The sequence below is a fragment of the Astatotilapia calliptera genome, chromosome 15 (genome assembly GCF_964374335.1).
Source record: "Astatotilapia calliptera chromosome 15, fAstCal68.1, whole genome shotgun sequence".
NCBI lineage: Eukaryota > Metazoa > Chordata > Actinopteri > Cichliformes > Cichlidae > Astatotilapia > Astatotilapia calliptera.
In genome coordinates this window covers 23965144-24035849 of record NC_137436.1, presented here as the reverse complement: position 1 = coordinate 24035849, position 70706 = coordinate 23965144, and the positions used below count along the sequence as shown (strand labels likewise).

Here is a 70706-nt window from a genome sequence, read left to right as displayed (position 1 = left end):
GTCCCCCTGTCTCTTCACCTTTAACGAGTCACTTAAATAACAACCCAAAAAGCCTAATAAAGAATCACAATCAACCAGTGTGTGTTTTTCTTCATTACGGTTTTTAAATACAAATCAGTCAGTCAATTAATAAAAATACAAGTAAGGGTAATGGAACCCCTGGTCTCCATTACACACATAAATACCATAAAGACACTAAGTCGTAGAGCTCTGAACTCCTTGCTTCTATGATATTTACACTTCTTCTTGGCCTTCTCCTTCACTCTGAGTCACTCCAGGATAAACGCATCAGCTCAGACATACAATAATTAAAATATGTGTAGGTGACCGTTTGGCAGAAGACGATGTCGAGGCGGTACTGCAGTGACACGTCCGTGGCTATCGTCGGGGCGGTGTCCTGCATCAGAAGGAAGTCAATAGACTTCTTGGCTTTGTTGCTCATCATGGCGCTGTAGTCCGTGGGCGTGGCCTGCAAAAAGTGTAAATAAACCATCAGAGACCAAACACAAATATGCCTTCCAACCACTAGTTTAGACAACATCTTGCAAAGAGTGTGTATTTCAGAGTGCAGTTGTTTTTAAATTTGACAGAAACAGAAATAAAGACGGAAGAGAAGGACAACAGGGAAAGCAGAAGCACCGACACACTGAAATCTTTTAGGGTCAAGCTCCAGAACTAGCCACAAATCCTGCTGGAAAGAACCTAAAAATACTTAAAAATACTTGCAGAGATCGAATGGAGCCGTTTGACTCAAAAGCCTGGTGTCAGGCATGTTCTTTAATAAATAAGAAACGAGCTGATATGTTACAGACCCCAGTCTTTACGTAAAGAAAAAGCTGACATTTAGAGAGAGAGGTCTGGGCTTCTCTGCTTGGGCTGCTGCCCCCGCGACCCGGCTCCGGATAAAGTGGAAGAAAATGGATGGATGAATGAATCTTGAAAATGAACAAGTCTTCCAGTACAGAGTAAAACGTGAGAGTGAAAATATTGCGTGTACTTAAAACCCCTGGAGGGTCTTGGGTCGATTTGTGGCTATTTTCAAATTTTGATTACATGCCATTTGCACAGTGTTGAATGGACTATAGCCAAATTCTCCAAAAAAAAAGTTTGATATGATTTTATTTCAAAATTCAAGTCTGACTTCCTTCAATTAGCTTCAGTGGCTAAGCTACAGACAAACTTACACTATTGTGCTTAGTGGTCGATTTGTGCCCCATTGAAACCCATTATAAACGCTATTTTTCACTGCAAATTAATTACGGTCAAAGGGATCGTTGATGTTTAGCGTTCATTTTCATTTTGCAGGACGGGCCTTAGAGTTGTAATGTTTTTATTTGTCCACCGGGTGGCGCCCTTGCTCCACATTTGACCCCGGGCTGGAAAACAGCGGGCTGCTTAGATAGACCTGCGGGAAATGAAGCCTAATTTCCGGCGTGCAGCAGCGGCTTCGCCCGCTGATCGGGCGGGACAATTTTTTTGGTCCCTAGGACCGTGAGAGGGTGCTTTTTTTTTTTTTTTTTAGTCAACAGGAAATGACGTATTTGTTGTCACGTGGTATCGGGCGTGTGTGCTGGAAAAACGGGTCCCCGGTGATCGTGCCCCGGTAACAATGGCGTGTCCAGCGGGGTGGCCTGGGGGGGCACAGGCCACCCCCCAAACCAGACTGGCCACCCCAGGTGCCACCCCAAAGGCAAAACAATAAAATTCAATCAAATATCAAATGTCCGATTATGTTTTCACGGTGACGCTCAGATATCCGAGTGTAAGTGAATGCAGCATCGCTTCTGCGCTATGCGCATCACGTTAGCAAAGGTAGGAGAGCCAAGCGCGAAAGATGGCACTGCAGGAAACAATTTTTCGGTGAAAGAAAATGAGGACAGAATAAATGTCCCGGTAAGTAATATCAAGTTTGTTGAGTTTAGTAAACTTCGGTGAAATTAGAATACCAAGGAAAAAAATAACACTTAAAGAATTATTGCAGCTGTGGAATATTTCAGACAGTATGCTACTGAGGGCAGCTAACATAAGAGTTATGCGTTATAAGATATAATCTAAGTCGTAACATTGCTGTATGGAGCTGCAGATTTGGTTGCAGGTTAACATAGCTGGACTGGCCATCGGGCATACCGGGCATATCCCCAGTGACTTATTTTTTATTTTTTTTGTAATGGCATGAACAATGAGAGGTGGTGGATTGGCCAGATGCAGGTCGATGTGTAGAAATAACTCCGTTGTTTGGTGGTGGCTATGACGGGGCTTCCACAGAGGCAACAGGTGGATGAGGGAAGGGGAGGCAGGAGGAGAGACCCGAAGCAGCCGCCAGTCCGAGTGTCAGGTGAACTGAACTTCAGGTAAGAAGTTATGACCTGCAGTCTATCTGGGTCAGATATAAACCAAGTTTAGGTGGAGTTTATTTTCATGTTGCTGACTTTTTACTGTCAGTTGCAATAACTCATACTGCGTTCTAGCCAGTTTGACGGAGTTTTTATACAGCTGGGTGGGTGCTATGATGTTACTGATAGTGAACTTTATTTTATTCATAAGGTTAGTAGAGTTGCCAACGGCTCCTTAAAAAAATGGAATGGTCCCTCATTCAGAGAAAATATTACACGTTTCGTATTGAGCTGAGAAGAGACGCAGTTTGTCCCGGACTTTAGCTAGAATGGAAAAAAGACACAAAGCTGGATTTATTCTGTCTTTATGCTGCACAGCTGCCTCTTCTCTCATTCTCTCCCCCTCCCTCTCCTGTTGCTACTTCAATCATGAAACTGATCAATGATCAGCTGATCGGCTTTTCTCTCTTGTTTATCGCCCACTTTGCGCCAGAAAGAGGAAACCAGCAGATGTTGCGCTAAACAACAGCAGCACGTTTAAGCTTGATCGGCTGTTGTTAGAATGTATTTAATATTAATTTCTAGTATCAGCTGATGTTTGCTGGAGCCACAGCTGTAAAGCTGCTGGTCATGATGTCTGTTTAGATATGTGGTGAGAGGGAAACATGAAGATGAAACCAGGAGATGTCCTTACTGAACCATCAGAGCTGAACAGGTGATGGAGAAACAGGTTTACCTTTTAGGTGACATGAATGAGTTGAAGGGAAGTTATGAACTGTTTCTGAGAGACAAATAACACCAGGATCCTTTTTTATGTAGCAGACAGCTGGTAACTGTGCAGGGGCGGGTCTAGCAAAGTTTTGCCAGGGGGCCAGGTAGGGCATTAACAGGGAAAGGTGGGCACAAAGAAATACTTTTCTTTCTTATTCTCATTTAAAATACCTAGTTTTTATTAAATAATTATCTAAATCTTACAACCAAAGTTTTTATCTGACGTAAAATGTATAGAAATCATACATATACCAACAAGACTGTACATCACTGTCACAACAGGGTTTGTTTTCAGTCAAAGTCTTTATGGCTTTACTACCTGGTGGGTCGGTCTGTAGTAAAAATGCCCAATTTTTTTGTCCCAGTCCAGCCCTGCAGGTTAATACTGGCAGTGTCACCATGCCAGCTGACTGTATTTTATCATCAGCCAGTGTTGTTCTTTATCAATATTACCAAAGTTTACGATAAGGCAGCATAGAAAGTATTTACTTGCTTTCAGGTTTCATTCAAATGTTAGTCTTTTCAGTTGTTTCCCCACTTTTTTCCTGTTTCAAAATCAAACACCAGTTTGTGAGAAGATTATCTTCTTTTTTTAACAGGCAGATAAAGTTTTGCATTGGCATTGGCTAATTTGTCAATTGTTTGTTACAAATGTTCGTATTTTAATATTCAAAAATGTTTTTGCCCAAAACATATGTGCACTATATGTCAGTAAAAATACTATGCAAATATTGTTGTCCTTGACTGCTGAGTAAACACTGACAAAGCACTGATTGTATCTCTTGTACTTTATCAACGCAGTATCTAAAAACTTTGCACCGTAGTGGTTAAAATCTCATTCTAATAAGAGTTAAAAGTGCATTTGGTTATTAGGTTTATAGGATTATTGAATTATGGTTAAGGGTTGGTAGAATTTTTTTTTAAAACATTATCTGCCAATTAAATCTGCCACCCTTCTCCAAATCTGTGCCCCTACCTGGCCCCCCCAACAAAAATTTTCTAGACACGCCACTGTACACAGATGGTCTGAATTTGTGAAGCGAGTGGTATCGCATTTATCGAAGTCGGCTCCTCGTTGTTTTTTCTAAGCCACGATTAGGCTCATTGAGAGCAGGCATGTGCATGCAGACAGTGTTTGTTTTTACATCTGGTGGGTAACGTCCCTCCCTATACTTTTGGAACAGTACCTCTGAAGCTTGATTTAGATTTCTGCAGGAAATTTACGTTCTAACTTCAGATGTAACACCTCTTAACACTAAACCGGTCCATCATGCTGTTGTTTCCAGTTACAGCGTATATTTCCTGTTGAAGCATATTTCAGGCATAAGACAGAAACATTACAAAAATATACACCTGCAGGCCACTCTATTGTCTTTATTTGACTAAATGCACTAAATTGCTGCCACAAGCTTTTGAACACATGTACCTAATAAAGTGGCTGGTGAGTGTCCTCAGTCCCAGCTCGGATACAGATGTGTCGGTGTGTCTTTGTTCCCTGCAGTAGTGCCCTCTCCAGCTCAGTCATCATCCACATACCCCAGGACACTGTCCGAGCCAAAGAGATCATCGCCTACGTCAACACGCTGAAGACTCAGGTCAGCTATTACGCAGAGAGGCTGTCTCAAGCTGCCAAAGACCAATCGGCCAGCGGACTGGAGTGGACGCTCGCCAGTCTGGTTGACAAGGTACTAAAAGTGTTTGACGTTACGTGGGGACGCTTCATATTTCATTCATACCCTCTTCCTTTCAGACCCGTCAGCTGGTGACAGTGTGCGGCTGCAAGCTGCTAGCTTCAGCTATTTAGGCCCTGAACGCAGTACGAGTACATCGCAACCAAAGCTTCTCCTTCCGCTGAGTCTGAACAAGTAGTGCTCCGCAATGACCAGGATACGCTGAGAGCAAAGTACAGCGGTCACAACAGCCAGTCGTCACTGCACGTGGACTGGCACGAAGAGGAGTGGGTGAGTTGATCAGCAGTTATTGGCTGTTTTCTGATTCCAGATTTTTTATTTCTTTAGCATGACAACAGACAAGCTTAGTTTCTTGGCACACATTGTGGATACAGCTTGATATCTTAACTACACTCTGAACTCTGTTTTTCTTTTCTTGTTGCTTCTTCTTCTTCTTGAGTCATCCCTCTCATGTTGATTTCCAGCTCAGGTCACTCCTTACTTTTAAGAAGTTGGAGGATTCGTGAGCAGATTTTTCCTTCACCATATCAGCCGACTTTATTCTATGAGAAAATACTCTTAAATGACTCGTCTTTAAAAAGTGTTCAGTGTTTTATGTCTGGTCTGTGTGTCATCTTTGTCTTTACAATGTTGCAGCAATACTTTAGTAATGATATGATATGATATGATATGATATACCTTTATTAGTCCCACAAGGGGAAATTTAAATGTTGGTTTAGTGTAAGCTCAGCTTTTTAACTAATGTAAGAAGTGTTATGACTGACTCGTTTTTAATACCTAAATCTGGCCTCAGTGCACAAACCTAAATGAATCGGTACATATGAAAGCGCCCAAGTCACAAGCTGTGTTCAAGGACATGGATAAAACAAAAAGGTTCAAATTTGTGCCCAAAAACCCCACAAATCAGTGTCACTGTTTTAAAATCTGCTGCGAGACCGCTCTAAATGTCAGCTTTTTCTTTACGTAAAGACTGGGGTCTGTAACATATCAGCTCGTTTCTTATTTATTAAAGAACATGCCTGACACCAGGCTTTTGAGTTAACGGCTCCATGAGATCTCTGCAAGTATTTTTAAGTATTTTTAGGTTCTTTCCAGCAGGATTTGTGGCTAGTTCTGGAGCTTGACCCTAAAAGATTTCAGTGTGTCGGTGCTTCTGCTTTCCCTGTTGTCCTTCTCTTCCGTCTTTATTTCTGTTTCTGTCAAATTTAAAAACAACTGCACTCTGAAATACACACTCTTTGCAAGATGTTGTCTAAACTAGTGGTTGGAAGGCATATTTGTGTTTGGTCTCTGATGGTTTATTTACACTTTTTGCAGGCCACGCCCACGGACTACAGCGCCATGATGAGCAACAAAGCCAAGAAGTCTATTGACTTCCTTCTGATGCAGGACACCGCCCCGACGATAGCCACGGACGTGTCACTGCAGTACCGCCTCGACATCGTCTTCTGCCAAACGGTCACCTACACATATTTTAATTATTGTATGTCTGAGCTGATGCGTTTATCCTGGAGTGACTCAGAGTGAAGGAGAAGGCCAAGAAGAAGTGTAAATATCATAGAAGCAAGGAGTTCAGAGCTCTACGACTTAGTGTCTTTATGGTATTTATGTGTGTAATGGAGACCAGGGGTTCCATTACCCTTACTTGTATTTTTATTAATTGACTGACTGATTTGTATTTAAAAACCGTAATGAAGAAAAACACACACTGGTTGATTGTGATTCTTTATTAGGCTTTTTGGGTTGTTATTTAAGTGACTCGTTAAAGGTGAAGAGACAGGGGGACTGGCCATCCTACCTGTGTCAGGAAAAGAACCTGTGTTAGAGCTGTTCACATTTAATCATTTGTCTGTAACCTAAATTAGTTGTATATGTAAAAAGAGAAGTGTTAACAGTACTCACTTTGTAAAGAGTAAAAGCAGCTCAATCACCTGCTTATGAGCTCCTGGAGAAAACCAATGTGCCAGGCTAGGGGAGTGTGTGTTGGAGTGATTTTGTTAAAAGTTGTCATTATTGTGCTTGGACCTTGTCTTGAACTGTATGTTCAGATATTTTCTGTTCCTCCCCCACATGTAGGATGTTGGGGATGTTACTAGCTATAGTTTTCAACTGCAGGCACAATCTATGTAAGATTCTGGTTTCCTTATTTGGTAAGGAGTGTTCACTTCCTGCCCTTTATGGGCTCACCATGTAAATGGTGGACTGTTAGAGAGGAGGTTGAGGGGAGATGACCCTTTTATGACTAGAGATGCGGTTAAAACGTTTGTAAGCAGGAAGTCACGTATACAGACACACATACACTCTCTCTCTCTCTCACACACACACACACACACACACACACACACACACACACACACACACACACACACACACACACACACACACACACACAGTGCCTTAGCTTTTACCACACAACATATGGGGTTTACAATGGGCGGTTGTGTAACTGTTTTCATTCAATAAAAGGCTGCGAGTGGAGGCTGGAGTTGGAGTTGTCTGAGTTTGGGTGTAGAGCTTGCAACTCTGAGAATCCGACCAGGCTTCCCCTGCACAAGTAAAAACCAATCGAACTCTGATTGTCTTACTTTGTTCTGAGTCAGCGAGGGCTGAAACCTAACTGTGTGGTTAAGGTGTTTTAATGCAGCGGTCCCCAACCGCCGGGCCACGGACCGTCGTTTGGTCGAGAGATGAGGCTCGGGTGTGAAATGTATGGTTTTCAGAGTTTTTATCGTTTTTTATCGTTATTTTGTTATCGTTTTTATCGTTAACTCTGTTTTCCTGCGTCTTTCACGTGTGTTATGAATAAATCTTCTTTTTTTCCGGTACCGGTACTAGTTTTATTTTGTTGTATTTATCTGTGACACCTTAAAGGCCGGTCCGTGAAAATATTGTCGGGCATAAACCGGTCCGTGGCGCAAAAAAGGTTGGGGACCGCTGTTTTAATGTATATAGAAGAGACTGACGTTTATATGTTATGGAGTTATTTATAGGACTTGTTACAAATCTTCATATGTGTTGGTTATATTGTAGTGGTTTTCTTATGGGGAGGGTTTTGTTTCCCTTTGGTTTGCTGACCCCCAGACTTGGTCTATTCCAGATGCTCACCTGAATCAGGTAGAGTATAACAGGAAGCCATTTGCTTTTCAGAAGGGTTGGATTCTTTGCTGTATCACCATGTGTTCTCATTAATAAAGTACATTTTACTCCAGTCTCGTGCTATTTTAGTGGAAGTGACCCATGACCGTCGGCCAAAACTGACAATATGACTATTAAAAGTCTGAGTAATACTGTAATTTTCTGCTGCTCATTCCTGTGCAATATCCCATCTGACCTCCCGTCATATTTCTTTTCAAGATTTTCTTATTTAATCACTAGTGTACATATATTTATAGATACATATATATATATATTTAGTCATCTTTTCTCTTTTACCACGTCTTTCAAATATTTTGCTCTTTACTATTTTTCTATTTTTTATTTTATTTTATTATATTTTATTATATTTTCTTCTACTGTACCATGCTGCTGAGTGACTGCTGCTCGTCAAACACATTTCATTGCAATGTTGACCCTGTGCTAACTTGCATATGACAAATAAAACTGAAAACTGATAAAACTGAAAACAGTAAAGGCAAAGGGAACACATCAAGTAAGGATTTCACACTCCCACTCACAACGGCACTTTCAAAGCATAAAGCCAAATGCTTCAAAATTTCATTTTGAAGCATTTTAAAAATGAATGTGTTTGAGTTTCATTGCTCCAAAGCAATGTTTTCATATAAGCAAGATAACAACCAGTTTGCAACCATGTAAGTACAGTCCTCTATTGTGAACAGACGTGTTGGCAATCTGTCTGCGTTTATAAATTAGACAACAGTTATTTGCAAATCTTCATCAATCTGCCTGAGAGTGATTGCAGTCGGTCTGAGTTGGACTGCAACTGTTTTGAGTCAGGTTGCCTCCAAGGAGGCAGTTTATTATTTTCCTTTCCTAGTTGGACAGATGGCTGTTGTTTTGTTTTTACTGTAGTGTGCTGGGCCATTAATGGCTCAGGGGCTGCAGCGTATCCGCGCCAACACCTAAGGCCAACGTGGAATCACCGGTCAGACTAACATAAAGAAAGAATCTGTTAAATTACACATTTGTATTCATTAAGTCACAGACAATGAAAACAAGCAGAAATCAAGATGTAATATTTTTATAATTTTATTGATGTTAAATTAAAGTCCCAGCTTAGTTATGTTATCAGTGCAAGTCACTTCAATCTGTATAGCACCAAAGGAAACAATGGTGTTTTCAAGGTGCTTCACACTGTAAGGTAACAACTTACAGTATTAAAAAGAAAACCCCAAAAGAACAAACCCCTCTGAGCAAGCACGAGGCGACAGTGGGAAGGAAAAACTCCCTTTTAAGAGGAAGAAACCTTCGACAGAACCAGGCTCAGGGCGGGGTGGCCATCTGCCGCGACCATTCCTGGGGATTTCAAAAATGACTTGATCTGATCTAAATGTAAAACTAGCTCATTTAAAGTGTCCAGTGAGTTTTAGAAAATATTTTGCTGTTGATATCACGATGTCACTATAAAGTGGAAACTTTGTTTCTTCCCTTACACCTCCCAAAAAATGCCCGCACCGATGAGAAGCACTTAGATATGCAACTTGGTTCTGTGAATATCTTTCTTTTGAAAGTTTTAACAATATCTTCATCAAGATCTTGGAAGTTTAATTGCCAGAATGTCACCAAAGATGCATGCTTCCATCTTTTACAGAGGGATTTGAAAACCCTCTCGCTGAGTTTCTTGAACTTCTCTGGTGGGATTTTGTCGTATCTGGCCCTGATTTCAGTCCAGATTTTCATGGTAAGCCGGTTGGAGATAGCTTCAGCACTTTCAATGCTGAAGACTGTGCCTGATTTTTTTGAAACCTGGGAAATCAGTCCTTCCACAAAGATTTCCACTGAAAGTCTGCATCTTTCTTTCTTTTCATATGATTCCAGTCTATCAGTAACTGTTACTGCCAACAGGTGTTCTTGGAATACTGAAGTAGTTATGATATTAAATATTGGTTGTTCCATTAAATTCATTGAACCCTCCTCCCCACTCCTCCCCATTTTCAATGATATTAGTGACAATTTATGTAATTTGTCACAAATATCAGTGAAAATCGCATTAGCAATGCAGTCAAAATAATTCTGCACTTTTCGGTCTAAATGCAAATCCATCCCCTTGAATTTGTCCAAGAGTAGATCCAACAAACGTTTTTGGTGAGAATGAGGGCACTTTAAAAGTTTACCAAGCTTTGAAAGCACAGCCTGAATTAATGTCTCTAACCATCTTTCAAAGTCTGTTTTTTCAGGTGGCTCACAGTCTACAGAAGATCTGTGATGCTGTATCTTTTTATATGACTCCGTTTGACTTACGTTTGTTAACGGTGGGATGCTGGCTTCATGTTCAACACAGGATTTCTGCTGCTGGGGATCTGGAATTGGATTGTTTTCTGGTTTTGCAGCACTGTGTTGGTCAGCATTTTGACAGCTTTCTTCTGTGTTAGCTGTTTCTTGGCTGTTAGCATCTATATTCTGTGCTGTATCAAACTCCTGCTCAGCAGAATCGTCCAAAAATTTCACACGTGACAAAACCGTTTTGCCAGTAGTGGTGTGGACAGAACAGTTTTCATGTACAGGGGACTTCTGGGAAGACCTCAGTGGTGATACTGCTACTGACTGTGCACACAAGTCCATTACGTCCTCTACAAAACCTACAAGCCGCTTAGCAGTGAAGCAATCCGGATAGCCTGAGATAAGCTCTCCCCACTGCTTGATCGAAAAACTACTGAACAAGTTATTCAAGAGGGATACCAAAGCATGTACTGTAGAATTATCCCCATTGGTCTGAACTGTTTCATCATTTGTCATTGTGTTACAGTTCGAGCTTGCCATTTCACTTTTTTGTTTTTTATGTCTAAAATGTTGTTTTGTGTTAAACTCCGTGTTTGAACGTTTAAAGCGCTGCTGTCCCGCTGTGTGAATGCGTTTCAACTGAACAGCCAGGTCTATATATAAGGTCGGTTTAAGGTTTCTTTGTAACGTCACCTGACGTTTCTTTGTAACGTCACCAGTCAAAGGACTGGCCCGCCCCGTCATAACGAAAGGGGCGGGACAAATCTGTTGCTTAGCAACTGAAAAAAAGGCACACCGCGCTGAATGCTACATCCGGCCTGCGACGGTACACCGCCTCCGCACCACCGTTTAAACATGAAGTGTGGATGTTAGAAGATCCCAAATATGGTGAGCTACTGGGAAATTACTCACGTTTTTGTTCTTGAGAGTGAGCGATAATAAGCGACATTTTATTGAGAAATTACAGTAGTCTGTCTACAAAAACTACAAAAATGACCTAAATAAGACAGAAGTACACATTCATTTTTATCGTTTTGTCAACAACAGGGCGCATGAGGTTTGTTCAGTATTTGTTGTGTCTACAAGGCTCAGGCGCCCCCATGAAGTGTCTTATTTGTATAGTTGAAAGCATTATAAAGGAACGCAAAACTAAATTACATATAATTATAATTCTTGGCACTTTCTGGTGTGTGTGAGTTAGTGTTTCTCTTTTATGATTTGTGGGTCCAGCATCAAATTCAGAATCCTTCCCATCACACATGAGGTCTTGAATAATCATCTTATTTTAAAGACCTCGTAGTTTGATAGTTTGCTCTCAGACTGTGGGCTTCCTTGTGGTTTTTAGGATATTTAGAAGTAGAAGGGGATCATCCTTCTGTGGAACCAGCTCCCAGTTTGAATGCAGGAGACGGACACTATCTCTACTTTTAAGATTAAGTTTCAAAGTTACCTTTTTGCCAACGCATAGGGCTGAATCAGGTGACCATGAATCCTCCCTTAGTTACCCTGGGACTACCCTGCTGGGGGATTCCCACCATGTGTTTATACACCTCTCTGCATTCAATAATTAGTTCTTGTTCATCTCTGGCTCTCGTCCACAGTGTGTCTTTTGTCCCCTTTTTCGTCTCCTCATCCCCAAAGGGTCGCAGCGGGCTGCCCCTCCCTGACCGTGGTTCTGCCAGAGGGTGCTTCCTGTTAAAAGTGAGTTGTTCCTTCCCACTGTATTGAGGTTTTTTCTTTTTAATTGTAGACTTTCTACCTTACAATCTATACCACCTCGAGGAGACTGTTGTTGTGATTCAGCTCTGCATAAATACAATTAAATCGAATTAAGTGGGTTCAGCTGTTTTGTGAAATAAATGTGAGTGACATGGTAAGTAATAGCCTGCATGTAACTCATGGTAAGAAGAGCAATATCGCCCCCTCCTGGTTCAACCTTTTTTTCTTTGCAGTAATCTTTCCAATAATAATACATATGCACTAACCTCATGCTTGCTGTTAACAATAGCCTAAAGACACAAAATCAAGTTTAGTTTTTTCCTTAAGTTTATGTTTTTTTTTATATGGTTGGCATTTATTTTGTTTCTTTTTAATAATTCTATTGATTCTATTGATTGTTTGCCAAGCACTGAGGTCTCTGCTTAGACTGTGCTACTGGGATCACTGATTTAAAAATGAGGCAAAAGCACCAAAGTTGTGCTCAAAAATAGTACAGTGAGCTACAACCTGTTGCTGTAGTAATTCTAACACACTTATTGTTTTTAAATACATACATGTTTAGTTCTTTTAAACCTAATTATATATTTTTTTTTTGCAAAAGTGTCACCTAAACACCCAAATATACGTAATTCAAAACTTATTTTAATTATTACCCATTTGGCTGGTAACATGGACCCAGTCTGATGGATAGTTACTGAACAGATAGTCTTTTCTTTAAAGGCTGCATTCAGAGCAAATCATTGTAAAAACAAGACAAGTCAATAAAAAACAAGTAATAACTATAATACTAAACTACAATAGAGAGAAAATCCAGTAAATATAATTATATTATGTAAAAAATATACAAATATTTACCTCTAATTTAAAAAGACATTACAAGGGTACTAGTTTCATTTTAATCTAAACATAATCTAAATTGACACTAAATCAGTTTAAATATTACAGCTGAAGGTGATTTCAATAAATGTACTGCTGCTTGACTTTGTTTTACTACTGCAGTATAATTTATCATGTACAAAAGCTCCAAATGTTGTTTCTCTGACTTAATGTTCTGATGACGTTTGTGTTACTTTGCAGGAAATAGTCAGGACCCAGATGAACCTGTGCTGGAATTCAGTGTGGGTGAGTAATATGAGCATTTATGAAGGCTGTCCATGACCTGTAATTAAATTTAGCGTCATTAGTGCCACTCATTGCAAGTGACAGTGCACATGCTTTCAGCATGGAGTCTGCTCTTATGGTAGCAAAATAAATTCAGAAAATCTCCATCAAAAAGCAGCTCAGCAGCAGAAATATATATGGTCAGCTGGTTGTGAGTTAATGAGCATGTGAAATCAGTGTGAACATTTTGAAACAACAACTCTCCAACCTCGTAATTGTAAGACTGCCTGTGCAGCCACAGGAGCCTTCAGAGAGTCTTCCTGCTTGTCTCTTGGGTTGATTTGCTCGTGTTTTCTCACCCAGTCAATGACTGTAAAAGGGCTGGACTAATTGGAGGCAGGTGTAATTGATTGCACTGATATGCTAGTCTACTTATAGCCCACATTACAAACACTGCTGTGTTATTTTGTCTCTCAGTGCAGGTATGTAATGTGACAAAACCTCTAATGATCTGATATGTTTGGGATGGATGGGCTGTGAATTATATAGTGAATTGTCTTATTTTGTCGCTCTGTGCAGGCTTTCTACTTACAGGGTGGTGGGTCTCAGAGGACAATTGCTACCCCTGTTGAAGTGAACAACGTGTGGAGTGCAACTGGCTTTGTGGCATAGCTGGCTCTGGCCTTGGACTGTGTGTTTTTACTTTGTACCTAAATGGGACACTGGACTTCTAACTACTATTCATTGTGTTTATAAATAAAATTTTAGAATTTTATTGACTGTCATCTTTTTGCCCACGGTTGGTGAGACCTAGAATCTCTTTGTGTGTGTGTGTGTGTGTGTGTGTGTGTGTGTAACATCAACAGGGTTTTGCATAAAAGAGTGTGAGCAGGTCAAAAGGTCAATTCATTTATTGTAGTTTTATGGCAGCACCCTCTAGTGGCCTTGAAGCAAACAGTCTCCTAACTAAGCCATGGCATCTCTGGTCTCTCCTACTTTTGTGTGCTCTGCTGGAGGAGCAGCATTGGATCTAGTGATACTGAGTAAGCTGATTAGGACAGGCCTGGAGAAATGTGGTTTGCATGAAGTATCAGGAAAAAAACAACCTTGTATTGTAAAATAATAATACACGAATAATAAATACTTTTCATGACATTCAGATTTCTGGACTCACGAGTTCATAGAACATTAATGTTACGAAACATTGAGAAGTCTTAAAACTACATTGTATACTTATTATTTATTTACTTTAATCAGATTTGACTGGTATTTTTAAACATTACGTTTTTGTTCCTTCAACTATTGTATTTAAGCTTATGACTCACTCACAGTATGTTTATATAACTGCCTAAAAAACGGTGAGGATGTGGCCGCAGTGGCTGAGAAGCAAGAACTTTGCTTTTTCTTTTTTTTTTTCTTTTTTTTTTTTTAATTGGGAAGCATAAATGAACATACCAGAAAACCCTGCACGAAGGAGCCATATTTGTTTTTTGTGTGTGCATAAGATGAAGCTTTAGTATTATTACACATATGATAAGGATGTTAGCATGCAACACACAAACTCAAGTGATGTTGCCAAGATAGTTGCTGACTGGCAAGAAACTTCTAGAAGAAATCTGGTGACAGTCCAAAGCACAAATTAGATATTCACTGAGATATTCAACATCTCTTTATCTCAGTCGGTGATCCCCACATGCTTCAAAGAGTCCATCATTGTTCCTGTCCCGAAGAAACCCCACCCTGCTTCTCTCAATGACTATCGCCCTGTAGCCCTCACCTCAGTAGTGATGAAGTGCTTTGAACGCCTGGTCAGAGACTTCATCATTTCTTCACTACCAGACACACTGGACCCACTACAGTTCGCTTACCGTCCAAATCGTTCCACAGACGATGCCATCTCTCATCTCCTCCACACATCACTCACTCACTTGGACACTAGAAGGGGGAATTATGTTAAAATGCTCTTCATAGACTACAGCTCTGCATTTAACACCATAATTCCCTCCACACTCACCACCAAGCTGGAGCATCTGGGACTCAGCTCATCTATGTGTCAGTGGATCTCCAACTTCCTAACTGGCAGACCACAGGCAGTAAGGATGGGCGGACATGTCTCAGCCTCCACCACTCTCAGCACTGGAGCCCCCCAGGGGTGTGTTCTGAGCCCCCTGCTGTACTCTTTGTACACATATGACTGTGTGGCCACTACCAGCTCCACCACCATCATCAAGTTTGCTGACGACACCGTCGTGGTGGGCCTGATCTCTGATAACAACGAGACGGCCTACCTGAAGGAGATTAGGAATCTGGAGAACTGGTGCCAGAGGAACAACCTCCTTCTAAACGTCAGTAAGACAAAGGAGCTGATAGTGGACTTCAGCACTAAGCAGGAGAGGAACTACCAGACCCCCGTCATCAACGAGTGCCCAGTGGAGAGAGTGGACAGCTTCAAATACCTCGGAGTTCACATCACGCAGGACCTGTCATGGTCCTGTCACATCAACACCGTGGTGAAAAAGGCCCTACCACCTCAGACGCTTGAGAGACTTCCAACTGCCCTCCAAGGTGCTCAGGAACTTTTACTCGTGCACCATAGAGAGCATCCTGGCGGGAAACATCTTAACCTGGTTCGGGAACAGCACCATGCAGGACAGACGAGCTCTACAGAGGGTTGTGCGGTCAGCTGAGCGCACCATCCGCTCCGAGCTCCCTGACCTGCACTCAATCTACAGCAGGCGGTGCTGGACCAAGGCCAGGAAGATCGTGAAGGACCTCAGCCATCCCAACAACAGACTGTTCTCTCTGTTGAGGTCAGGAAAGCGATTCTGCTCCCTGAAGACCAACACAGAGAGACTGAGGAGGAGCTTCTTCCCGCAGGCGATACGGTCTCTCAATCACACCACCACACAGTACTGACCCACACATGTGGTTCTTACACACACACTGGACTTTCTGGACTTTGGTTTTGCACAACACTGGTCACTATATTCTTCATTTCCGGTTAATACTTGTACAGCTGCTGTTATTGTGTATATATTTATTTATATTTAGATTTCTTCATACATTCTTATATAGTTCTATATTGTGTATTGTGTATTTTGTTGTACAGTTATTTTATTTTCAACTTTAATTTATATACACTCAACAAAAATATAAACGCAACACCTTTGTTACTGCTCCCATTCCCCATGGGATGGACGTAGAGACCTAAAATTCATTCCAGATACACAATATAACCATCCCTCCCAAACAGTGGTCACAAATCAGTCCAAATGTGTGGTAGTGGGCACATCTGCTATATTGAGATAATCCATCCCACCTCGCAGGTGTGCCACATCAGGATGCTGATCTGACATCATGAGTAGTGCACAGGTGTACCTCAGACTGCCCACAACAAAAGGCCACCCTGGAATGTGCAGTTTTTTGCGCTATTGGGGGTCTGGGGACCCAGAACCGGTCAGTATCTGGTGTGACCACCATTTGCCTCATGCAGTGCAACACATCGTCGCATGGAGTCTATCAGATTGTCAATTGTGGCCTGTGGAATGTTGGTCCACTCCACTTCAATGGCTGTGTGCGAGGTTGTTGGATATTCGTGGGAACTGGTACACGCTGTCGTATACGCCGGTCAAGCACATCCCGAACATGCTCAATGGGTGACATGTCCGGTGAGTATGCTGGCCATGCAAGAACTGGGACATTCTCAGCTGCCATCTGCCCTGAACAATGTGAACCATGATTCATCCGTGAAGCGCACACCTCTCCAACGTGCCAGACGCCATCGAATGTGAGCATTTGCCCACACAAGTCTGCTACGGCGACGAGCTGGAGTCAGGTCAAGACCCCGATGAGGACGACGGGCATGCAGTTGAGCGTCCCTGAGACGGTTTCTGACAGTTTGTGCAGAAATTGTTTGGTTGTGCAAACCAATTGTTCCAGCAGCTGTCTGGGTGGCTGGTCTCAGACGATCTTGGAGGTGAACCTGCTGGATGTGGAGGTCCTGGGCTGGTGTGGTTACACGAGGTCTGCGGTTGTGAGGCCGGTTGGATGTGCTGCCATATTCTCTGAAACGCCTGTGGAGACGGCTTATGGTTGAGAAATGAACATTCAATGCACGGGCGACAGATCTGGTTGACATTCCTGCTGTCAGCATGCCAATTGCACGCTCCCTCATTGCTTGTGGTATCTGTGGCATTTTGCTGTGAGACAAAACTGCACATTCCAGGGTGGCCTTTTGTTGTGGGCAGTCTGAGGTACACCTGTGCACTACTCATGATGTCAGATCAGCATCCTGATGTGGCACACCTGTGAGGTGGGATGGATTATCTCAATATAGCAGATGTGCCCACTACCACACATTTGGACTGATTTGTGACCACTGTTTGGGAGGGATGGTTATATTGTGTATCTGGAATGAATTTTAGGTCTCTACGTCCATCCCATGGGGAATAGGAGCAAAAACAAAAGTGTTGCGTTTATATTTTTGTTCAGTGTATGAAGACGTGGATTCTCCTTTTCACATGTTAGCATGTTGTTTGGCCAGCTGTGGCTTACATTACCACAGCTGTGATAAAATTATCAGGAGTACTTCTATGTCTATGAGGGGAAAGCTTTCCTTGTTTACATATAATATAATAATGATACAGATAATGAAAGTCAGACAAAGTGGATCATGTCTTTTACAAAGTGCATAAATAAATCAAGCAGATTTTTTTTCGGTTGTGGTTTCTGAGTTGTGAAATGTCTGCAGCTCCGGAGTGGACTGTATTTGATTTGTCACATTGAAAGAGGGCCAGAAAATTACATAATCAGTGAAGCCAAACACATGTCTCTTTCCTAATATGGGCAATGTCTTTAGTAAAACTCAGCTGTAAGCATGTCTCCAGGCTCTGAATTGAAGGATTTTAGCACACAATGTTATGTGTTTTCAAACTCACAAAATCATATTTTACGTTCTTGAAGCAATAACCACGTGAAACTGAAGTTTAAATACTTTTCTTCCCTACATCCTGTGTGCAAGAGTCAATTATAGCATCATTTGGAGAGTTATATTTCATTTAGCATGTTATCGCATATCTGAAGGGGACCTAAAATAAAGCACAGTTCAGTCAGAGGGTCTCTTATTGATTGAAATCAACTTTTCCTGCTTTTAGGAGATAACTGAAAGTATACATGAAAGTGCCTTATCTTTTATAACCACAGGTTTTTTTTTTATAATGGGTGTTTGTGTAAACTGTGTGTCACAGAAATAAAAGGCTGCTGTGGCGTGATGGTTCTTCGTAGTGGTCTGACACCGAGGGCAGAGGGGCTGCTCTGAGATCCTTCCCTTGCTAGCATGTGAAAAACCGGTTGAGCTGTTCGTCTTGTTTCATTAACGGGAATAAGTCTCTAAAGCAGCGGGGCCTGTGGAAGCGCAGACCCAACACTTTCCAGTAGCATAAGATTTTTTGCCAAGAAGTGCGACAGCAAAGAACTGATTGTCCAAATATAAGTTTCCTTACTTTTTCTATGAAGTTTATATGTTTGTAAAAATAAAGTAAACCATCTGCTCTAAACAGGTTTACATAGACTCAAGATTCCTTTTATCATTTTCTTGAAAATGTGTTTTTGGGGTGTTTTGCAAAACTAACTTTCCTCAGTCACACACTTTTTTCCTTCAGTTAAAAAACTTGTAGATCTGGCATATTGATCGATCACAGGTTTGATAGCTTATCTCTGGACAGTCAGCTTAAAGAAGAATTTGCAAAGTTCATTGTATTTATTTAAGATCATTTTTGACAGCCACAGCTGTGACACATCAATGATTTTTATAAGATATTTATCACAGACTGACAGAACTACGAGAAACACCTTTTAGTTATCGTCCTTTTTAGTCGTCTGAAAAGTTCATATAAAAGCAGAGGTTTCTCTGTTTTAAAGACACAGAACATTTTTAAGACACAATCACACAAGTAGATATTTCAAGAAGACAGTGTAAACAAACATTTAGGGGCTGTGGTTTCACATGTTGCTCCACCTATCATGCGTTAGAGTCACCTTCCAGTAAGTTTCCAGGTCACTTACCCAGTATATGTACTCAGACTGGAACCAGTATGTTTGAGATTCATACAACCAGAAAACTGTCTCCTCTGTTTATTGTGTGAATTCACACTATTGAGATCCTGTTTCTCTTTAAACTTTATTCTACCTTATTCTAGTTGCTCCGACCTTTGCTGGTTAACTACTCCCTCCGTTTTCAGCCGATTTCCACCATTTAAACTTGAATCTGTTCTGCTCCCTGTGCTAATGCCAGCTGTATCTTTTGGTGGTCATACCTTTCATACTTTTTGAGATATTACAGTTTTTGCCCGTTGCTTGAACACTACAAACCCATGCTTAGACTAAAGTAACACAACTTGAAGCTTTTGTTACCATACCTCAAACACATGTACCCCTACCTTAAACAAAAGCGCTGCTTTGCACCCTAGTTGCAATTATGCAACACACTTACTCCTTTATGCAACACACATGGTCCTGCATGCTACACTCTATTTCATACATAAGACACTTTGTTCACAAAATGAAATTTCAGGGTGCCATTTGGAAAACACATGTACCCAAAATACAAAACACATCGGGTAATTGCAACCACTCAAATACACACCTGAAGGCACTTACTTGTAAAACTGAACACCAATTAGCCAACTACAAAAAGCCCTCAGTTTAGCCAATTCAAGAACTTTGCAAGCATGGATGGAGGGAGAGCAAGAGGAGGAGGAGGAGCAGGTCGATGTCGAAGTCGAAGTCGAAGAGGCCATGCACGGACCCATATTTCTGATGATATAAGAGCAACTTTGGTGGACCATGTCATCAACCATGGCCTGACTATGAGGGAAGCTGGGCAGAGAGTCCACCCACATCTAAGCTGCTTCACAGTGGCATCTGTAATAAGAACATTCCGACTAGAAAACAGGTCTGTCTTCACCTCCATACCTTCTACTCCACTCAGATGGTTTTTATAGCACTGTTCTACAGTATATACCATTACCATATCAAGTGTACAGGGTATTGCAGGGTGCTAAGGCTCCTTTTGCAGCCAAAGTGGTAGTTTCTGTGAAACATAGCATGATTACTTATATTGAAGTACAGTGGATGACACAGTACATACAGTAAAGTACTGTAAGAAAAATAAGCAAAGCGATGACAATATGTGGTTGTATTTCTCTAGACTGACTCGAAGACCTTCTGGGGGAGGACGCCAACGCCTGTTCACACAACAGCAGGAACTTGCCGTTGTGGACCTAGTGAGGGCAGACAATGCCATCCGTCTCCACCAGCTACGAAAGCAAATACTTGCAGACAGGCAAGTGTTCAACAGCATAAACCATGTGAGCATCACCACCATCAGACGCATCTTGGGTAAACACAGCATCACCATGAAGCAGCTCTACAGAGTCCCATTTGAGAGGAACAGTGACAGGGTCAAAGGACTTTGAGCTGAATATGTACGGGTAAGTGTAACTGTCCTTTACATGTACAATACAGTATTGGTGAAATCCAGTAGCAGCTGAATATGTACCATATCAGTACCACATGGATCCATTCTGAGAGCTACACAGGTACCTGTGTGATGGGGTTCTGTATGTGTAGCACTGTAGTACAGTAATATGTTCTCTTGGCCATGGATGGAGTTGCACAGCCTCATGAATTCATTTTCATTGATGAAGCTGGATTCGACCTGTGCAAAACAAGACGACGGGGTCGTAATGTCATTGGTCAAAGGCAATTGTGCACGTCCCAGGGCAGCGCAGGGGAAATGTCACATTGTGTGCCGCCATAAGCCTTCGAGGGCTTCTGCACCATCATGCAAAACTAGGTCCATACAACAGCCAACATATACTCACATTTCTAGATGCTCTCCATAACATAGTTGTACAGAACAGACCAGATCAGCCCAGGTTTGTTTCCATCAGGCTGCTCTGGTCCAGGCCTGGTTCTCCAACCACAACCAACTTGAAGTGGTATACTTGCCCCTTACTCACCATTTTTAAACCCTATACAGGAATTTTTTTCGGCTTGGAGATGGCGTGTATATGACCGCCAACCACATGCCCGCATGCCTCTTCTGCAGGCAATGGAACAGGCCTGCGGCGACATTCAGGTGACAGCAATCCATGGATGGTTTCGACATGCAAGAGGATATTTTCCCCGGTGCCTAGCGAGAGAAGACATTGCTTGCGATGTCGATGAGGTCCTGTGGCCAGACGCCAACAGACGGCGGGATCCATGAGCCCACGTATGCACAATTGTCATGATTTTTTGTGTTTACAGTATGGTGTTTTTTCTATTACTGTATTATGGTGTTTTTTGGGGGTTTTTTTGCTTTCTCTGAATTCATGGTAAATGGCCTGCATTTGTATAGCGCTTTACTCAGTCCCTAAAGACCCCAAAGTGCTTTACACTACATTCAGTCATTCACCCATTCTCATGGTACTGCAATGTACAATACTGAGTAGGCCTATTTGTTGTTTTGGTTGTTTGAAAATGTGTCTCCTGAAAATATGCCTTCTGAATAAACAATGAAAGACTGCAGTGTTTTATATAAAGTAGACTAGTGTGCTCCCCCTGATCTGTAAGTGTTTGCATATGATGCAAGTATGTGTCATTTTGTCAACAGTTACATTTTGACAAAGGAATGTTAGGTTTTGACAGCAGAGTTTAGGTTTTGAGAGTTTCAATTTGGCACAGATGTGAATGGTATATTTCCCAGTGTTGTGTCGTGTGTACCCAAAGTCTACAAATCAATGACATCACACTGGCCTATGTTTATTCAGTCTATGATTACATGTCAGTGAGATCTTGGAGCTGCCAGCATGCAAAGCTGCAGCTTTAGAATTTAGGCTCTAATCCTTTTTTCCACCATTTTTTTTATTTTTCTTCTTCCTTTGTTTCTCAGACATGTATGTTTTTTTTTTGTTTTTTTTTTCTCCCATCATTTCCTCTTATTGTCCCTTTATATACTTTTTCCCTCGCTCCAGTCTACTGCCAGAGTTTCAGTATTTTATTCACTTAATAGCAGGACAGAATACCACGTGACTGTGGCCTTGTGTTATACCCTCTCTGCTGCAGTGATGCTGCAGACAAACACAAACATCGTGATCAGACATTTAAGAAAAGCCTCTTACAGATGAAGGTCTGTGTCTCTTGACCTAAACACATAATCAAGTTAAATCTAATTTATGTTCATCAGTGCCCCTCACACTGTAACTTAAAGTAATACATTTGTTACTGGTTAATTACAGAAGCACGTTTGTGAGCATAAAGATGTAAGCCTTGGACCATCGGGATGAAATGTGGTTGGGAAACTTAACAAGCATTGATAAAGCTTCATCAGTAGTTCGAACAATGCCTCAAAACCTTCGCTCACCACAGGTGGTTAGCAGACTGTGGTTGTACCATGCAGCCTAATAACATGCAGTAAATTGCAGGTTAACACTTACACCCCCGGAGAGCAGTCATTTCGGGGTAGTACCTTAGACCCCCGCGGAGTCATCATTTTGCGTTTCTACCTTTAAAAGCCGGAGAGCAGTCAAATGCTGGAAGTGGAAGCTAAATTGGCTAGTCATTCATATGTATATTGGGTCGTTACCTAGGAATTCTGGAGGGAGGGGATTGGGGGAGAAATCAACACACATGAGTCTAGGTCCTTTGTTGCTGACATTTATTGATAAAAACAGTAGTTTCATTTCATGTTATTTCCTTTTTCATTTCAAGCAAGGAAGTGGATGTAGTTAGTAAGTAAGATATTTCAGACATTATTCTGACACAGAGGAGGAGATACTGGAATTATAATTAGTATCTATGCATGCATTTGTGATTTTGTTTGACCTTCCCATTGCTCACAATTTGAATTTGTTCACACTGCAGATGAGTGTCTCAGTCCCCAAACAAGCTCTCTTTTTCGGTGGAGAAGCAGTCTCCTCATCCGCAGTGAGTGTGGAGAAATCAACACACATGAGTCTAGGTCCTTTGTTGCTGACATTTATTGATAAAAACAGTAGTTTCATTTCATGTTATTTCCTTTTTCATTTCAAGCAAGGAAGTGGATGTAGTTAGTAAGTAAGATATTTCAGACATTATTCTGACACAGAGGAGGAGATACTGGAATTATAATTAGTATCTATGCATGCATTTGTGATTTTGTTTGACCTTCCCATTGCTTACAGTACAAAAAACCAACCATTTGTACACATATGTACTAATAATAATAAAAAGTGAGTGCAACACTGCAACCCGTCACCCCGTCGTTCAGTGGTCGTTGATCAGTGGTCCATTGTGGCACCATTCAGAGCACTGGTACAATAGTACCAGCAAGATATGGGAAGACATTGCAAATGTACTTGGATTTTAGGTTGCAAGCCACCCAAAACTTGATCCCAAACTTGTCAGGTTTACTTGCAAACACTTGGAGTGTTTCAGTATGCCATCTTAGGGAGAACTCAACACACATGTAGGTCCTTTGTTGCTGACATTTATTGATGAAAATAGAAAAAAAACCAACCGTTTGTACACATGTTTACAAATAATAACAAAAATTGAGTGAGTACATTACAACATTTTCAGCAATCACTCACAATCCTGGCACTGCCACGGTATCTGTCGCCTGCATTTACCACATGTGTACCTGTAGCAGTGAACACATCGCACAGTGGCCTGATTTTTTTTGCATCTGTGTTTGACCTGACACGTGGCCCTTTTTCCAGGGCTCGGTGTGGAGGGTTGTGTCCGAAGCAACTGTTCTTTTCTTTCCTTCTTCGCAGCTACATGAGAGTGAGCCAATTCGGTTGCAAGGGCTACCAGGAAGTCCACCCGTCTTTCCTTCGTCCCGGTGCATTCTTGATACAGCACATGTGCATTCAGTGCTGCCATGTCAATCATGTTATAAAACACGGCAACTGGCCAGCGCCGTGTTCCTTTGCGGACAGTGTACTCCCGAACCATCTGGTCCATCACATCCACGCCACACTTTGTCTTGTTGTAAAGGGTGACAGTGTTTGGCTTCCTTTTGGTAGTGTTTTCGGTCTGAACCACGCTGTGCATGCTGCTAAGAATATATACTGTCTTCTTCCGTTTGGCCGCATACGCCGTCAGCGTGGCAGCAGAGGTTGAAAACACCTAAGAAATAAGATAAATTGTTAATTCCATAGCCCTTTTACACACAATGAAACACATAAACATAGAACCACAAAAGACCTGCAACATACCTGAGTGGTGAATTCATTGCGATCTGTCTGTCTAGTGGATTGAGGAATTTCCCTGCGAATCTTGTTGACTGTGCCGAGGATGGTGGTTTTCCGTCTAAGAAGTTTTTGCGCAAGTGAAAGCGATGTGAAAAAATTGTCAGTGGTAACATTTCTGCCCTTGTCCAGGAATGGTTCCATCAGCCTCATAACTACATTTTCGGAAAGTCTCTCCCCAGTGGGACGATTGGGGTCCTTGCCAAGATATGGGAAGACATTGCAAATGTACTTGGATTTTAGGTCGCAAGCCACCCAAAACTTGATCCCAAACTTGTCCGGTTTACTGGCAATATACTGCAGGAAACTGCACCGAGTTTTTGATGGGAAAAGCTGTTCATTGATGGTGATATGTAGACCAGGGTTGTAGCACGTGATGCAGTTGGTGACAAATGATCCCCACACACTGGAAATTGCTGCGAACTTATCAGTCTTTGCTCGATCACAGCGGGTGGACTTGTCATCAAAGCGTAGGTGTTGCATGATGTCTTGGAAGCGGTTTCGTGCCATAGTTCCAATTATCTGTGGGTTTCCCAGGTTTGCTGACCAGCAGTCATTTACAGATGGAACCCTGTAAACCCCCCGCAAGATGACAATAGCAATAAATGCCATTAGTTCAGGGAGGTCCATGAACCAACAAACATGCTCCGTTTGCTGTGCATGTTGAATAGTCCATTCTTGAATGCTACGAAGCATGTCAAGAGTGATGAAACACAGGAAGCTCTGAAGGCGACTCAAGATACTTCTCCTGGCCTTAGCCGTTGGCTCTCCATCTGCAGCGTACGGTTCTATAGGGGTGAAAGGGAGACGGGTCCCCACATGTTCTTCACGCCACACTGTGCCATCTTTCGCTGTCTCAGTCCCCAAACAAGCTCTCTTTTTCGGTGGAGAAGCAGTCTCCTCATCTGCAGTGTGAACAAATTCAAATTGTGAGCAATGGGAAGGTCAAACAAAATCACAAATGCATGCATAGATACTAATTATAATTCCAGTATCTCCTCCTCTGTGTCAGAATAATGTCTGAAATATCTTACTTACTAACTACATCCACTTCCTTGCTTGAAATGAAAAAGGAAATAACATGAAATGAAACTAACCGGAAGACTGATCAGACAGCTCTGAGTCCGAATCCGGCTGAACTTCTAGGTCTTCTCCATCCGAGTCACAAGGGTCGACTTCCGCCAGGATCATTTCCAACGCCTGCTGGGTGGTGAGTCTTCTCTGCATTTTCTTTCCTTGGAGAGGAGGTCCGTACACCACAGGATTCTTCAGGGCAATGAAGGGTTAGGCTAAGTGCAGTGAGATTGTATCATATATATACCCTTGATCACAATTGATCAGTGGGGTCAGGTCACACTGATCAGCGGGGTCACACCCCCGTCGTTCAGTGGTCGTTGATCAGTGGTGCCACAATGGACCACAGAACGACGGGGTGACGGGTTTCCTGCAGTATATTGCAAGTAAACCTGACAAGTTTGGGATCAAGTTTTGGGTGGCTTGCAACCTAAAATCCAAGTACATTTGCAATGTCTTCCCATATCTTGCTGGTACTATTGTACCAGTGCTCTGAATGGTGCCACAATGGACCACTGATCAACGACGGGGGTGTGACCACATAACAATGCAACCCGTCACCCCGTCGTTCAGTGGTCGTTGATCAGTGGTGCCACAATGGACCACAGAACGACGGGGTGACGGGTTTCCTGCAGTATATTGCAAGTAAACCTGACAAGTTTGGGATCAAGTTTTGGGTGGCTTGCAACCTAAAATCCAAGTACATTTGCAATGTCTTCCCATATCTTGCTGGTACTATTGTACCAGTGCTCTGAATGGTGCCACAATGGACCACTGATCAACGACCACTGAACGACGGGGTGATGGGTTGCAGTGTTGCACTCACTTTTTATTATTATTAGTACATATGTGTACAAATGGTTGGTTTTTTGTACTGTAAGCAATGGGAAGGTCAAACAAAATCACAAATGCATGCATAGATACTAATTATAATTCCAGTATCTCCTCCTCTGTGTCAGAATAATGTCTGAAATATCTTACTTACTAACTACATCCACTTCCTTGCTTGAAATGAAAAAGGAAATAACATGAAATGAAACTACTGTTTTTATCAATAAATGTCAGCAACAAAGGACCTAGACTCATGTGTGTTGATTTCTCCACACTCACTGCGGATGAGGAGACTGCTTCTCCACCGAAAAAGAGAGCTTGTTTGGGGACTGAGACACTCATCTGCAGTGTGAACAAATTCAAATTGTGAGCAATGGGAAGGTCAAACAAAATCACAAATGCATGCATAGATACTAATTATAATTCCAGTATCTCCTCCTCTGTGTCAGAATAATGTCTGAAATATCTTACTTACTAACTACATCCACTTCCTTGCTTGAAATGAAAAAGGAAATAACATGAAATGAAACTACTGTTTTTATCAATAAATGTCAGCAACAAAGGACCTAGACTCATGTGTGTTGATTTCTCCCCCAATCCCCTCCCTCCAGAATTCCTAGGTAACGACCCAATATACATATGAATGACTAGCCAATTTAGCTTCCACTTCCAGCATTTGACTGCTCTCCGGCTTTTAAAGGTAGAAACGCAAAATGATGACTCCGCGGGGGTCTCAGGTAGAAGCCTTCTTGACTTGACTGCTCTCCGGCTTTTAAAGGTAGAACGGTAGAAGCTGGGAATTCCAGTGTTAAAGCAGTCTGCTTACACATTGTTAAACGAGGGAAGGGAACTAATGTGGCTGTCACATGACCCTTTTGTCCCATTTCATCCCAGCATTTGATTAAATTGCTGCTCACTACTTAAAACTGATCACATAAAACTATTTTTCTTCATCTTTTAATGATTACCAAAGTCTGTGAATCCCCAAATTGTTCAGTTGTTCTTTTTGCTCCCTATGAGGTCACTTTTACCATGTGACAAAAACAACACCCCACTGTACACACTTGAGCCACCAGCAACTTTATAAATCCCCAATAAAAAGCTGACAGGTTGCAATGATGTTCCAAATAACTTATTAAGAAAACAGCTAAATACACAGAAAATATTATGAAAACTGGTTTATTTTATATCTCCTAGTTTGAAGTGAAGCAATAAAAACATGTATAAAACATCACAAACTGTAATATTATACAAATGCTTACGTCCTGCTGATGCAATGGAGACATCTTCCAGTGACAGTCTTCATCCGTGTGAGTGTGAGGAGGCTCCTAAACCCACCGACACAGAAGTGCATGTTCACAACTCCCTCTGTGCAGGTGGGGTCAGGGCCCTCCTCACCCTGGGTGAAGAGGGGTGGTGCTGTGGCCAGTCAGGTATGAAGTGCTGAGAGTGGATCTTTGGTCCTCTGTGCAGCTCTGTCCACTCTCAGCTGCCCTGCAAAGCAATAACACGAGAAAGACGTCATTTTAACACAAAACAGCATTTCCATTGTTGGTAGCTGCAGCATGTTGTTAAAATGCAATTTTAAACTCAACATATACACACAATAACTATAACTAAACTTAAACCTACAGTACTGTAGGACGATGATTTACACCAGCTATTGGAAGGATTTAGTCTTCAAGACAGTTTGTAGCCAATGTGAGGTGATAACTTACATAGCTGGAACACAGCACCACTCTCCAGTTTGTCATTTGGTCATCCATCCTTCTCATCGGGTTGGGGTAAGGCTGTCTCTCTGTGTTAGCTCCGTCCTGGGCGTTGAGTGTCTGAAGTGCTGAATGCTGGGAGAGGACAAGTGTAAAGCACCTGAAGACAAAAAGACAAAGAGAAAAGCATGAATTCACAGATCACAGAGTTGTTCACTTTACTTTTCTTCTGTTATGTGTTTTTACCTTACCTCTGATCCCTGAGCCACAGGCTATACCTTATGTAAAAACAAGAGACTACAGTCAGTTCACGACATCATTTTAAACCTTTTCTACTTATTTGTGTTGACATTAAGTACGGACTTACCTTTGTCCTGCATGGTGAGCTAGAGCTTGAGAAAAAAATGTTAGTCATTTACAAACACTGCAAAGGCCAACTTAAACATTTAAAGCTTAAAAACAAGTTCTAACATAATCTAGTCAGAGTCGCTGTCATCAAGTGAAAGGTTAAAAGGCCTTTCCCAGAAGCGTCTGACACCAACAGAACCCGAGGATGTTGAAGGGCCATAAAACGTGTCATCACTTACCTTGCACCTCTTTGCACTTACCTCATCAGTGCAGGTGTCGTCTCCGCTTCTCTTTGCTGAGGAGGTGAGAGCTGAGGTTGAAGGAGAAGCTGAGAGAGTAGCGGAAGAAGGAGCAGGAGAGGAAGGAGCTGAGGGAGCAGGGGAGGAAGCAGCTAAGGGAGCAGGAGAGGAAGCAGCTGAGGGAGGAGCAGAGGAAGCAGGAGAAGCTAAAGGATCACCAACCGGGAAGAGTGGGGCGTTGGCCTGGCCGAAAGGCGGCATGGCGAACGGGGCAGCACCTGGAGCAATAGGATGTTGCCAATCGTGCCAAAACGGCTCTGGAGGGAGCTCCTGGATGAGAGGGGAATCAGCTCTCTCATCCATGGTGTCATACCCCGAGTCGTCACTAGGCCAATCGGCCCACTCTTCTGAGTTGTTCCAGTCAGAGGAATTGTCAGTGTCTTCACTCACCTCTTCGACGTCCTCAGGTATGTAGGGAGGGTACTCACCTTCCTCTTCACTGTCATCAGGATCCTGTGCTTCAGGAGAAGAGGGTGAGGATGGGAGAGGGATATACTCACCATACTCACCTTCACTGACACGCTCGGTATCAGAGTCATCCAGGATCCTGATGACCTCTGGAAGGCCTTCTTCTGCAGGACGCTCAACCACGTAGTCGAGACGACCTGTGAGGAAACAAGTTTAAAATAACATTAAGAATGTAATAAACATCAAGTGCTAAAGGAACAGAGCTACATCTGTTAGTTTGAGCAGACAATGAGAGAAAAGCATTTTAGGCTACATTTATGTCAGACTGAATGACACTTCTACTTGTTCATGCAAGCAAAAAACAGCTAAGTCAACTAAGTTCACATCATTAACTGCTATATAATAAGATATAGTAGTGGCATAACATAAGGATACCATTATTACTACTGTACTATGATTACTGTTTTCATATTCTTTTTTATATTCATTTATTTTTGTTATTTTTTATTATCATGTTTTGTAGCAGGGGAAAAGTTATAGTTTATTTCAATAAAGCCTTTGATCCAAGAAGAACAGGATGTTAGGAAGGGACCGGGATCTGGTGTGTTTACACCTGTGTGTTCTGACGTCATGACATGCTGAAGATGCTGTTACCACAGAGACTGATTTTGGGGCATTTTACAAATTTTAGTCCGTTAAGCTATTTTTAACCAAATCATTAAAAAAGTGTCAAATTTGAAGCCTTCAAATCAAAGTAACACCTTTTTTTTCAAATTCATACACCAGTCGTTAATAATTTCTACACCTCTCCCGGAAAATTTAAAGCATACAAACAATTTACGGGGAAAAATCTTGGAATAAGCATATTTTGATAACATTAAAACTTGATATTCACACTGGAACTTATTAAATTATTACAGTCATTTAGTAGCTCTTAAAATAACTGAAGAAATGTTAAAAGTACCTGCAGCGAAGTCCAGGGGGCTGTCGAGTCCACGACGAGCCATCTTCAGGCTTTGCTGTATGAAAAACAAGTACAAACAATCCAAAGATGAAGTACTTGTTGTGGCGAGCAAGTCAAATCCGCTTTCAGTAAATATTTTCCGAAAACTTAACTTTCCACAGGCTGAGGTTGGAGCAGGTCAAAACAAGTCCAATAGCAAGTGTAAAGGGACGAATGGAACCTTGTGCAGCATTTATATACCCTCCGCAGGCCATGGTTACGGTTGCCAACATTTTTCTTTTAAAAGCTAACAATAACTTAGCGTTCTCGCTACTCACTATGCTGTTAAACAGCTATATGTTAGCAATGACAACATTTAACAATGCTAGCCGTGCTGATTAGCATTCTTACCCTTCCTATCCCCCCTCCTCATCCTCCTCTCCCTCCTCCTCGTCTTGGTCCTCCTTGTCCTTGTCGTCCTCTTCATCCTACTTCTTCACCTCCACGTCTTCTTCCTCGGCCTCCTCTACTTCTCACTCTTTCTGCTCCCTCCATTGTACTCTACACACACAGCTTACCTGTATTATAGTGCTTAGGCTGATTGCAAAGTGAACTAATTATCTAAAAAAGTTTTGACATGTGAAAGTGTGCCAGACAGTTGGCAAAATAGTGTTAATGATAGCCATACATGTGTATACTTTTGCTAGGAGTGCATTGATCATTTGGAAATTGAGTGTAAAGCAGTGAGTTGTGTTTACAGTTCTGCAAAAAGAGTGCTGTGCAGTGAATTGTAGCTACAGGTTTGCAAAGTGTGTGTTACAAAATTGCAAACTGAGTGCAAAGCAGTGTTTGTGCTCTTAGTTTTGCAAACTCAGTGAGTGGTTTTGCTATAAGTATCAATAGTTTTAGAAATTGTGCTATAAGAATCACAGTTAGGGTTTAAGCATTCAGAAAAAACTGTAATACCCACAAATTATTTCAGAATTTTTAGTAACATAATTTAATGTCTTGTTTGGATCTTGTCGTTGTAGTTACGGATGATTGGTTGTGAGCTCATCCTGACTCAGTACTGGCAAAGGTCGTGTCTAAATTGGCCACTTGATTAAGAACAAGTTTCTCACTATGTAAATTATTTTAATACTTCAAAGCTCATTTAACAGCTCAAGGATCCACAAAGGTTTATATCTTCAGTATTGTAGTTAGACTAATGGAAATTGAAAAAAATGGCCATTGGTTTGTCAATGAGTTTTGCAACTAAACTGATTTCGCTTCAGGATGCATCTAAAATGCATTCAGGCTGGCTGTGTGGTGTCGTGGAAAAGTGGTACGTGCAAAAACCTTTTTTTGTCTGTCTTTGAGGGTGGGGGAAGACGCTTAATGTTTTTGTAAGTATGACTAATACTTACAAAAGTATTAGTGACTCAGTGTGTGTGTATACCTTTGACTTCTAAGGTATACACACACACACACACACACACACACACACACACACACACACAAGAGCAACAACATAGAAGAAGAAGAGGGGTATAGTTTACTACACGTCATAAAAACACAATCAATTATCTTCCAACTGCATCTTTCTGTTCTGACATTAGAGTCCTTGTTTGTTTACTGAACCGTACTTTGGAGTCATACTGTTGTGATACTGGAGAGGAAAGGGTAAGGTGTGAGAGACTAAACCCTCACACACAAAACTTCAAAAATCATGTGTCATTGTAGATAAACTGATCTACAATGTGTTAGTAAAGAGTGACTTGCACTGCAAATTTGTTAAACCATTGCTTAACGGGCCATTAAGCAATGGTTTAACAAATCTCCTTTAACATTCACAGTGACTAAACCAGCTGTCTTACCAGCTGTTATATTCTTTAAACTTAAAATAAACCCCTGAAATTAGAGTTTGGTGTTTTAAGTCACCTATTAAAAAACACGAGTGAACACTTCTTTCTCTCAGCAGCATTACTGAAGTGACACTTTGATGATGCTTCATATCACAGTCTTTATGATGGAAAAAAACATGCAGATGTCTGCACTGCCACTGTCATGAAAATGTCCAGAGCCAGGGTTCAAGCTTCCTCTTCAGTTATCATTGATCATTAATATGGAGGCCATAGAGCGTGCGCAGTGGGGACCGCGTGGCCCGGAAGTGCCACTTTTTCAGATGAGCGAACGCGCGTGCATCAGTGTGCATGTGTGCGTCCTCATACGTGCAAAAGGTGCCCTTTCTGGCCGTCACTGGTGGAGGTGTGGGGGGCATACCTCCCACCCACAAAGGTGCCCCTTATATTCTTCTACTGTTAAAATATGTTATGAATACATAGAATAAAGACATTTTCCATCACAGTGTTATTGCTCATCAAGTCAAGCTGTAAAACCAAGAGGGTATTTAGAAGTTCTTTGAGAAAATTCTTATACGTATCAGAGCTTTTCTATTGGGATAACAGAGACTTACAGAACGTCAGGTGGTTTTCATGCTAGTTGTAATAGTGAGAAGAGATTAGTAGTATAACTTTGTAATAAAAAATAATATTAATAAAGAAATGGTTTACAAATATGAATGTTTATTTATGTGCAGAAATAAAATGGAAAACAGCAGACTTAAAAATTGCTCAAATTAAAATGTAACGAAAACAAAATTGAGAACTGAATGTGGAAGGAACTAAACAAAACTTAAAGAAGAAACCCGAATCACAAGATCCAACAAATGATCAGGGAAAGATAAAGGAGGACAGGACTTTATATACATCGAGGACTAGTTGAGGTTTAGGATAAACACAGATGAAGACAATATGGGCAGATTGAGAAATAACAGAATAAAAAGTAGGACTAATGCGAGACATGAAAGAAAAGTAAACTTCAAAGTAAAACAGGAAATAAAAAACTGAAGCTAAATTAAAGTGAACAGCAAGTGTAAGCAGGGTTTAAATTACATTTAACCTCCACATGTCTTCTGCTGGACAGGAACAACTTTTTGTTGTTAAGTTGCAAATATGTTAATAATGTACAAATGTTAGCGGAAATGTTTTTGTAAAATATAAATGTATAACTATATCTTTAATATCTATACCAGGCTTATGTGGGTACATTTAGATATTCACACTTCAATCAATCAATCAGAACTTTATTTGTCACATGTAAGTTGCCCTCCAGTGATCACATTCTGGAAACACACTGGTCTGATTTCATAAAGAAAATAAAGTTTCTATTTACATTTATTTATATAGTTTTAATGGAGGATATAAAGACGTGCTTCTGGATTTGAAACCAAATGTTTGTTATAATAATGGTATCTATCTAATAGTTTATGATAATTAGCACGTCGCTATCAATCTGTTGCATGCAAACACAAAATTAGTCTTTAACTTAAATGCGAGTCCTTTTTGTTAACTTGAACTATGTGACTGGGAAACTGAGAGTAGAGTAGAGGCTGCTGGGATCAGCAGTGGCTGCAGCAGAAGAGGAATGAGCCTTCACAGTGCTGTAGGTCACTGCATCACCTTCATCATCACCACGAACCTGGAAAAGTGACATAACACTGTGACCCTGAAGTGGATAAGCGGTTCGATGGAAGTAGTGGAAGGGCGCTTAGAGATCACATGCTTCTGTGTTCAATACATTATTTTTTACTTTCAAAGAAATTGTGGATCAAATATGATGGATTCTTTGTTCTGTGTGTGTGTGTGTGTGTGTGTGTGTGTGTGTGTGTGTGAGTGAGTGAGAGAGAGTGTATGTGTATGTGTGTCTGTATACGTGACTTCCTGCTTACAAACGTTTTAACCGCATCTCTAGTCATAAAAGGGTCATCTCCCCTCAACCTCGTATATGGCTTAACCTCTCTAACAGTCCACCATTTACATGGTGAGCCCATAAAGGGCAGGAAGTGAACACTCCTTACCAAATAAGGAAACCAGAATCTTACATAGATTGTGCCTGCAGTTGAAAACTATAGCTAGTAACATCCCCAACATCCTACATGTGGGGGAGGAACAGAAAATATCTGAACATACAGTTCAAGACAAGGTCCAAGCACAATAATGACAACTTTTAACAAAATCACTCCAACACACACTCCCCTAGCCTGGCACATTGGTTTTCTCCAGGAGCTCATAAGCAGGTGATTGAGCTGCTTTTACTCTTTACAAAGTGAGTACTGTTAACACTTCTCTTTTTACATATACAACTAATTTAGGTTACAGACAAATGATTAAATGTGAACAGCTCTAACACAGGTTCTTTTCCTGACACAGGTAGGATGGCCAGTCCCCCTGTCTCTTCACCTTTAACGAGTCACTTAAATAACAACCCAAAAAGCCTAATAAAGAATCACAATCAACCAGTGTGTGTTTTTCTTCATTACGGTTTTTAAATACAAATCAGTCAGTCAATTAATAAAAATACAAGTAAGGGTAATGGAACCCCTGGTCTCCATTACACACATAAATACCATAAAGACACTAAGTCGTAGAGCTCTGAACTCCTTGCTTCTATGATATTTACACTTCTTCTTGGCCTTCTCCTTCACTCTGAGTCACTCCAGGATAAACGCATCAGCTCAGACATACAATAATTAAAATATGTGTAGGTGACCGTTTGGCAGAAGACGATGTCGAGGCGGTACTGCAGTGACACGTCCGTGGCTATCGTCGGGGCGGTGTCCTGCATCAGAAGGAAGTCAATAGACTTCTTGGCTTTGTTGCTCATCATGGCGCTGTAGTCCGTGGGCGTGGCCTGCAAAAAGTGTAAATAAACCATCAGAGACCAAACACAAATATGCCTTCCAACCACTAGTTTAGACAACATCTTGCAAAGAGTGTGTATTTCAGAGTCAAGCTCCAGAACTAGCCACAAATCCTGCTGGAAAGAACCTAAAAATACTTAAAAATACTTGCAGAGATCTCATGGAGCCGTTAACTCAAAAGCCTGGTGTCAGGCATGTTCTTTAATAAATAAGAAACGAGCTGATATGTTACAGACCCCAGTCTTTACGTAAAGAAAAAGCTGACATTTAGAGCGGTCTCGCAGCAGATTTTAAAACAGTGACACTGATTTGTGGGGTTTTTGGGCACAAATTTGAACCTTTTTGTTTTATCCATGTCCTTGAACACAGCTTGTGACTTGGGCGCTTTCATATGTACCGATTCATTTAGGTTTGTGCACTGAGGCCAGATTTAGGTATTAAAAACGAGTCAGTCATAACACTTCTTACATTAGTTAAAAAGCTGAGCTTACACTAAACCAACATTTAAATTTCCCCTTGTGGGACTAATAAAGGTATATCATATCATATCATATCATATCATTACTAAAGTATTGCTGCAACATTGTAAAGACAAAGATGACACACAGACCAGACATAAAACACTGAACACTTTTTAAAGACGAGTCATTTAAGAGTATTTTCTCATAGAATAAAGTCGGCTGATATGGTGAAGGAAAAATCTGCTCACGAATCCTCCAACTTCTTAAAAGTAAGGAGTGACCTGAGCTGGAAATCAACATGAGAGGGATGACTCAAGAAGAAGAAGAAGCAACAAGAAAAGAAAAACAGAGTTCAGAGTGTAGTTAAGATATCAAGCTGTATCCACAATGTGTGCCAAGAAACTAAGCTTGTCTGTTGTCATGCTAAAGAAATAAAAAATCTGGAATCAGAAAACAGCCAATAACTGCTGATCAACTCACCCACTCCTCTTCGTGCCAGTCCACGTGCAGTGACGACTGGCTGTTGTGACCGCTGTACTTTGCTCTCAGCGTATCCTTGTCATTGCGGAGCACTACTTGTTCAGACTCAGCGGAAGGAGAAGCTTTGGTTGCGATGTACTCGTACTGCGTTCAGGGCCTAAATAGCTGAAGCTAGCAGCTTGCAGCCGCACACTGCCACCAGCTGACGGGTCTGAAAGGAAGAGGGTATGAATGAAATATGAAGCGTCCCCACGTAACGTCAAACACTTTTAGTACCTTGTCAACCAGACTGGCGAGCGTCCACTCCAGTCCGCTGGCCGATTGGTCTTTGGCAGCTTGAGACAGCCTCTCTGCGTAATAGCTGACCTGAGTCTTCAGCGTGTTGACGTAGGCGATGATCTCTTTGGCTCGGACAGTGTCCTGGGGTATGTGGATGATGACTGAGCTGGAGAGGGCACTACTGCAGGGAACAAAGACACACCGACACATCTGTATCCGAGCTGGGACTGAGGACACTCACCAGCCACTTTATTAGGTACATGTGTTCAAAAGCTTGTGGCAGCAATTTAGTGCATTTAGTCAAATAAAGACAATAGAGTGGCCTGCAGGTGTATATTTTTGTAATGTTTCTGTCTTATGCCTGAAATATGCTTCAGCAGGAAATATACGCTGTAACTGGAAACAACAGCGTGATGGACCGGTTTAGTGTTAAGAGGTGTTACATCTGAAGTTAGAACGTAAATTTCCTGCAGAAATCTAAATCAAGCTTCAGAGGTACTGTTCCAAAAGTATAGGGAGGGACGTTACCCACCAGATGTAAAAACAAACACTGTCTGCATGCACATGCCTGCTCTCAATGAGCCTAATCGTGGCTTAGAAAAAACAACGAGGAGCCGACTTCGATAAATGCGATACCACTCGCTTCACAAATTCAGACCATCTGTGTAGAAGAATTTTAGAAACGTCTCATTAATATTGTCAGGATTTGACTTTCCAAGCACAGAAACATGTTTTTGATAGACTTTAAAATGACTGAATGTATACAATGAGCAGTATTCATATACAACTTTGTGACAAAGGATTTGCTCATTTTAAGCTAACACACATTTTAGTTCTATTAGTGAACACATCACCGATGCGCTACGTGCCCTTTTTTCCTTGCATTAACATGATAAGCTGTGCAAAACCCCATTCTTCCAGCTTAAAACTGAAAATACTTTGTTGTACAAATCTTAAGGATAAGATAAGAAGAACTTTATTTATCCCGAGGGAAATTCTTTAGTCATACACATACTCAATGCAGCAAGAGAGACAGAGGAATAAGATATACCATATATACAATAAGAATACTACTAATACAGTAATATACAGTAGGATAGTGCAAAATACAATATCAAATAACTCTAATGAAGTTAGTTCAGTCAAATGAAAACAAGCAAAGCAGTGCAAGGACTCACCATTCCTCCTCATTTACGCTGATTGGAAAAGTAACAAAAGCAAAACTAAGAGGAAGCCATAAAATGGGAACTGAAGTATTAATGCAGAAATTGAAGAAACAAGATGACCAAAAACGACTGTTTAAATACAAATCACAAGACGAATAAAGCAAAATATAAAAACCCAAAACAGGAGCAGAGGTCATCGCTATGCGATTGCATTTGTCCCTCACGTTAACTTTTATCAAGTGGAAAAAAGTGAAGCTGGCGTTCATCCTCCAGCTTCACTGTGCTAATGTTATGCTAACAAAGCTGTGTCGCTAGCAATCACGTAGCACAACATTATATACCAGGTAGTCCAACTTCAGTAACCCTGCAAACGCCACTGCTGTTTAGTTTTCTGTCTTCATTTATGTTGGAAGTGGTAGCAGAGCTGTACGTTTTAATTAGTTTAAAAAATCTCTCAGTCAGAACATGGTATGAAATGTTTAGATGGAAACTAGCAAGCTAACTTCCTGTTAACTTGTAACTCCGTTAAATTTAATAAATTCTGTTTTCATTGATGCATGGATGTTAAACTTAATTGTTACACCTGGTAAAGCAGCAAGGTTGATGATTTCATTAAAGATGAAAGAATTTAGACCGTTTTTAACTCTCAGTGTTCGTTTGACTTTGGGAGCTGAAGCCCACGGAGTTTTGGACCCAGATTACTCCGTGAAGCTCCTCACTACGGCAGCCGTAATGCTCTGACAATCCATCAAGCAGTGCAGCTTACCAAAGTTGTACTAAAACATTTTTTAACAGATTTCTGCACGCCAAAATCGGTTCGAGGTCAGTAAGCACAACCAGAATTCATACATAGGCACAAAATTAATTAAGTGTGTCATATAGTGTGGAAAATATGTTATACAGAAGAAAAGAATATTTCGTGATATATATCGTTACCGCACGTGCTTCAAATTATACCGCAATATGGATTTTAGGCCATATCGCCCAGCCCTAATGTGACGCCCGACTTTACTCTCAACTTACCGTTTCTTTGCTTCCTCAAACTTCTGGATGAGCTTCCTCAGAACGCCATTTTTAGAAACCCTGGCAGTGAGAGGCCGGTGCTCCGACAGTTACGACATCATATGTCTGTTCTGGAAAGACAAACAAGGATGTTTTAGAGGCACAAAAAAAAGTATGTGTGATCACAAGAAGATTTTTTTTTTAAATCATATGTATTTGTGTCTAAACCAAAACCCATTTCCCCTGTCCAAATCACGTTTTATGTTTTTAAACCCACTTTGCACATAGAGGCATGTTTTGAAAAATTATTCTTACAAAGGGGGAAAGAAACAACTACGCTTAAAATAAAGATGGTATTAGTTTATTTTGTTGCAACCTGTAATTTATTGTAGTTTACTTTTATTTGTTTGCTTTTGGTTTTTTAAAGGTTTGAGGTGTGAAAGAAACTGCAGTGGAGTTTGAAAACAATAAATGGCTGTGTGTGGTTTGAGGATGTGTTTGTGCCGGGGGGCTGCGAAGATTTTCTTGTAAAACAAACAGGGGCCTAGCAAAAAAAAAAAAAAAGGTTTGGGAACCACTGGTTTAATGTAACATCCTTTTATTCATCCTCCCTGTCCTATATATCCAGGTTCAAGGTCATGGGTTTGGTCAATCTAAGGAGAGAAACTTAGACCTCCCTTTTGCCAGCCACCTCTTCCAGCTCATCTGGGGGAAAACTAAATTATTTCCAAGCCAACTGTGAAATGTAATCTCTCCACCAAGCACTCAGTTTGCCCTGGGGCCTCCTACCTCCAGGACATGCCTAAAACACCTCATGCAGGTGGTGTCCAGAAGGCATCCAAATCACATGCCAGAATCACATCAGCTGCCTCCTTTCGATGTGAAGGAGCAGTGGCTCTAATCCAAATGCCTCCCCAATGACTGAACTCTTCATCCTATCACAAAGGCAAAGGCTGTCTACCCTTCAGAGAAGGGTTATTTTGTCACTTATATCTGCCATCTCATTCTTTCTGTCACTATCTAAAGCTCACGACCATAGTTGATGGTGGGGAGGTAGATTGACCGATAAATCAACAGCTTCACTTTTATGCTTAACTCTTACTTCAAAACAACAGAGCCCCAATCTGTCTGTCAACACCCCGCTCTGTTCTCCCTTCATTTGTGAATAAGACCTTGAGGTACCAAAATTCTCCATTTGATGCAGCGAGTCATCCCTGACCTGGAGATAGGACTCTGCTCTTTCTTTGCTGAAGACCACGGCCCTTGACTTGAAGGTGCTCACTGTCATTCCTGCAACTTCACTCTTAGATGCAAACCATCCCAGTTTACATCTAAGGCTGTCTGGGAACGTTTAGAGACAGGACACTCTCAGCCATCTGCTCCAGCACTCGTAGGTGGTTCCCATCAGTGGTTAGGAAGCGGCACATCCTCGACATCATGCCGCCAAACACTGAAGAAACACAAAATTCAGTTAGCTGGGATTAGATGAAGACGGATCTGACCAAAGTTTTTCTCTGTGGACTGCCACTCAATCTCCGAGGTAAACAGACACCTCCCATTCACTGGGGACAATCAATTTAACTCAACCTTTTCAGGATATGTGACTGGAAGAGTTAATGAAGCTCTGTAAAATTGTCCACTTCTTTGTAAATGAACCGTCCCATGTTGTGTAGCTCTCTGGATTTTGTACTTATTGGCCTACATATTTATTTATTATACAGGCTATACAGTACATAAGATCAAAACTCACGTTTTATCTAACTAAAGTGTTTAATTATGTGGGCTACAGACTAGGGCTGCCATGATTCCTCGACTAGTCACGATTACTTCGACTATCAAAATCGTCAACAACATATTTAATAGTCGACGCTAGTGGGGCAGCAGATCACGGTTGATCCGTAATCCGAACTGATGTTGAAACGCACGTGATCCAAAGATTCGAAAAAGAAGAAAAAAAAGCGCGTGGTGGGTCTGTCAAGCAATAGTTATGGTCAGCTCACTGACTTAAAACAGTGATCCGATCCGAGAGATTTTCGATCGGTTGCACCACTAGTCGACGCGTCGTTTGAAACTTTGTAAGATCCCGAAAGACGCAGGAATAAACAGTAGGTAAACAGCAGTGTAATAACAGACTGAAACCGAAGATTGCAGCACTGCATGTACAAGGATGCCACCTGCAGTTAAACCCTGAAGAAGAAGAAGAAGCAGCAGTCTCCGGTATCGTAGCTGTGTACGAGGCCGATTACGTTACAGCGACGGGAGGAAGGCTGTCCAAATTCGAAGACGCCTCCAAATGTGGTCGACAATGCATTCTTCATTTCCCCAGATTTGAAGGATGGGTCGGGTGTATCCTTTGTTGCCAAACCCGATTCATAGCGCGGCCCAGCCAATTCCAGTTTCCAACAATGGCGGCAGCTACTTAGTTTTAATATTACTCTTATGACTGTTTCTGGGTCACAAAATAAACGTTTAACATATTTTCAGAGAGAATGTAGCTGTGTAAACATCAAACATCTGCTCAGTTTATCAAGACACCACATATTTGCAAAAGTGCACCGACGTTTTCGGAGACGTCTGTTACCCACCAGCTTGATAGCTAGCCGGGGTAAGGCTCACTAGATCCGTGGAGAACAGCAAACACCCGGCACATCGTTTTCAAACCCCCGCGGTCTTTTGCTACTCAGGTTAAACATGATATATAAGTCACTTAGATAACCTAAAAATGTTATTGTTTGGCTTTTTTCAGTGTTTTATTTGTTCCGGAGTAATTCGGTTTGGCTGAGATTAAAGTTATAGATTTTACACATCTGAATAAACGTCAAACAGAAAACTGATTAAACAGAAGTTTGAGATGGTCGAGAATTTACTCCAATGTCCTGTTAAATTTTAGGGAGCAAAGAGCAGACGACTTAATTTATTAAACCACTGAGACAATTTTCAAATTTCATTAAAAGTCTAATCTATCATCTTGTCTTTATTTTTAGTTAGCACATACTTTAAACACTTCAAGCAGTAAGCTAATTATAGTTATATAAGAGCAGATGAATGCTGGTGCAATAAGCCGTATGTTTTACGTCCAATGGATACATGATCTGATTAGTCGACTAATCGCAAAAATAATTGATGACTAGTCGACTATGAAAATAATCGTTTGCAGCCCTACAACAGACAATAATCAAGTTTATATGAAAAACTATATTTTTCTATCTCCAAAAGTTGATTCTGTTCATCTGAACGTAGCGTTTTGTGGGAGAAACGTTTCGTCACTCATCCAAGTGACTTCTTCAGTCTCAGCTGACTGCAGGGTTCTCCAAATCTTATAAACAGTACATTTGTATAATGACTGAAACCAGCCCACCGAGGGAACAATGGGCTGGGAGGTCAGTTCCTTAATCATAATTATGCAAATTCTCATGACCGTTGACAACAACCACTGACCAAAACCCACTGATCAAAGACCACTGATTAATGGCCATGAGTACCATTCACAGAGAGTTGGGGAATGGCTGCAATCACAGCATTGTAAGATGGCGAAAGATGTACCCTTAGGCCCCCTCCTCGATTCAGAGATGGGCTTTCCCTTTTCACGTAAATGGCCTCCTTGACTCCGCACTCAAACCAGCGTTCCTCCTGTCCAGGATGTGCACATCCTCATCCTTCAAAGAGTGTCCACTGGTCTGTAGGTGTAAATAGACTGCAGAGTCCTGGCCTGACGAGGTAGCTCTTCTGTGTTGTGCCGTCCGCTTCGCCAGAGGTTGTTTGGTTTCCCCGATGTATAAATCCTGGCAATCCTCCTGGCACTTAACAGCGTACACTATGTTACTCTGTTTGTGTCGGGGGACCCGATCCTTGGGGTGGGCCAATTTTTGGCGCAGTGTGTTTTGGGGTTTAAAAGCCACAGAGACCTGGTGTTTAGAAAAAATGCGTCTCAATTGCTCTGATACTCCTGACACATATGGGATCACTACAGGTTTTTGCTTGGGCAGTGGTTGTCCTTCTCTCCTGGATTAGCTGGAGCTTTCTTTAGGTGCCTTTCCCGCTTTGACAGAAGTCCAGCTGGGATAACCACATTTACTCAGGGCCTTCTTGATGTGCTGTTCTTCAGCTTTCCTGGCCGCTGTGTCTGTGGGGATGGTGTTCGCTCCGTGTTGTAGCGTCCTAATGACACCCAGTTTGTGCTCCAGTGGATGATGAGAGTCAAACCTTAGATACTGATCCGTATGTGTAGGTTTATGGTACACGTCAGCTTTTAGATGTCCCCCATTACTGATGGAAATCTCACAGTCTAAGAAGGCTAACCTGCCCCTTTTCATATCCTCCCTGGTGAATTTGATGTGTCGGTCCACCGAGTTAATGTGATCCATGAAATGTAGTACGTCCTGAGATTTGATTTTCACCCAGGTGTCATCCACATATCTGAACCAATGGCTTGGTGGTGTTCCAGGGTAGGATAGCAAAGCCCTCTTTTCCACTTCTTCCATGTACAAATTAGCAACAATGGGTGAAACTGGGGAGCCCATGGCACACCTGTGTTTCTGCCTGTAGAACTGACCCTTGTATGTGAAGTAGGTGGAATGAAGACACAGCTCCAAAAGCAAACACACTTGGTCGTTGCTGAGAGTGGTCCTGTTGCTGAGGTTGGGGTCATCCTGTAATCTCTTACGGACTACCTCCAACGCTTCTGTGACTGTTTCAGTCATTATACAAATTTACTGTTTATAAGATTTGGGGAAACCTGCAGTCAGCTGAGACTGAAGAAGTCACTTGGATGAGTGACGAAACGTTTCTCCCACAAAACGCTACGTCCAGATGAACAGAATCAACTTTTGGAGACTTTCCTGGATGATTGAGAATGCATCAAGACGTTATTTTAATGTAATTTTCCTAACCTGACATTTAGCTATTTAGCTAAAATTTGCTTTTATATTCTTATGGAAAAGTCTATTTGTACATTTTTTATTTATTTATTTTAATACCAAATATGATTAAAAAAAACAAACAAACAACTTCCACGCTGCTGGCGGCGCGTGTGGAACACATTGGTCTCATCGTCCCGTCCGAACAAACTCTAAACTGTCAACCTAAACATATTTCCTTTGTTTTGCTTCTCCCGGATTGAAATTGGATTCGTTTCAACATTCAAAGGTTTGTTTTTGGCCACCAGATCTCATGTTTATTGGTGTTTTTTGAAGTATTTTGTGACTCAGTCTCATCTACATCTCTTGCTTCTGCGCGGCAGAACGTTCACGTGGAAACTGGGATCGTCACAAATGCTTCAGTTATCGGTATCTGCAGTTAGTGTAGAAATAATAGATTGTTTATTAGGTATTGAGGTCATAGGGAATGTAGTTTATTAGTGGGTGTCATAGTAGGATTTTGTTGTAGATAGAATGTAGCAATACACAATAAAAAATAGTCCTGGAAGGGACTGGAACTGGAACTGGATCGCAGGGCAGTGGGACATCTAACCCCCACCCTCAGGACAGTAGCAAGAGTTACTGAGGGTGAGGGGCAGACAATGGTGGATGGACATTTCCTTAAAAGGAGATGGGGGTCAGGGTGTTAGCATACCTGGCCACTGTACCAGTGTTTTTCCACTGTGGGGGGTTTACTGTAGGAGGAGGAGACCAGAGACTATAACTGTAGCTGCTGTGTAAAACTCTTCAGATCAACTTTAGAATAGGACTGCACTGTATGTAGTGTTGATCTCCAAACGCGCATTTGTATTGGGATTGGGAAATAAAGTGATACTTTGATACTTGGAAACATCTCAGCGTGATCTCTACCAGGACCAAAAGAATTGCAGAGACCGGCATTAGCTTCAGCTGTAATCACTACAAAATATGGCAACCCTGATCCTGGAGGACGGGACGACGTTCAAAGGCCGCCAATTTGGTGCAAGCATGTCGGTATCTGGAGAAATTGGTACGTGATTTATACTGTTTTAATTCACCTCAGACTCTCAGTTTATTATTGTGCATAGTCCACCTGTGTATAATATAACTCAGCATGGGTTAAACATTTGCTTTGGTACATTGTGTAATCTGGATGTGTGGTGTGGTTTGCCCCTTTGTTCCAAGACGCTTATGGTTCAGAGTTGTAAAGCGCCAAATCCTCCTAACGTTTCCCCCCCAGTGCCAAACTCCATTGAAAAAGAGTGGAATTTGGTGACGCCATCACAGCCATGCGCCCACCTCTACCTTCAGCGCCCACCTGTGTGTATTTTGGCAGGCAGATGTGACTAGGAAACTGCTTGCTGTGTCGTAATAAGCATGCCGAATTAAAGATAAGATAATAGTGATTTTGGATCAGGTCAGATTTTGACATTCAGTATGCGTGACTGCAGAGATGAGTCACGCAACGTTAAAATGATAAATAAAAATGTAAGCGTATGCTGGATGGAGGACGTATACCCGGGTGGAATGCGACTGTATTCCAGCCAGGTGTTATAATCCCTTCAAACGTTTATTACAGAAACACAAGTAGGTAGAACACAATAAAATATTCGACTATAGAGATCGAAAAACACATTTCGTTCTCAATAAACAGTCATCATATGTAGACAGTTAAAGATGCCGCATGAGTTCATTTAATCAAATGTGAAATACTGGTAATTAATGCACTTTCTAGTCTGAGTGATCACTCAGACTACAAGAGACTCCACATTTATCTGTATTTTCCAACAGCAACGACTGAAATAATTTTAATATCAGGTAATATGGGATGTCTTAATAATGAGAATGTTTATTATGAACTACAAGAAAAAAATTGGATATCGTCTCATGAGATACAACACTTGAGATACAAAGATATAATTGTACTAAATATGAGAGAATCATAATTATGAGATAAAAAGTCATCCAAGTCCTAAACCATAAGAGTTTCATTGTTATTGAAAGTGCATCAGTGTGCATTAAAAAGAAAAGAACTCAGTTTGCTAATATTCTCTGACTCTAAAGAAAAAACCTAATTATTATTAACTGTCTGGCAGATTTAAGCTCTTGTAGTTGATATGATGTACTCAAGAATGTTTTGTGTGTTTAGTGTTTCAGACGGGGATGGTGGGATACCCCGAGGCTCTTACTGATCCATCCTACCGCTGCCAGCTGCTGACCCTCACTTACCCTCTGGTTGGCAACTATGGTGTGCCAATGGATGAAGAGGGAGAGTTCGGGCTGAGCAAGGTGAGCGGTTATTTAAACTCCAGGTGAAAATTAATTTGCAAACTTATTAACATATTTAAAGTGGAAAAGCGAGTCAGGATTTTTCTTCTTTTCTTCTGTGGGACGGTTTTATCTGAATGAAAGAAGTCTTAACTCTGATAAAACACACTGTCTCATCTGTTGTTGTCTTGTTCAGTGGTTTGAGTCATACAAGATCCACGCTGCTGCTTTGATTATTGGAGAACTGTCTGAAAGTCCCAGTCACTGGAGTTCAGCCAAGTCACTGGACCAGTGGCTCAAAGAGCAAGGCATTCCTGGATTACAAGGTCAGAAACCCAGAATAAAAATGGGCGTAATTTAATTGGAAAACTGCTCAGCATCTGTAATATATGTAGCGAGCGAAAGCCACCGAGTAACCGCTAAGGGCCTCTATACTACTTGTGCAAACTTTCAGGCCCAAAGCTCTCACAGGAACGAGCCCAGAATAAACAGGACAAGAGGGTCAATATCAGTCAGATATGTTAAAATTTATTATTTTAAAAGAACACAAAGGGTTTGCAAAAGGCCTAAAACATCAAAATGGTAAAAGGTCACTAACGACCACAAGATAGTGTTATTGGTGCAACCTGCCAGCAATGCAACTATCACCTGAGGGCTTGCTCTCCCTTGGCGGTCCCAGATGCTCGTTGCTTTAAAAGAAACAAATCCACCCCAAATAAATACGAGCCCAACAGAACACTTATCGCATGCACTAAGTGCTAGTTCAGGCAATAATCGGTGGCACTAAAAATCACTCTTAATAAAAACCTATTCACTGCAAATCCACACAGAGCACCTCTAAAGATCCTAATTCCCCTAAGGTAAGAGCCCCACTCAGGGATTGCACAATGCCCGACTAATATTGCACCAGCCCAGTAGAAATAAAAACAAACCCGGCATAAAAAAACAGTTTTAAAAGGTGACCCTACCAAAACCAAAAACACAACAACAAGGAGAAGGAGGAAAAAAAACAGTGACAAATTCACATGTGCAGCCTGCCCTGCAGGAGGCAATACAATATAAATTAGATTATAGTGCATCAATATACTTTTTTTTTAATGTCAAATATATTAAGTTAACATACCTCCAGCAGACAACTGTGTTTGCTGCACACCTGGCTTATCTTGGCTTATCTTGTAAAAATCACTACTAAAACATAAAATACAATAAACATCAAATACATTTCAACAAATTTAAAAAAACACTAAAAGAAAAACAGCCTGTACCTCGAACCTCTGCTGTAGAGGTTTAAAACAACTGTTTGTGTAGCAGACAATTAAAACTTCTCAGGCTCTTCACCTACTCACACAACCATTGTTCACAGCCGCTCGTCAGTGGAAATGAAGAGCACCTGCTGCTACTTCCTCTTTTATACCCTCCATTGGGTCCCCTGGGTCCTAAAGACTTCCCCATTACAATTGCCCCTGTTTTAAAAGGTCACCGTCCCGGTGACCACTTACTGCCAGGGCCTAAATAAATTTTGGGGCAAATCATTATGGACAAGAGAGCTCTGTGAATCGCTAGTGAGAACAGCAGTAGTCTGATTTACTGACCGTGGGAGATTAAAGGGGTTAGAATGCTTTCCTGCTGTACTTCTTTTAGGCCGCCCCTGAACTCTTCCCGAGTCCTGCTCTAAAACATTCTCCCTATTATCAATCCCACTTTCCTCTGGCTGTTCTGGAACTATGGATACAGGGTTCAAGTTGCTCGAGCCTATGCTACTAGTTTCACTAACAAGCTCGGGAACACATACCGAGGGTGGCTGATCTTTGGGTGGGTTTGGAACAAGGGCGAGTACAACTCCACCAGCCTCACTGTCATCATCTGGTGTATCTGATGTTGACTGCCGGGGTGACTCAACTACCAGCCCTGGGTCAGAGAGAGGATATTCGTCTGGAGCAGGTGGTACAATACCTGAAGGTATTACTCTCAACTCGGCCCGATTTAAGTTCTTGTCTGGACCTGAACGATCTCTAGGGCGTATTTTGTAAACCCTGCCTTCTTTGTCCATACTCTGCACAACAACATACACCATAGGATCCCAGGCATCGTGGATCTTATGGTGGCCTAAAGGATGACTTTTCCGATAAACCAGAGTACCTGGGGAGAGAAGGGAAGTAACTGTGGGCTGAAAATGTTTATTTCTCCTCTCTGCAGCTTGTTGGAGTTGTTCTTTCGCATGCACATAAACTGAACTTAGACGTTGTTTCTGCTCCTCTACCCACTCCTGCGCAGATCTAGACATTGGTTCCGACTGGGAAGCCCCCAGTAAGAAGTCAACGGGCAACTGGGGCTTCTGACCAAACATAAGCTCATAAGGTGAAAAACCGGTGGACTGATGTTCTGTGGTATTGTAAGCATACAATACCTGTGGCAAGTATTGCGGCCACTTTCTTTTCTTATCAGGAGGGAGCGTACGCAACAGATCATGGAGTGTTCTGTTAAATCTCTCGCATTGTCCATTGCCCTCAGGATGATATGGTGTGGTCCTGCTTTTGTCTATGCCGTACAGGTGACACAGACGTTTCAGCAAGTCTCCCTCAAAGCTCTTTCCCTGATCACTATGGATACGCTTAGGGACCCCATAGATATAAAACCATTTTTCGGTTAATACCCGTGCCACTATACTTGCCCGTTGATCTACTGTAGGGTATGCTTGAGAGAACTTTGAAAACACGTCAGTGACCACAAGTACATTCTCACGCCCATCACTAGACTTGTCCAAAACACTGAAATCAATGGCAATGACTTCCAGGGGTTTAGAAGCCACCAAACCCCCCCTGAATGTGCGAACTTTTGGTTTTACAGCCTTTGCCAAGACACAACGATCGCACTCCTGACAATATTTCTCAATGTCACGTGCCATAAAGGGCCAAAAACACCTTTCTCTCACCAGGCTGGTAGTGCGTCCAATGCCTTGATGCCCATGATCATCATGTAAACTTCTCAGGACCTCTGTTTGCAAGCACTGGGGTAGCAACAGTTGAAACAAAACTTGGCCATTACCAGGTGTCTGAACTTGACGATACAAGACACCTTCCTTCAACTTGATTCTGGGCCACTGTTGCACCAACTTTTTCACTCCCTTACTTACATTACCCATTTCCTGCTTGGTAGGCAGCCTCCCTCTTTCCCAATACTGTGAAAAAGGGCCAATTACCGGGTCAGCAGCTTGAAGGGATATTAGATCAGCTTTAGGTCGGGATGGAAATGCACCTATGGCTCTACACGTAGCGGCAACAGCATTTCCCAGTTGACCTACATCTGTCTGATCTTGCACTTCCTGTGGAACCTTCAACCCTGGAAGCAGGCCAGATGGACTCTGTGGATGCAGTTGCCGTGACAATGCATCAGCGTTGCGATTGCTGGGACCTGGCCTATATTTAATCTCAAAGTTGAACACAGCTAGTTCTGAGGCCCATCGCTGCTCTACGGCTCCCAATTTAGCAGTTTGCAAATAGCTAAGGGGATTGTTATCTGTGAACACGACAAACTTATTTCCCAACAAATATTCACGGAATTTTTGAGTGACAGCCCATTTTAGTGCCAAGAATTCCAACTTTCTAGAGCTATAATTGGACATATTCCTTTCACTAGGTCGCAGGCCCCGGCTAGCAAAAGCAACTGGCCGCCTCTTTCCTTCTTGCTCCTGAGATAAAACTGCCCCTAACCCTGCCTGACTAGCATCTATCTCAAGGACAAAAGGTTTAGCAAAATCTGCATATGCCAATACTGGGGCACTAACCAGCAGCCTTTTTAGTGTTTGGAATGCATTCTCACATTCCTCACTCCAAAGGTGACACATTGCCCCACTGGCACCACTTCTACGTTTCTTCTTGGTACCTCCCAGCTCGCCCACCAGCCGGTGGAGCGGGGCAGCATACTTGGCAAAACCTTCAACAAAACGCCGATAATATGAGGCAAATCCCAAAAATGACTGTAGCTCTGTACAAGTAGTCGGTCGTGCCCACTCAGCCACTGCACTAATCTTAGAAGGGTCGGTCGCCACCCCAGAAGCCGATATCACATGCCCGAGGTATTGAACCTCTGGCTGGAAAAAGTGACACTTCTCCAGCTTCAACTTTAGATTGTGTTCTTTGAGCCGCGTTAAGACCAAGTCAAGACGCTCCAGATGCTGCTCAAAGGAGGATGAAAACACAACAATATCATCCAGGTACAATAAAAGGGACTGGAAACTTTGATCCCCAAAAATCCGCTCCATTAGCCTCTGAAAGGTGCTAGGGGCATTACAAAGCCCAAATGGCATTCGATTGAATTCGAACAGACCAAAAGGGGTACAGAAAGCAGTCTTGGCTTTGTCCTTCTCGGCCACTGGTACTTGATTATACCCACTTGCAAGGTCCAATGTAGAGAACCACTGTGCTCCCGTCAGGGCATCTAATGACTCCTCAATACGGGGTAATGGATAAGCATCTTTCCGTGTCTTGGCATTAAGCAAACGGTAATCAACACACAGCCTAATCTCTCCATTTTTCTTGAAAACCACCACAATTGGGGAAGAATAAGGGCTACTGCTTAGACGCACTACCCCCCGATCCAACAAATCTTTAATATGGGCTTTCACTTGTTCATACTGAGAGGGTGGGAGCCTGCGATACCCCTGTCGCACTGGGGCATCATCCATTAAAGGGATCTCATGTTCCACCAATGTGGTACATCCTAAATCTCCCTCCCCATAGCTGAAAACTGAACAATACTTCTGCAAAAGTGACACTCCTTGTTGTGACTGTTCATTGGACAAGTTAGGCCATGAGAGCTCGGAAAAATCAAGGTGCGGATGCGCCTGTACAGTCACTTCGTGCATCGTTATCTGCAACGTGGGATCATCAGACTCTGCAGTAATGACAGAGTCCCCAGATGATGGAGGGTCAACCAGATGCAATTCACCTAGTTGTGTACAGGGCGGTAACCAAACATCCTCAATTCCCACATTAACCACCGGAATGTCAACAACACCCTGTTCAACAGAAAGGAGGGCCGGAGAAACCAAGATGCCCCCTGGCAGGGGATTACCTGTCGCTATGGGCTCCAGGAGCACTGATGGAAGGTTAATGTTAACAGCAGAGGGGCAGCTAGTACGTATCCATTTCAACGAACCAGCAGGGACACAAACAGCTCGACCGTGGACTTTTGCTTTACCTAAATACCCGGATGTATTCAAAGCCTCAATGCGCTGACACTTGTGAAGTGTCTCTCTCCACGTCTTACTGGCATTTTCAAGGGCAGGAGATTCAAACAGACGAGGGCCAAACTGCTCAAAGAGTAGGTGGTAACAACGGCTAATGATATTCATCCCCAAGAGGCCAGGCACACTCTGTGGCTGCTGAACGCTCCCATCTAGAGGGTCCTCCACCACCAACACGCCCATTTTTGTCAGGGTGCCACCAAAAACAGTCACATCAAGCTCCATGTAGCCTATATAGGGGATTTTCAACCCATTAGCTGCCCTGAGGCGTAACCATTGGCATTTCTTTAAGTGCCCCACCCCCTGCGACCTGAAGTGCTTCTCAAAGAAACTCTCTCGAATAGTGGTGACCATGGACCCAGTATCCAAAAGACAGGGAACTATAACACCCCCCATTTCTATTTCCACCACTGGACAATTCCCAATTAGTCGAGAGGGATCTTCCATAACAACTTCAGCTGAGCCTATAAACCCTGTTCCTGATGCCTGGCTCTCTGCACCAGAGGGACCTAGTTTCCCGATGGCTGAGACTCAGGGCCTTGTTCCACAACCTGACTTTGTACATGTGCATCAGCATGAGACCCACCACTATTCTTTATAGCTGGATGTTTTACCCTACAGAACCTGGCAATATGACCAGCCCTACCACACCGATGGCAAATTGGCTTTCCATCTGCCTGGAAACGAAAAGGCCTAGTTGTGGGAGGGGTCAGGGGTAGTTCAGTCTGAGACGGCTGTGAAAATTGGACAGACATTTGCTTCATGAGCGTATCCAATTGAACCTGTTGTTTATGAAGGCACTCTTTTATCTGTAGAATGTCATCATTAGGCCCAAGGGTGACTGCATGCATCTCTGCATTAACTCCCTCTACTACCTGACAGTTCGTATCACAAGAATAGGCTCGGGACCTAGTTTTCCCTCCCTGCCTACCTACATCAGCCCACTTAAGGGCGATACTGCGTAGGGCAAGAAAGGACATGTCTGGTGTTTGAAGGACCCGCTGTTTCAGCTCTCTGCGCAGCATATCATCATGGACATGTTCAGTAAACTGGTCCCTTAGCAATATATCAGAATTTGGAATACCACCTGGTGTCTTACAGATTACAGTGTCCATTAAAGATTTAAGGGCATGAGAGTAATCTCGCAGAGATTCCCCTTCTCGCTGGGTGCGCTGGAAGAACTGTAGCTGGGCAGCTACATATGACTGAGTGCAGCTATAGTGCTCGACCAAAATATCAAAGATCTTGTCAGGAGTGTCTCTGCTGATACTCGAATGAAAACAGACCTCAGATTTAGCACTGCCATCAAGATGGTCCATCACAAACATCACTTGTGCTGCTCTTGACATAGGACGAATCTCCAGGCATCTACGTACTTCTTCAACCCACTGGTCAACAGTTAACAAGTCCACTGACAATTTACCAGTAAACCTTGGGCATTTACGCTCCCGAGGTGCATAAACGTAACACACATTTGTAGCTTCATTTATTGGGTTGATATTTGATGGCACAGTAGATGGACCTGGCACTGGATCTGGCACTGGACCAGTCCCAGGAGAACGTTCCTGTAATTGGTCTCTCAACTGTTCATTTGCTGCTTTTAGCTGTTGCAGCTGCTCCAAGAGGGCCTGTACGTCGTCCATAGGGTCGGCGAAGGAGGTTTATTATCCCCGCAGCAGCCCAAGCGTTGGCTTCCCCTCCGTAGAAGATGTCACTGTTTTTCCTCCTCTCCTCTAACACTCTTACCAAAATAAACAGGGCCACACTAAAATAAAAACCAAACACCGTAACTGATATGACCTGGATCCTGTCGACAACGCCAAATAATGTAGCGAGCGAAAGCCACCGAGTAACCGCTAAGGGCCTCTATACTACTTGTGCAAACTTTCAGGCCCAAAGCTCTCACAGGAACGAGCCCAGAATAAACAGGACAAGAGGGTCAATATCAGTCAGATATGTTAAAATTTATTATTTTAAAAGAACACAAAGGGTTTGCAAAAGGCCTAAAACATCAAAATGGTAAAAGGTCACTAACGACCACAAGATAGTGTTATTGGTGCAACCTGCCAGCAATGCAACTATCACCTGAGGGCTTGCTCTCCCTTGGCGGTCCCAGATGCTCGTTGCTTTAAAAGAAACAAATCCACCCCAAATAAATACGAGCCCAACAGAACACTTATCGCATGCACTAAGTGCTAGTTCAGGCAATAATCGGTGGCACTAAAAATCACTCTTAATAAAAACCTATTCACTGCAAATCCACACAGAGCACCTCTAAAGATCCTAATTCCCCTAAGGTAAGAGCCCCACTCAGGGATTGCACAATGCCCGACTAATATTGCACCAGCCCAGTAGAAATAAAAACAAACCCGGCATAAAAAAACAGTTTTAAAAGGTGACCCTACCAAAACCAAAAACACAACAACAAGGAGAAGGAGGAAAAAAAACAGTGACAAATTCACATGTGCAGCCTGCCCTGCAGGAGGCAATACAATATAAATTAGATTATAGTGCATCAATATACTTTTTTTTTAATGTCAAATATATTAAGTTAACATACCTCCAGCAGACAACTGTGTTTGCTGCACACCTGGCTTATCTTGGCTTATCTTGTAAAAATCACTACTAAAACATAAAATACAATAAACATCAAATACATTTCAACAAATTTAAAAAACACTAAAAGAAAAACAGCCTGTACCTCGAACCTCTGCTGTAGAGGTTTAAAACAACTGTTTGTGTAGCAGACAATTAAAACTTCTCAGGCTCTTCACCTACTCACACAACCATTGTTCACAGCCGCTCGTCAGTGGAAATGAAGAGCACCTGCTGCTACTTCCTCTTTTATACCCTCCATTGGGTCCCCTGGGTCCTAAAGACTTCCCCATTACATATATATTAATGCATAAAATAATCAGATGCAATCTTTTCAATTTAATGCTACAAACTGTTTCCATTTTCTTCAGGTGTTGACACCCGCTGCTTGACCAAAAAGATCCGAGAGAAGGGGACCCTGTTGGGGAAGCTGATAGTGGACGGGACTCCTGAGGAAAGTATTCCCTTCGATAATCCCGACAAGAGGAACCTGGTCCGAGAGGTCTCCATGAAGGTAACCCACCAGGAGTTTTGTTACAGTCCCATCGAAGCTCTGCCAGCTCTCGAGTGCTAATGGAGGGCGTTATTTATGTTACTGATAAACTAGAAACTTGGAGATTTGATCTGTGGATCTAATTTTGTGAAGGTTTTTTTTAAAGCTCTAAAACATAGGAAAAGTTTAGCGCTCACACTTCAGCTCAAGTAAGAGGTTTTAAACTAAATAAAAAGCTTTTGTCTGTAGTTGTCTCAAAACATATTGTTTAGCAGGTAGCTTGCTGCTTGTTTTGTGCCTGTCAGATATTTAGATGTTTCTCTGTTTGGTTGTCTCCAGGAGCCAAAAGTGTTCAATCATAGCGGCAGCTTTCATATCACAGTGTTGGACTGTGGCATCAAGTACAACCAGATCCGCTGCCTGGCTCAGAGAGGAGCCCGTGTTACTGTCGTACCCTGGGACCACCCGCTGGACACCGCCGGTCAGGAACACGCGCTATGTCGGGGATTTTTCTTCAGGGGAACTCGTACCACTTTTATCAGTGGTTACATAAATAATTGTTTCTCATCTTTTTCCAGATTTTGATGGTTTGTTCGTCAGTAATGGTCCCGGGGATCCCCAGCTCTGTCAGGCCACCATCAACAACGTGAGGAAGGTGATCTCTGTGGACCAACCAAAGCCAGTTTTTGGCATCTGTCTCGGACACCAGCTGCTCTCTCTGGTCATTGGAGCCAAGACCTACAAGATGAAGTGAGTACCTCAAACTCAACACCTCCGTAACCTGAAAGATAAATTGTTAAACTTTGATTCTTAAGTGATTTTAAACTTTTACCAACGTTTACTATCAAAAAGTAATGGTGCTCCATTATAAGAAAATTGTATTCAATTATTTTCAGTCCTGTAAACTTAACATGATTACTAATTTCTTCAATTTAACACACCTCTTTCTCTTTGTAATAAATTCGAAACCCTTCCGCAGGCTTGTTAGCCAGTGCTTGCTCTGGTGTTGTTAGCTGGAGCTGGACTAAACAGCAAGTGATTTAAAAGCACAAGAAAAAAATATCCTTCATGAGCAACAACAAAAAAAGATCCAGAGTGAAGGTGGATGGTGTGAAAACATTTTATTTAAATTTGTTTAAGTTACCTTTGCTCCATCTTTTTACTCCGGCCCCACAGCTGCACTGTTGTGAGAACAGCTGGTCAGAAGCTGAATTTCATGACCTTTGGTGGAAAGGGTGAGCACATGTGAATGAAGAACTCACTGTATGTTCTAGTGTAGATGTGGACTTGTCTTAAAGTTGTGAAATAGGACGTCCTCATATTTTGCAAGCCTTCCTGGCAGGATCATTGTGCTGTGTTTCGGCTGTGTACAGGCAGGAGAAGGACCCAAATGCAAAACTCACGACAACCAAATTAAACTCAAAAAGCTGCTTTATTGCAGAATGGTATGGAAAACTAAACTGGGACATGGATAACTAAGGCTACGTTCACACTGCAGGCGAAAGCGCATCAAATCCGATTTTTTTGACCCTATGCGACCCATATCCGATCATGGTTTGACCGTGTGAACGGCACAAATCCGATATTTTCAAATCCGATCTGGGTCACTTTCGTATGTGGTACTGAATCCGATACATATCCGATGTTTCAGAAAGCGACTGCTGTTTGAATGGTCGTGTCGCATTAAATCCGTCTTTTACGTCACTGACACAAGACAGACGCCAATTATCAGCACCAGAGAAGCGCCCGAGAAGACACTGCGAACGCTTCCTGGCCATCCGGTGAAACTGTTGGGAAGACAACGTTGGAGAAACGTGAACATTTTATTTGTACTGTATAACACGCTCTCACTTTCTTTGTGAAATGCAGATTTTTGCTGTTCTCAGCACTCTGGCGTCTCCCTTATGATCACTAGAGGGTTGGATTGAGCGTCGTTGTTCTGAAAAAGGCTGAATAAACACGTCTGCCAAATTCTGTAGCCATATCTATTATGGGAGACTTTGTCGATGGCAGCTTTATCAGGCTGAGTCTGAAGGTCGGAGTGGGCAGCATGTGTCCTGCTGGAATGTGGCTGGCATCCCATCAGACAGATTACAGGTTGTTTGTGGAGATTCTTTCTGAAAGACTACAAGTGTCAAACAAGTCGTCCTAAAATGTGCTTTGTCTGTACCTGGATGAACAATCTAAAGGCCAAGTTAATTAATGTCATGGTCCTGGGTCGGTGACCCAGCGCTTTTAGTTCGTTATCATTTTCTTGATGATGATTGTTTAAGTTCTGTGTTATATTCAGTCTGCCTCTGTGTCCGCGTCTGTATCTGTCTGTCTATGGTGTCACCCCATCTGTTTGTGAATCTGTCTGTTTAGTTCAATGTCTTGTCTGGTTCCATGTGTCTGAGTTTCCTGTTTTATTGTGAAGGTCTGTGTCATATGTGAGTGTGCTCAGTTTACGTTTCCCCTGTTCCGTCAGCTCAGATTCCTCCCAGCTGTGTTGCCCTCCTGTTTCTCATCCCCTGATTACTGGTGTGTGTATTTAAGCCCTGTGTGTTCTCCTGCCTGTTGCTGGTTCGTCTGTGTAACGCTGTGTCAGTCTGTTACCCTGTGTTCCACGGTGTCCTGTTCCTCGGCTGCTTCTCATCCCGTTGTCATATGCTCCCAGGTCTGTTATTTTTAGTTCTCCCAGTTTAGGTGTATTTAGTTATTTGTTATGCCCCACTGTTTGTTTGCCACTACACCTCTGTAAATAAAACCACCGGTATCTCATCCACTGCCTGCATCTTGGGTCCTTCTTCCAACTCCACGCGGCTCGCCTCGGCAGCCGTGACAATTAAAGCTTCTGCTATAATAATGCCTCATTAGAGGGCACCTTGGTTAAGCTAAATGTATAATTATAGATTTTGTTAACCGTGGGAAATGTCTTTTATCCATCTTTTAATTAGTGTGTTATTTCCTCTTGTTTCTCAGGTACGGTAACCGTGGACACAACCAACCGTGCATCCATAATGGGACAGAGCGCTGCTTCATCACCAGTCAGAATCACGGCTTCGCTGTCGACCCTGACACTTTGCCCAAAGACTGGGACGTGCTCTTCACAAATGCTAACGACCACACCAACGAGGGCATCGTACACAACACAAAGCCTCTGTTCAGGTAACAGTCTGTGAAAGATGGAGTCCAGTGGTGATTCACTCTAGAAGTGACTGGTTCTGGTGCCTTAAGTGCCTCTGTACTGGCCGGAAAAAACCCAATTAACAAACTCCCCCTCACCATGACAACAGCAGATTTCAAGCACAGTCGAAGGACGAACTGTAAGCTCCGCGGCTCTACGGTTACAGCTGGTTGTTCAGCCTAGCAGTGGCGTTAAACGATATTAACAGGGATATATTTAATGTAGGAAGGCCGTCTGTGCCGGGAAGGAGTTTCATGAGCAGGAGGCCAGCCGGAGGCAGAGGGAGACGCCGTCTGACTGTGTGATCAACAACATGGCTCTGCTTCAGCATCCCCGGCTGCTGCTCGCCTGTGTAGGGCTGCTGCTGCTGCTCACCTTTGGCAGCATCGACGCTCGATCTTCGCCTATATCGGACTTGAAATCCAAAATATCCGGGGTGGAGGAGCTCTTGGAGGAATTCCGCAAACAGCTGCAGCAGGACCAGACCTACAGGACAGGTGAAGTGATGGACTCCTGCGTGGGCGACTTCAGTGCCGCGGGGGATCGCATCATCCGGGCCAAGGACTCCATCGAGCAAGGAGCCACCTTCCTGCTGGCCCCGGACAGGGTGTACACCAGGAAGGACTGTGTGCACGCCTGCTGCTCCCAGCCTCACTGCACAGTTGCGGTGCTTCACGAGGACCAAAGGCAGCCCGGGGACAGTCTCCGCTGCTACCTGTTTAACTGCACCTACAGGAGTAAGAATGTGTGCGCCTTCTCGGCTCAGAAAGGCTTCACGACATACAGCCGGACTCCCAACACAACGCAGGGACACCTCCCTGTTTCATCTAGCGACTCAGCCCGGAGGCCCGGAGAAGAAGCTCCTGATGAGGATGATGCAGACGTGGATGAGCCTCCTCGCAGTGACGCTGGACAGGATGTGGTTATCCAGCTGCCCACAGATTGGGCTGTGCTGGATGGCCGTGACAGCGTGGACGACCACGGGATCCGCCGCTATGAGTGGAGTCTGATTAAAGGAGACACAGCCATCAATATGAAGTCAACACATCCAGGTTTGCTGAAGATCAGTGGCCTCCAGGAAGGAGTCTACACGTTTCAGATGACAGTCACTGACACGGAGGGACAGAAAAGCGCCGATAATATCTCTGTCACCGTACTGGCTCCAAAACACCAAGCAGAAGTATGTACCGGTCACTGCTCAAACTACCAATTTAAGTGTGATGACGGTTGCTGTATTGACATCACCTATGCCTGCGATGGGAAGCAGCACTGTCCAGACCGCTCAGACGAAGACTTCTGCCCAAACTTCGATGGCAGCCGAAAGTCAGTGACCCACGCTGTGGACCTGCCCAGCCCTCAGCGGCCTGTCGCTCAGACAAAGAAGGCTGAAGACGACTCCATGCTCCCGACTGGAGCCAGAAAGACCATCACACCGCAAGACACAAGCAAGGCGGCTCCTTCTCAAAGTGCCAGTGAGCAGGAAGCTTCAGTCAGTCAAGACCCATGTGCTGCTGCTCCAGTTGTGGGACCCTGTAAAGGCACCTTCCCACGGTGGTACTACGACCAAAATGTGGGAGAGTGCAAACACTTCCTGTATGGAGGCTGCCAGGGAAACCACAACAACTTCCTCCAGGAGTTGGACTGTGTCAGTGAATGCATACAAAAAAGTCCAGCTTTCAGACCTGCCAGTGTGGCTCCTCCAGTCACCAAGCAGACTGAGATAGCTTCCCCTAAAGCCAACCAGAGCCAAGCAGTGAGTGACGCCCCCATCTCCAAACCATTTCCAGTTCCTCTGACACTTGGCCTAATCATCACTGCCGTGCTGCTGCTCATGATCTGTCGTCTGATCTGTGAGCCAGCATCAGCTGAGAGATATAGAGGAGAACAGGGGGACAACAGACAGCTCTCTGTAGTTGACAGACTGGTAAAAACATTGAAAACAGTTTTTAGATATTTGCTTCCTGTATTTGCAGAAGTATCTCCAACACAAACTGTAACAGCTGTATGCAGGGAACCACTCAGTCATGTTTATCCTGCAGGACAGGATCTGACAGGGAAAGAAGGAAAAATAAGGGAACCACGGACAACTTTGATAATGCTTTGATTTATCCACAGTACATTTAGTTCAAATATTGTTTCCATCACAGAGGGATTGTGCTGGTTTCAGTGGGGAAAGTATGCAGCTCATTTAAATGTTCAAAGAGCTGTGAAAAGTTGTCCGTTCATAAAGTGTGTCAGTATTTTATAAGGATGCCATGTTTCTGTATCATCTCTCTCCTGTCAGAGCCTCTTCCAAACATCAGCCTGTTTAATGCTCTCATATCTTCAACATCTCGAGTAAATTATACTGCACAGTTTTCTCTCCAATAAAAGAATATTTACTGCATGAGTCTGTTTTCCATTTTATCTGAAACATTCAAGGAGGAGATCTTTTACTGTATTTTGGTGATATTGCCCTTAAATGTGACTAAAGCTTTCATACAGTGGTGATCACGGACATAACTCTGAGATCAGTCTGACTGAACTCTGAAAATCACTGAGTGTTATTTCACAGAACCATAATTAGATTAACTCAAACGGAAACACGCGGTGTTAAACAGTAGTATAATTATCATTAACTGTCAAAGTAAGTGCGTATTTTGCTTGTTTCCGTTTCCATCAAAAATCGAATTAATTAATAATTGTTTGATTTGTGTTGATGAAGGCCTGCCTCCTTCTCCTCACAGTCACTTTTTACGAGACCATGAGTGTGTTTCATTTTTTGTTCTGTCAGTCTTGGATGTGACTCCTGAAAAGAGATTCACCATGATTCTGGTTCTCCTTTCACAGTCAGTACTGCTGGTTTCTCTCTCAGACTGACTGAAGATGAGTGATCTGGAGTCTCCAGGATCCAGCCGTCTGTCTGTGACCGACACAAAGTAAGATACTGTCTCTAATGTACACGAAGGAAATAGAGAACATAGGTGAAATCAGTATGTAGAAACAATTACAAGTTTAAAAGGACAAGTAAGATTGAGTGGGAGAGGACTGGTTTAACAGGAAGAAGAGAAAATTCCACAGTATCCGTGCAAAAAGTTTCACTTTGAAATCTTTAAAAGAATGTGGACAAACAGGTGGACTTGGTGTCAGTGGAGTTTACTCCTGGAAGTTTGAGATTATGATGATTATTACTTCAAAAACACCTGTACAGACGTTTATCACTCATTCCATACCAGCGCAGTGCCCAGTAACACTTTGAGGTGACTGGAGCTTTATATATAAAATGAATGCAGTCCGATCAGTTTATGAGAATAGTCAAAGTGACTTTGGTAATATTAGTTGCCAATTTTTAGTTGGTATTGGTTTGTAAGATTAGTTTAAAATAAAGACTTCATTTTAACTGAATTTTGTTACGTCTCAAGAATTTGGACGTTTAGCCTTAAGGACAAACCTAAGGAGGAGGTTGGACTTTAGAGTTGAGCCCAGAGATGTACGGCTGAGTGAGGGGCTACTTTTTGTCATCAAACTAAAAAGAAATAAAATGTAGGCTTAGAAGACACGGTTGGTTGTTTGGTTCAGCATCTCTGAATATCTTCAGAGCTGTAGAGGCTTCAGAATGTAGAAGTTTGGATGGAAACTCCAAATACTTGAAGCCCACAAGATGCATCTTTAAAAAGTCAAAAAGAAGCAAAGAATTGCTGTCGCTAAAACCAAAATAACATTTATAACAACAACAAAAGTGTATGATTTGGTAATATGATTGGAATGGAACAAATGGATTCTGAAAATCAGAGATTGAGTTTCCAAGTGAATAATGCAGCTGAAAAATTTCCCTGTTATATGAAGACTTTTAACCTGTAGTTCAGTATTGATCTGCCACAGTCAGCGAACAAAACTGCCAAAAAGGAAAAAGACATTAAGATCCTCAAAAGCTTGGCATAATATAGTCATACATTTTCACCTGAATACATCTGCCCTGTGCAAATCCGTTTCGAAGGCCTTTGCAGCTAATAATGGTCAATATATTAATTTAAAGAACACAGAAAAACAGCTGGTTCTTTTTCAGGGTTTCATAGCTTTTTTGTGTAGAATGCCAAGCTTTAATATTATAGAGATTTGCAAGTATCTACAAAGCATGATATGATGTGAAGTTCAACATCTGGGACATGTGTCCCGCTATGCATTGCAGAAAATGACTCAATCTCTTAGTACAGCAAACAAACAATGCAGGAGGGCGGGAAAATAATGGTCTCCTCTGCCGTGGCATCAGAAGTTGAGAATTGACGGGACAAAGTGTTGGGTTTCTCGTTTTGGGTTGCCGGGTCTATAGATCATAACACAGTTGAACCAAGCAAAGGAGAGGGCCCACCTGGTTTGTCTTGAGTGGCTGCTGTGAGATATGCAAGATGCTTGTGGTCAGTCAAACGATGAACAATGAGCAGGTGTTCTGCTCCCTCCCGCCAGCTAGCAGTTCCACTTCTCCCACGTCGTAGTTTTGCTCAGTTCGAGAAAGACAGCAGAAGGGAAAAAGCTGCATTTTCCCTTCCTTGTTCTGGAACAAGATGAACTCCATCAACGATAAATTGTTGGGTGGTCACACACAGCTGACTGCAGCTTTCCAGTCTTATAAACAGTACATTTGTACAATGACTGAAACCAGCCCACTGGCTGTGACGTCAGTTCCTTGATCATGAATATGCAAATTGTCATGACCATTGATCAACAATCATTGATCAAAGACCATTGATCGTGGAATAATCTTCCACACTGCACCTAACGTGACAAACTGAAAGCAGTCATTGGGTGGGAAACCTTGAGGAGAACACTTTTGACCTTAGAGAAGAGCTCTGCATAGAAAAGGATCAGGTTTGAACTTAGTTTGTGCAGCTGTACCTTTAACTAAGGCAAGTTCCTGCATCAACTCGTCCTGTTGTCTTTTTGAACTGTGCTTCACTATTCACTACAGATGAATGCACTGTAAACACCTGCGTGTGAGTCACTTTGGTCACTTTGACAGTTGCACTGGTAATAATAATTTTCCCTTTGTGTCCTCAGAGAGAACAGTGATGTTGGTGTGGAGGAGGAGGAGCAGTTGTCCTGCTGTGCTTTGGGTCAAGATGTCTCAGAGGATTCAGTCGCTACCAGTTGTGGCATCTCTGTCCAAAGTAAGAGTCGGTATCCGTGTGCTGATGAACACATTTTTGAAAACTTGACTTCTTGTTTTGTAGGTGCATGAAAAAGATTTCATTCGATTTTTTATGGTATAGGTTTTTTTCCTGTTTTACTTTGAATGTTGTTTCCTTTCATGTCTCACGTTAGTTTTACTTCCTGCTTTGTGATTGTCTTAATTATTTTTCACCTGGTTTGCTAAAGTTCAGCTGTCATGTTCCCCACCTGCTCACAATATCAGGCAATCCTCAATATATACTACTCAAAACAATCAGAGGAACACACTGAAAACATAATGGCTCTCGCGCGGAGAAAAACATGCTGGAGATCAATACTGATGCAAACTGGGTGATGTGTTAGAAACGAAAGGATTCAATTGTTTGTTGGAAATAAATGATCAAAATACTGGATACTGGCTGAATCCAAATACAAACAGAAAATCAGAGTAAAAAACGCTGCAGCAGGCTTTTCCATTTGGCTCTGATTTCATAGCAGCAGCTCAAAATGAAATAGTTTGTATGGCTGCGTGTGCTGCTGGGCCAAAAGTTTAGCTGGTCATTTGTAGATTTTTAGATGAAATAAAAAACAAAAAAAACACTCAACAAAAGATCATCTAAAGAAGAGCAGAGTTCATGTACACACTTTATTAAGCAGTTACTGTACAACAAGAACAGAATCATGTAAATGGCCAAACAACAGCAACAGTAATCCCAGGGTGTAGCACAGCAGGCAAAGAGACGCAGTAGCACAGAGAGAGTAAAGGATCACATGGAGAACAAATGGAGCGCGCTCACGAGCCCTCTCTTCGTACAGAGCCAGAAACGTCTGACCCACAGAGCTCACTAAGACGACAATAACTCGTTTTTCCCACACAGATTACATATAACATCACACTGAATGAAATTACATGTAGCAGATTACATGAACTATATAAGATGAGGATTCGCGTATTAAGCATATTCAGAACTATTTCCTTCCATTATTTTCTTGGGTTAACAGTTTTTGTTGCTTTTCTGCTATCGCTTAAATTTTATTCATATAGCACCAAGTCACAACAGCCACCTTAAGGCACTTTATAGTGTTAGGTAAAGCCTCAGTAATAAAGCCTCAGACAACTCCCTACGAGCAACGACTTGGAGACATTAAGAAAGAAAAACTCTCTCTTTGTACAGTCGAACACTGAGACGGAACCAGGTTCAGTGACGGGCCGCCATCCACCACGACTGGTTGGAATGAGGGGAGGAGGGCAGGATAAAACCTGCAGGCTGAGAGCAAAGTGCTCCATCTATCTGATATGATACTGTGAGGCCTCTCAGATAAGATGGGGCTGTTTTATTATGGCCCTTTTTATGTGAGAAGCATTTTGAATTCAGCTCTGGATTTAACAGGGAGCCAATGATGTGAAGCCAGTATGAGGGGGATTTTCCCTCCTCTTAAAATGTCTCATTAGGAACATTTTTAACAGTTGCTTCTTGTCTCTGCTGTGACAAAAAAGGGTTCCGATTATGAATCAAAATGTTTTAAATAAGTCACACACTGGTTATAACTTAATGCCGAAAATGTCATGTTACACGATTTACTATTTTCTGAAGCTTATTTACAATTTACAATGCTTAACACCATTCCCATCCCTCCCGTCAAAAGATAAAAGTCTGTTTTTCATGCAGTTTCACACACTAAAGACATTTCATTCTTTTTGGTTTCTTGTTGTCAATCAGCAGATGCGAGTCTGGAAGAGGTTTTAGAAGAATATAAGATCAGTCTGAGGAGGAGGTTTGAAAGTGTGACTGAAGAAACTGATAATACAGGAAGTGGAACCCTCCCGAACAGGATCTACACTGAGCTCTACATCACAGAGGGACAGAATGAAGACGTTCATAACCAACATGAGGTGATGCAGCTGGAGACAGCTTCCAAGATGGAGGCTCTTGATGACATTACAGTCAGGTGTCACGACACCTTTAAAGCCTTACCTGACCAACAGAGACCCATCAGAGTGGTTCTGACCAACAGCGTCGCTGATCAGAGACGAGCAGTACAGTCTTCTGGAGCTGCTCCATGTTTTCCATCCAACATTACAGAAGGTCACAGCAGAGAAGCTCGCTGTCTGTAAACTTTTGTTCATCTTTGACGGCCTGGATGAAAGCAACGGGAAGCTGCTGTCTGATGTCACAGAGAAGTCATCAGTCAGCCAGCTGCTGACAAACCTCATCCAGGGGAATCTGCTTCCCTCGGCTCTCGTCTGGATAACTCCCCGACCTGCAGCAGCCAATCAGATCCCTCCTAGACGTGTTGACAGGGTAACAGAAGTACGAGGCTTCACTGATGCCCAGAAGGAGGAGTACTTCAGGAGGAGATTCAGTGATGAAGAGCTGTCCAGAATCATCTCCCACATGAAGACATCCAGGAGCCTCCACATCATGTGTAGAATCCCAGTCTTCTGCTGGATCACTGCTACAGTTCTGGAGCACATGTTGACTACAGAGCAGAGAGGAGAGCTGCCCAAGACCCTGACTGACATGTACTCACACTTCTTGTTGGTTCAGATGAAGAAGGGGAACAAACATGTGGGGGGACATGAAACAAGTGAGATGGCTGAAAGGAAATTTCTTCTGAATCTGGGGAGGCTGGCATTTAAACATCTGGAAAAAGGAAACACCTTCTTCTACCAAGAAGACCTAGATCAGTGTGGTCTGGATGCTACAGAGGCCTTGTTGCACACAGAAGTTTATACGGAGCTCTTTAAACAGTGTTTGTTAATCTTGAAGGTGGCTTTTATTTGTGATTCAGGTCTCAATGTCTCTTTGTGTATACTTATATGCAGAAGTAACACAAAAGAAGAAGTGGGAGCTGGCCTGACACCAGTAACTGACTTCCAGTGAAAGCTTTGGCTAATAATATTTTTTAGCGAACATTTTTCTTGTAAAACAAAGGGGGGCCTAGCAAAAAAGGTTTGGGAACCACTGCTCTACAAGGTTGGCGAAATAAAAAAAAATGTATTAACATTTTTTTATTTGGACTTTTATTAGTCCAAATTTTTTTATTTGGACTAAAAAAAATGTTCGAAGTGGACTAGGTGCTAATTTTCAGATGTCAGGTCTACATCTAGAATCAAAATGAGCACATACATAAACAACCAAAGTGAAGCATTAAGACAAAACATAGCAACGTCAAACAGCGTCCACACATTTTGCCACAAATACATGCAAAACAACTAAATTGGGCCACAAAAGTGATGTAAATTGACCAAACTAAGACACGAATCAGACAAAAACAGATGCAGGATGATCACAAACAGACACGTCGGCTACAAACTGATGCAAAATGACTAAAATCACACGTGTAACACTTTCTACATATTTGACAACAGAAGAAAAACACAAACAAACTTGGAATGCATTTTTAATTTGGATTTTTTTTATTTCATGCCGAATTAGATATTTTAAAAATCAAGCCAAAGTCTCCTCCCTGTTTGTACTGTAAGGTCAAAGCCCTACTGTACTACAGAGAACCCCAACAATCAAATGATCCCCCTCTGAGCAAGCGCGAGGCGACTGTGGGGAAGAAAAACTCCCTTTAACAGGAAGAAACTTCCAACGGAACCGGGCTCAGAAGGGACGGCCATCCGCTGCGACCGGTTGGGGGGATGGAAATCAAAAGGAGACGAGATGGCGTGAACTACAGTTCTAAAATTTGGATTTGAGGGCTGATCCCAAAATTTTATGGTGATGTTTTTAAAAAAAGGATTTGGTGCTAAAAGTCTGCTTCAAGATTTTAAAAGAAGCAGGGCAGTGGGAAAAGCCAAAATGGTCATTTTAATGATCTCTGGCTTTAGTGAACCACCTGAAGGGTTTTAGCAATGTTTTTCCCACCGCAGAAAAAAACCTGGATATTTTGGACGTCTTTGGGGGACCCGGGATGACTCCGAGAGTGATTTTTAGATGTCTAATCAGAGCCTCATCAAAAGATGAATCATTTGCCATCAAAGCCTTTAAGACATTGTCTGGGGAGCCAAACTCCTTGATGAGGCGTTTGGCTATTTTCTTGATGAACTTTGTCTTGTCATTTGTCAGACTTGTGGCAGACGCTGTGCTGCTGAGTTCAGGCTGCATTAGATTGCTCAGACGGTTGATGACCGTGTCTATTTCTTTTGTAGTAGTTGCGATCCGAGCAGCAAACTTTTGGGTCTCAGGTTTAGATTTATAGATGACTCTCATGATAAGGAGCAACGCAAGGTCATTGGAAATTTTCTCAACATCACAAGATGAACCTGACACAGAATCCATCTCTGATATTTTGGAGGAATCTTTGAGAGAGTGTTTCAGGCTCAAGGCTCCAGATGATTTATCTGGAGAAATGCTCCCAGGTTGTGGCATTTGAGGTGACTTGTCAGATGCCACAGAGCATTTATCTGGAGAAATGCTCCCAGGTTGTGGCGTTCGAGGTGACTTGTCAGATGCCACAGAGCATTTATCTGGAGAAATGCTCCCAGGTTTTGGTGTTGGAAGTGATGCACCAGATTCTTTTCCTCTGCCATCTGAATCAGGGCTTTTTTCCTGTGTTGTGGTCTGTGCTCTTTTAATAAAGTTGTGGATGTCTTCCAGGGCCCCAGAAATCTTGTCCATTTGAATCATTTGATCTTTCTCTTCATTGCAGAAGAGTAAAAGCTTCTGCAAAAACCTTTCTACTGTGTCATCTATGAGGACATAGAGGACTTCAGCAGAAATGCGACGCTTTGAGCCCTGTACTGATTTCGGAGTCCTGGAGATGACCGTGTCTGAGAGGGACCTACCCATTAGAGGTATGGGGATTTGATAGCCTCGATCCACCGTAAGTAGATCAAACAGGTTTGCCACTAAGTCCTCCGTAAAATTCCTGATATGCCCACTATTTTTAAAGTCCCCCAAGGTCTTATCGATGAGGAAGAGTTCTTCTTTCTTTGTTAATTTGTCAAATAACTGATTAACGTCTGATCTAATGACGTTAAAGTCGACTGAAGAAGAACGTTTAATTGCGGTTCCCAGGCTTGCCGTATGTGGAGAAGGGGAGCGATGAGCCTCTGTACTCTGGGGAGCAGCCGTTTCAGGTACTGACCCTGGGAGAATGAAAACTATACTTTCATTGGAGGGCGCAGTTTCCTTCTTGGGGTGATTGCAAATGTTTTGTAGACAAACAAAATGTTTCCTGTTTGCCTTTATTCTTTTTTTCAGCTCTGTTTTCATTTTTTCAAATTGTTTTTTTGCAAACATGGAAAAGTTGTGTTTGCGTGCTTTGAGCCTGGCGTGTGAGGTGGATGGCACACATTTGGAGAAGAAGTGTCTCACCTTGTGGATAATTAAGCCTGCATTAAAGGCAGGTTTGGGTAAGTTACATTTCTCACAGAGCTCTTCACTGCTTGAATCCATGTTAGCAAGTATCTCACCTACGATGTCAACTGCAACCATTTCTACTGGGGTTGGAGCCTGGATACTTTGTGTTTCTGCAGTGGGTTTTATATGGCTTTGTGATTCTTCTGGGAGCTCATCTTTATCTTTTCCTGTCATCTCTCCATCTGAGCTCCTTGTTGACAGAATAACAGAAATCTCTGCGATTGCTGATTTCACTGATATTTTTGAACCAGTACGTTCTGTACTGGAATGAGACCCATTTGTCCCACACTGGCAGCACAGCTTACATGCTGCATACCTTTTCAGGCATGAGGCAGCGCAACAAACCATGCGGTGTAGTTTCTTAATACTACTAAATTTGCCACTAACATAAACGGCAGGGTCTACTGGGAAATCGGGGCTTTTTTCAATCAGTGCAATGGTTGAGCTGACCTTTTCTGAGATCTCTTCCTCAACCATCAGCGTCAGCTTGTCAGCGCTCTTATCTTGCTGTTTTGAGACATTAAGAGCGCCGGCGATGGCAGCTGAGATCGAGTCTCCGAGGGACACCCTTATTTTCCCCTCATCCATAAACTCTTCCCTTATCATGGGTTCCTGAATAACAAGAAGGGCAATCCTCAGGATGCTGGCAGAGGCGATCTGAATGATTTCAGAAATCATATCAGCGAGCACGGCATGGACGCTGGAGTCGCATTTTCCATTTTCTATAATGCTCCACTGAACTTCAGAGAGCCTTTCAAAGCACCTGTTGATTGGCGGGATAATCTGGTCTGGTGTGACCACGATTGAATTTTCGTTGATGGTTTCCATTGTTGTGTCACAAATTAGATTTTCTCCGTTTGAGCGTGTGAGAATTTTCTTGTATTACAGAGCGCCGACTGCTGAATGTTTTGCAAACAGATGAGCATCGAGTTCTGATTTTTCTGTCTGAGAGCCGTTATTTATAGGCTCGGTTGTCTGTGACGTTACTGACAGACCAGCGCGAACGCCTTTGATCTGCCAGTGACGTCACAAGAAACGCACGCGGAGAGGCGGCGTTCCTTGCGCGCTCACAGATTTGAATGACGCTTTGGAGTTGACGGCACGCCGCAATGCATTGTGGGAGCCCGGCACCATTTTCGCGGTCTACGAATCAAAACAAACACGCTGTGTTGGAACGACGATTACAAGATGCTTAAAAGCAGTTCCTGACCCACCAGGATTCATTGGAATCATAGGTTGGAGGACGTTTTGGGGAAATGGCCGACGGTCGAAGCGGAGAAGAAATAAACTCTTAAAAGTTAGTTCTGGGTTTTTATCCCACTTCATATATACACCAGGACACATGTTAGCATAATGAAAGAATTGTAGAATTAAGTGGAGTCAACAACAGCAGCATAGTGCAGTCATATCACAAATGTTAGCGTAATGAAAAAGTCTTACAAAGTCAAATTTAGCTAACCTTCGGCTAAGTTACCTGACGTTAGTCATATCGCCACTTAACGCGGCTCTTTGGTCGGTTAGTTAGTGTCATCCAGGGAAGACGGACGTTGTTTTGCTGTGCTGTATTTTTATGTGAAGTGTATATATTTATTTTTTATATTGCATGTATTTTGTGCAGTGTTTTATTTAGTTTGCATGTTTTTAGTTGCCGGCAAATTGTCCTGGAGAGACTCCGCCTTTTCCCCCGTTTTTACTAATTGGACACACCTGAGAGAAAAGAAAAGGTAATTTACAGAGTGCTCAAGGACACATAAGAGGTTTGGAGCCGGTGTTCAACAAAAATGTAACACGGAGAATGCGAGACAGACAGAGGAAAGACACAGACGATCAGAGGGGAGAGCGAGAGACGATCAGAGAGTAGAGATGATCAGATGGAGCAGACGACCAGCGACTGGGAAGAGAGATTACCAGCGACTGGAAAGGGGAAACGATCAGAGGAAAAAAAGGCAGATGACCAGCGACTAGGGACGCGTAGCGGCAGTCTGGTGGCAATAACGACAAGAGCCAGCTCGTGCACTGCGGGAGAACAGAAGCAGTGAGACCGCGGTGCCGATTGCAGTTTGAGGAAGCGGCGGGCGGAGTTGAGAGCTCTGCCCACCCGGGTAAGTCTTTGACTTATCCTTTTTATAAAGTAAACTGCCAAAGGAATAGTGACTGCCGCTCCCTCCCTTTCTTCAGTGCACCAGGACGTGGAATGCGGGGAGGAAGGCGAGGACTCCGCTGGGTTTCCCTCTTTTAATACTACGCTGGACCTCTTAGTTTTCTGTGACTTTTAGGCCGTGGTGGATTCCACTGGACTTCTAATGTTGTGTGTTATTGATTTTTATTGTGTCTTCCCTTGGCCAAGGTTGTTTTAATTCATTTTATATTTTTAACTATTTAAACATAATAAATTATATTTTTAATTCTACAGTTTTTGTATCGTGTGCTTTTCCCTCGGCGGCTCCACTGCTCTGCCCGCTTTGAGGAAGGTTTCCTTCCTTTTAAAAAACACAAACCATCTTGGAAACATAATCAGCCTTTCCGCTCCGGTGTCATATTAGTTTAGGTTTGTGCCGAAGCTGGGTCTGTTTGTCAGTGTGAAGCCAAACGTGCTTTAACGTTTTAGGAAACACCGAGCAGACGGTTCATACTTGCCAACATTCAAAGGGCTGTTGGGGGGGGGGGCAAATATATTTTACAGTGTTTATTTATTCGACAAAATACGTTAAATGTCACCGTTATTATTGGCTGGCCGGAAACAGCGGGGGTGTCCAAATTCAGAGGCTGCTTCCACCTGAGGACCCGCCTTCACGGTCTAAAGAAAGCCGCGTAGTACGTCACGAGCTCCCTCGGTGGAGTGAAACTGCGTCTGCTCCTTGCTGTCTAAAATGTAACCGGGCGCTGGCGTCAATTCTCCACCGTCTCACACTTTGTTTAATCAGTTTTCTGTTTGACGTTTATTCAGCTTTGTGAAAACCCCAGAGGACCCCTCCCGAGGGATTAATAAAGTTACATTTAAAGGAGCCAGCATCAGCTGAGAGATATAGAGGAGAACAGGGGGACAACAGACAGCTCTCTGTAGTTGACAGACTGGTAAAAACATTGAAAACAGTTTTTAGATATTTGCTTCCTGTATTTGCAGAAGTATCTCCAACACAAACTGTAACAGCTGCATGCAGGGAACCACTCAGTCATGTTTATCCTGCAGGACAGGATCTGACAGGGAAAGAAGGAAAAATAAGGGAACCACGGACAACTTTGATAATGCTTTGATTTATCCACAGTACATTTAGTTCAAATATTGTTTCCATCACAGAGGGATTGTGCTGGTTTCAGTGGGGAAAGTATGCAGCTCATTTAAATGTTCAAAGAGCTGTGAAAAGTTGTCCGTTCATAAAGTGTGTCAGTATTTTATAAGGATGCCATGTTTCTGTATCATCTCTCTCCTGTCAGAGCCTCTTCCAAACATCAGCCTGTTTAATGCTCTCATATCTTCAACATCTCGAGTAAATTATA

The 70706-nt window shown here is 42.5% G+C and overlaps 4 protein-coding genes and 3 long non-coding RNA genes across 9 annotated transcripts; 2 read left to right on the top strand and 5 right to left on the bottom strand.

Moving 5' to 3' along the window:
- Positions 1-27006: 27006 nt before the first annotated feature.
- Positions 27007-30268, bottom strand: LOC145420674 (uncharacterized). Its single transcript, XM_080290118.1, has 4 exons — positions 29922-30268; positions 28154-29154; positions 27912-28062; positions 27007-27687 (listed from the first exon to the last, which is right to left on the bottom strand). The coding sequence occupies exons 1-2, from the start codon at positions 29962-29964 to the stop codon at positions 28379-28381; spliced, it is 819 nt and encodes a 272-aa protein (XP_080146244.1). The 5' UTR covers positions 29965-30268; the 3' UTR covers positions 27007-27687; positions 27912-28062; positions 28154-28378.
- A 3976-nt stretch (positions 30269-34244) lies between these two features.
- Positions 34245-36285, bottom strand: LOC113037165 (inositol polyphosphate-4-phosphatase type I A-like). The gene is made up of 3 exons (XM_080290116.1): positions 35859-36285; positions 35583-35793; positions 34245-34631 (listed from the first exon to the last, which is right to left on the bottom strand). Exons 1-2 carry the CDS (start codon positions 36069-36071, stop codon positions 35740-35742), a joined length of 267 nt encoding a protein of 88 aa, XP_080146242.1. The 5' UTR covers positions 36072-36285; the 3' UTR covers positions 34245-34631; positions 35583-35739.
- A 7349-nt stretch (positions 36286-43634) lies between these two features.
- LOC113037163 (multifunctional protein CAD-like) lies at positions 43635-63982 on the top strand. Of its 3 annotated transcripts, XR_013901985.1 has the most exons (9): positions 43638-43954; positions 45074-45213; positions 45389-45518; positions 53404-53546; positions 53865-54006; positions 54104-54275; positions 59521-59609; positions 61726-61835; positions 63561-63982. XR_013901985.1 is itself a non-coding variant. In XM_080290115.1 (7 exons), exons 1-7 carry the CDS (start codon positions 43873-43875, stop codon positions 55385-55387), a joined length of 1020 nt encoding a protein of 339 aa, XP_080146241.1. In that variant the 5' UTR covers positions 43635-43872; the 3' UTR covers positions 55388-56359. The 3 variants fall into 3 exon arrangements, 2 of the variants coding, with proteins under 2 accessions (XP_080146241.1, XP_026049704.2); XM_080290115.1 differs by lacking the exons at positions 59521-59609; positions 61726-61835; positions 63561-63982 and adding an exon at positions 55177-56359 and having other exon boundaries at positions 43635-43954; XM_026193919.2 differs by lacking the exons at positions 59521-59609; positions 61726-61835; positions 63561-63982 and adding an exon at positions 56487-56691 and having other exon boundaries at positions 43641-43954.
- Positions 45701-47830, bottom strand: LOC145420672 (uncharacterized). The gene is made up of 2 exons (XR_013901987.1): positions 46316-47830; positions 45701-46231 (listed from the first exon to the last, which is right to left on the bottom strand). It is a non-coding gene; the product is annotated as an uncharacterized LOC145420672 (long non-coding RNA).
- On the bottom strand, positions 51907-53408 carry LOC145420673 (uncharacterized). The gene is made up of 2 exons (XR_013901988.1): positions 52998-53408; positions 51907-52913 (listed from the first exon to the last, which is right to left on the bottom strand). It is a non-coding gene; the product is annotated as an uncharacterized LOC145420673 (long non-coding RNA).
- LOC145420671 (uncharacterized) lies at positions 54172-55169 on the bottom strand. The gene is made up of 3 exons (XR_013901986.1): positions 54670-55169; positions 54467-54549; positions 54172-54306 (listed from the first exon to the last, which is right to left on the bottom strand). It is a non-coding gene; the product is annotated as an uncharacterized LOC145420671 (long non-coding RNA).
- LOC113037159 (low-density lipoprotein receptor-related protein 11-like) lies at positions 56804-59077 on the top strand. Its single transcript, XM_026193913.2, has one exon. It carries the CDS (start codon positions 57005-57007, stop codon positions 58793-58795), a length of 1791 nt encoding a protein of 596 aa, XP_026049698.1. The 5' UTR covers positions 56804-57004; the 3' UTR covers positions 58796-59077.
- Positions 63983-70706: the final 6724 nt, after the last annotated feature.

Excerpts from the sequence above, each read along its gene's own strand:
- LOC113037163 (XM_080290115.1), top strand. The coding sequence starts at position 43,873 with ATGGCAACCCTGATCCTGGAGGACGGGACGACGTTCAAAGGCCGCCAA. Across the intron at positions 43,955-45,073 it reads GTCGGTATCTGGAGAAATTG|TGTTTCAGACGGGGATGGTG; the intron begins GTACGTGATTTA and ends TTGTGTGTTTAG. Across the intron at positions 45,214-45,388 it reads GAGAGTTCGGGCTGAGCAAG|TGGTTTGAGTCATACAAGAT; the intron begins GTGAGCGGTTAT and ends TGTCTTGTTCAG.
- LOC113037165 (XM_080290116.1), bottom strand. The coding sequence starts at position 36,071 with ATGTGTCGGTGTGTCTTTGTTCCCTGCAGTAGTGCCCTCTCCAGCTCA. Across the intron at positions 35,794-35,858 it reads TCGCCAGTCTGGTTGACAAG|ACCCGTCAGCTGGTGGCAGT; the intron begins GTACTAAAAGTG and ends TCTTCCTTTCAG.
- LOC145420674 (XM_080290118.1), bottom strand. The coding sequence starts at position 29,964 with ATGGCTCGTCGTGGACTCGACAGCCCCCTGGACTTCGCTGCAG. Across the intron at positions 29,155-29,921 it reads CCCCCTGGACTTCGCTGCAG|GTCGTCTCGACTACGTGGTT; the intron begins GTACTTTTAACA and ends GTTTCCTCACAG.
- LOC113037159 (XM_026193913.2), top strand. The coding sequence starts at position 57,005 with ATGGCTCTGCTTCAGCATCCCCGGCTGCTGCTCGCCTGTGTAGGGCTG.